Below are 72089 nucleotides of genomic sequence, written 5' to 3'. Positions count from 1 at the left end.
ATTCTAATAGGTAAGAAGTCTTAATTTATATAAAACCAAAATCTTCTTCTCTGCCACTTCTACCCATTGATCTTAGTTCTATCCTCTGAGGCCTTCTTCTCCTGGCACAGGGGAACCCAATTCCCAAAGAGATCTGGCTAAGACTGAATCAACAGCTTCTAAGGACAGGCTACCTCTCTTACTCCTGATTAAAATGTTGCTTCAGAACTAATCACTAGCCTCAAGCTGTCAGGCAAAGGACCCAAGGAGGAATTCTCTGCCCTGCCTTTCCGTGTCTTTTTTTCTTTCTTTTTCACTGGAATCTCTGTGAGCAGAAATACTCGGGATGTGTTTACTACTATAGTCAGAGAAGCTGGTGCTGCCTTGGTCAGAGAATTGGAGAGCAGCAGTTCGGGGGGGACTGTGATGGAGAACTGCTCAGCATTGGGGAATAAAAGCAGGGCCAAGGAATTTGAGAGACATTCAAGGTGACAGTCCCTCTGCCCTCTGCAGTGGAAGGTCTTTCAGGAAGAACATTAACAGGATGGAGAGGAGTCCAGAGGAAGGGAAGTGGGATCATAAGGAATTTTAAAACTATGCAATCCAAGAATTGTCCAGACTGGGAATGTTTAACCTGGAGAACAGAAGAGAAGAGTCAGAGGGAATGGGAAGCGGAGGACACTTTTAGGCTTCTGTTTAGCTTCAGAAGGGAGAAAGAACTAAAAGCAATTGGTGGGAGTTACATCTTTCTGCTAGACGGAAAGAAGAAAATATCAATGATAAGAGTCATCCAAAAGGAGAATAGGATGCTCTGGGACGGGACATAGTAGAAAGTATTGAGGCAAATTCTGGTAGATAGCTTTGGAGGGCCTTGTAAAGAATATCCTTAGCCCAATGCTATTTAGACTAGATGGACTTTGAGGTTCCATCCAACTCGGAGGTTATGTGATTTTTGTTTTCATGGCTAAATGACTGAGAAGCTGTTTAAGAAAGTAGATAGAGCACTTGAATTAAAGTCAAGAAGACCGGATTTTTAATCCTACCTGGGACACTTCCTAGCTGCTTAAGGCTGAATAAATATATGTTTTAACCATTCTGGGCCTTAATCTTCTTATCTATAGAATGAGGGGACTGAATTTAAAAAATAACCTTACCTTCTAACCACCACTTTAGTGCAAATATTAATAATATAGAAATAGGTCTTGATCAATGTAAAACCTAGTGGAATTGCTTGTTGGCTACAGGAGTGGGGGTGGGAGGAACAGAGGGAAAGAACATGAATCATGTAACCATGGGAAAATATTCTAAATTAATTAAATAAATAAACTTAATTTAAAAAAAAAAGCTTACCTTCTGTCTTAGAATCGATACTGTGTTTTAGTTCTAAGGCAGCAGAGTAGAAATGGCTAGGTAATAGGGATTAAGGGACTTGTCCAGGGTCACACAGCTAGGAAGTGTCTGAGGCCAGTTTGAACCTAAGACCTCCAATCTCTAGGCCTGGCTCTCAATCCACTGAGCTACCCAGCTGCCCCTGAGGGGACTGAATTTTAACCATGCCTAAGACCTCTTCCAACTCCACATCTATGATCTTTGATTTTGAAAACTTTTAGAAAAATTTTGAGGTTGAGTGGATCTCAGTGACATTTATCCATTAACTACATTTGAATCTGCTTTGTGAATTTCAAAGTATTATATAGAATTAAGAAATTTCATCACTTATATTTTTACCCTAGTCCCTTCAGACTGCCCCTTCTTAATGGACTAAATTTCCAATTAATCTCAAAACTAAATCCTAACTAGGGGCATCTTCCCAGTGAATGTTGACAACTACAGTTTAGGAAGAGGAGAGTAGGTTGGCAGGTAACTAATCACCTCAGAGTAGGGCAGACAATTGGATGACTACTTACTAGTTGAAGTTCACTGTAGGGAGGCAAATGGAGAAGCCAAAAACATCAGATCAGTAACAGGACCAGGTAATCAGCAGGATGATCAAACTGAGCACAGAGGGAAGATCAGCAGGTAAAGGTCAAGGTCTGCCACAAGGATTGGGCCAAAGACAAGTGTCCTCCTAAGGATAAAAGCTGAGGTTCCAGGAGGAAAACAAGGCTTGTGGACAAAGTACTCAAGTGAATCTGTGCTCTCACTGATTTTAATCATTCCTGCCAATGATGCAAAGTGCAGCCCAACTATACCTGCCCAGCCCATGTAATTCTCATCCATGTCCTCTCAAATTTTTACCATGGGATGGAGGGTGGTTCACCCAGTCATCTAAAAGTCCTTCTCCATATACTCTGAGGGTACTTGCAAAGCACTCTGACCATTCATTTGCCATTCCTGGCCCTCCACACGTGATTAGCCCACTTTCTCTTTCTTTCATAGAATCTTTTGATGGCATATTTTAGTGTTATTCTGCTTCCCAGTCCCTCATTGGGCATATATTGCATTATGTTCACACCTACCACGCTCCTTCCCATTGCCCTATGTGTTCATATCTTTAATTCTTTAAGGCAGTGGTGTTATTGCAAGTCTCAAAGTCATGCAGTAAAGTGGAGCTTTAGTAAAGGGAAGCTTGAAGACAGTAAATGTGCTCTGCAATTTCCTGAAGGCAATCCAATCTTTCTTCTCTTTTTCAATTCTGAGTCCAGCTCATTGTCCATTCACATAGTGTATCCTAGACATACACACCATTGACCAAACTCCCAAAGTATTCACTCAGATGCATGTTGAAATCCAGGTAATAGACATACTTCACTCATTTATGTTTTTCTGGGTGGATGGATAGGTAAGACTATTTTGAACTAATGCAGATCTCTTCTAGAGAAATCTGCCATGTCTTGGGGCTTGCTGCAAATAAACAATATCGTTCAAAAACAGGAGCATCTGGAGGACCCTCACAATCCATGGAGAATTCCTTCTTAACCCAGATTCTGTGCTTGATCTCCTCAATCACAGGGGTAATACTTTTGGCAGGCATATATCTCCTGGTTCCATGCCTCAATTAATGCCTATTTCCAGAGGGTCACTGGAAGTGACCTGTGCTTTACAGGTTTATTCGTGCTGTTGCATCTTCCAAGTAATCTGGAACAATCTTGATATATGGATTGGAAACACATTATAAAAGAGCCTGGAAGGCTGCATTTTGTTCCTCCCTAGTTGAGTTCTTTTTCATAATCAATAAACAAGAAGCACAATAGGATTTCATGTTTTCTTCATCTTTCCATCAATTGTGAGATGTTAAAGATGTGCCCATTGTTGAATATCATTTGTGAAAACCTACTTGTTCCCTACTAATACTATCATTGAAGGTGTCCTCAGTGACTATATAGGTGACCCTCAGTTACTCAGTCAAGAAGGATTTCTTAAGGATCTACTTTTGCCTTGCTTTGTGCTAAGAGTGGGGAATACAAATATAAGCAAAAAGAAAGATAGTTCCTGCCCTCAAGTCACTTATATTCTAATAGAGAAAGACAATCCATTAAAGGAAGGGGGGACAGGGAGAATTCCTCTTTTAGGGAGGGATGATGGAGAAGTCCCGAGTAGGGCAATCCAATGGGAAAGAAAGAGATCACTGATCTTGGTGCTTACCTTACATAGAGGTATTTCAAGGAGGTCATCATCCTCCAATCTCTACTTCCATCCAAAAGGAAAGGTCCCCATGAAAAGAATGTGCTGAAGAGGTATGAATTCCAGAGCTAAAGAGATTTTCCAAGAGGAAGATTATTAAAGCTATATAGATAGGAGAATATCATAGAGCAATGTTGGTGAACCTTTTAGAGATTGTATACCTAAATTGCACCCTCAAGCTGCCTGTGAGAAGTGCTTACACTGGGCTTCTGGGCAGAAGGGCAGGGAATGTGAAAAATGTCCTCAGAGACTGTGGAGAGAGGGAATGGAGCAGCCCACTTCATTATACATGCCACAGTCACAGGGGTTGGGAGTTCTTGATATTTTCTTGATCATCTGCTTTTGGAATCAATAAAGTCTGAAATTTTTTCCCATACCTCCCTTTGAGACCTTTTAAATTGGTGAGTCAATGCCATCACAATTATATCACCTCTAGCTAAATCTCCTCTATATATACTTAGCTATAAAACCCCATGCAAATCATGTAACCTTTGTCTGCCCCAGTTTCCTCATCTGTAAAATGAAGATCCTACCTGTGAGGATCAAATGAGATAATAGATGTAAGAATATTTTGCAAACCTTAAAACTCCCAAACTCCCAAAGTATTCACTCAGATGCATGTTGAAATCCAGGTAATAGACATACTTCACTCATTTATATTTTTCTGGGTGGGTGGATAGGTCAAACTATTTTGAACTAATGCAGATCTCTTCTAGAGATCTGCCATGTCTTGGGGCTTGCTGCAAATAAACAATATCGTTCAAAAACAGGAGCATCTGGAGGACCCTCACAATCCACTCTACTGAAGTACTAGTTAGCATCATTATCAATTATTATTATTGTCATTTATTCTTATTATTATTAGTCCAATCCATTTGCTTTTCCCATTTTTGTGCTCTTTAATGTCATTTCTATAACATCATCCCAAGGACTGTAATGTTAGGAACTAAGTATTGCAGTACCACTATTATCAATGGAGAAAACCATTAGTTGTAATAATTTTACAAATCTTTTCTATAATGGAGCATCTCTATGAAAATGTAACTTTTTAGGGGTCACTTTGGTGGCTCAGTGGATTGAGAGCACAGCCTAGAGATGGAAGTCCTGGGCTCAAATTTGGATTTAGATATTACCTATATTTGTAACCCTGGAGAAGTCACTTCACCCCCATTGACGAAGTCTTACCACTCTTCTGAAGTCTTGGAACCAATGTACAGAATTGATTATAAGATGGAAGCTAAAGATGCATCTCTTTTTTAAAAACAGGCCCAGTCTCCTAAGTGCTTTAGGGCCCATTTGTTTGACTCCAAGAATCTCTGAGTTTTAAAGAGGGACATCATTAGGATGGACAATGCCAGTGTCATGGCTAACCACATACTCATTGAGTCCAATACATACATTCAGCATCCTGCCTCTCTCTTTCCAGATCAACACTATTCCTTTGTCCCAAATAGGGGAGCAGCAATAATGTTCATCCTCTTTTAACCAGGCTTCCAACCCAACCTGGGGCATTTTGAATACTGCTGCATATTCAGAAGAAGACAAGACTAGTTTTTGACCCAGTAAAGACTGAGAGAATGCTTCTTTGGAAAGAAATAGTATGGTTCCAAAGACTTTTCAGGAGGGACACCTGGAGAAAGAGAAGACCTGGCACCCATTCACTAATTTCCTTATGCTGGTCTATAGCAACAGGTTATATTTAGTATTCACTGGGTCAAAAATGGAGTTTTCTCCCACTTTCAGTGTATGTAGCAGCATGCTAAATGACATAGGCTTGATTGGAAGCCCAGTTATACTTTGTGGCAGGGTCAGTGGGATATGTGAAGATAAAGGATCCCATGTATTCTAGGTGGCCACCTGATCTGCCTAAGCATAGGGCCAGACCTTTAGGCAAGCAGAAAGAGCACTGAACTGGGAATCAGGTGACCTGGATTCCTGTGCTTCCATTAATTAGCAGTGTTAAGTGGCTTGGCAATGAGGATCCAAGGAAATAATGGATATGAGAGGGCTTTGTAAACTCTAAAGGACCTTACACATGTCAGCAATGATTATTAGTATTAAAATTAGATAATTAAAAAATCAGCAGGTCCCTGGCAAAGAAAAACCTCCTCCTCCCCTCTCCCCGTGGGGCCCCCTGGAACCACTTGAGCAGAACTTAGCACCTGCAATTCCTTGGCTTCTGGAGGAAGGGAGAAGAAAACCAGGAAATGCATGAAGTAGGCTGTGCTACATTTTAAACTAAAATTCAATATTGCAGATTGGGGATCCATGCTATTGACTCTTTCACGAGCTTTCCTTGATGGATTGATGAATCCAATCGAGGGTATTAATAGGGAAACTGCTCTGTCAGAGGCAAGACAAATGACTGCCTCTGCGGAGGGAGACAAACACACAGAGAACACACATCAGGTCCTTTTGAAAGAAACATGGTGGAGCTATGATTTAAATTGCAAGGACACATGTTCAGGGGATGGAGTTAGTTCCTAAAGGCTGCCATGACAATAAGGTACATTTTCTTTGGCACGGAGAATAGAGGTCCTATTTGGATTGGAAAGAACATCTTCAGAGATCCCATTTATGATCCAGGACCCTTAGATGGTGCTTCCAGGAACTGAACAAGATCAAAGTCATTTCTAGTTTTAAGTAACTATCCAACAGTATACTGAACTCGAATCAGTCAACCTTAAGGAATATCAATAGTCATAACCAGAACATATAGAAATTAAAAATGTCTTAGGTATGCTTCACTAAAACAAACAAACAAAAAAGATCTAGGAATCATTGTGGACTTCTCATACCAGCATACTAGCCTGTAGAGTCTATTTACTATTATAACTTTGATGTTTCTATCACCTTTTTTTAATATTGGATCTTCTTATCTCACCCCAAATGGAAGTATGACAGCCACTCACAGGCCCAATCCCTTTGCTAATCAGCACAAAAGCTTTGAACTTCTCTGTTTTCAGCATGGGCTGGTTGTCCCTTCCTTAGGTAACCTGTTGGCCCCCAGTTCCAAAGAACTCACTATTTTAGTTCTACACAGTGTAGATACCCAACCAGGTTAACCCACTGTAGTTCTGAACTCCTGAGATCAAATGATCCACCAGCCTCAGCCTCAACTTCCCTACTAGCTAGGACTTCAGGTCTAGTATCAGACCATATGGTTGGTTTGTTTGCTTTTTTAAGCATTCTTAAGGCCATACTTATTTAACCTTTTTCCTACTAACAGTGGGTAAGGTTATATGTCCTTATCCTCTACTCTACTTGAAGTTAAAAAGTTAAAAAGGGAGTTCAAAGGTAAATTCCGGATTTTATAATATATTTTCTTCACGTAGCAAGACATCCCCACATATTGCTTATTTCCTCTGATCTTTACAACAGCCATTTGAGACAGCATATTATGATCCTCATTTTATAGATGAGGAAACTGAAGTTCAAACACATTCTGAGACTACCAGAATATAAGCTCTTTAAGGGCAAGAACTATTTTCTTTTCCTCTTTATTATTTTCATTTAATAAATTCTTGTTGAATTGAATCAAACTGAATTGAATTGAATGCAAAGGGAATAAGTAGCTAGTCTTCTTGCTCCAACTCCAGTTAACCCTTACTCTATCCACTATTTTACTTTGCCTCCTCCCTAGGTATTATACCCACAAAAACACATATGCACATTTTGAATGGAAACTCAAGAAAGCTTTCTACTTGTATAGTCCCCACCCATAATCCCAGGTTGGTGGGGGGTTCTCCTTCAAAAGAGAAACTGCTCTGCCAGCAAAGATTTTTCCTCTGCAAAATATGCTTTGTCCTTGCTGGGACAGATAAAGGGTTATGTTAAAGGAACATCTGGCTGCTTGCCACTCACTAAACCAGAAAGGAAGGGATTTAGTCAGCACCGACTCCTCTACCCTGACTCATTGCCTCCTACTCTTCTCCCTACTTATCTCCTAAGTTGGAGGTACAGGGCTATTGAGTTTCCAGGAGCACCTCTGACCATGTGTGCACATTCCACTAGTGAGATGTGACTACAGCAGCTGCCTAGTCCTTCTTTTCCCTAAATGAAAGATGCTGAAGGCAAAGTCAGAAAGCTGTTAAAAAAAAAAAAGGTATGGACCTTCTTTTGAAAGAGATAAGAACCACCTATCAATTACTCACAAAACATTTCATTCTATCTATCTTTCAATGGCATGCAGACATGCTCACAGCTTTGCTGAAGTCTACTGTTCTAAAAAGTACTTTAGGATTGCTGAAAGAATAGAACACCTACAGGAGATCCAGATTCCAATTAGCTTTCCCCTGGATTGACTTTGTCATTGTTCTTTAAGCAATAGTCAGGAGAATTTCAAAGATTAATGAAGGATGCAGGAGGTGGCAGTGGGCCAAGAGTCAAATGTTCTCATATTTTCCTCATTCTCACACATTCCACCCCCTTTTGGAGGGAGATTATAAAGGGAAAGAGGACTGTCTAAATGCATGCAATCAATGTTGTTAGGTTACCCTGATGATGTTGAGATCAGAGTATTTGAGTTCAGATCCCAGTTGTGCTACTAATTATCTATGTGGCCTTGGTCAACTTAATTCACTTTTCTTGGCCCCAGTTTTCTCATCTATTAGATGAGGGGTTTGATTATGCAATCTCCAAGTTCCCAACCAGTTCTTCCTGCGATTACATATAGGCACTGGGAAGTCATTTTCAATAAGACTCAGATTCTGGTCTAAAGACTCACCTGATGCCCATGCTCTGAAACTGAAAAATGAAGAAACAGACTCTATGGAAAACTCACTAGTTGAAAATAAAGGATGAGACTCTGGGCTTTCAGACCCTGAAGAAGAGATGTGGTAGTGGAGACAAAGCTAGCCTTGAAGTCAAAAAGACCTGGGATCAAGTTCTTCCTCTAACACAGGTGAATCACAATTTCTCAGTACCTCCTGAGGACTCTCTGAAATTATAAATCGAAGAGAAGAGGCTGATCTGCATTGATTAAGGACATTCTATATCAAAGAAATCAAAGATTCCATCCAAAAATTTTATTAAAAAATACATGTTGGTAATTAAACCTTAGAAAATTTGCCTAGGAAAAGTTATGGAAATTACTCATCTGTACATCTTAAAACAATAAGAAGCCATAACCAAAGAGTTTAGTAGTTCTGATCCTGCCTAAGAAGGAGCAAGGGCAAGGTGGGGAGTGAACTGAGTCACACAAGGTAACACCCTTGAGGTTACAGAAGTGGCTCTAACAGAGTTGAGATTTGAACCTGATGACTTCCAAGGGCCCAGTCCCAATCTTGACCTCCTTAAATTCAGGATCTTGCAATTCTAGTATCATAGAACTTATTTCTCCTTGAAAGTAGAAGCACAGGATCATAGCATTTCAGAGTTAGAAGAGAAGTTCAATCTAGTTTAACTCATACACATAATCCCTACTATGAAATGACCCAGCCTAGTACAGTGGTCATTCAGCCTGTATTTGGAGAACTCCAAGGAGCAGGAAAACCCACTTTCTTTAGAGGCAGTCCATCACATTTTTGCATAGCTCTAATTATTAGGATAATTAGGTGGTTCAGTTGATAGAGCACTGGGCCTGGGATCAGGAAGACTCCTCTTTCTAAGTTCAAATCTAGACTCAGACATTTACTAGCTATGTGACCCCGGGTAGGTCATTTAATCATGTTTGCCTCAGTTTCCTCATCTGTAAAATGAGCTGAAGAAAGAAATGGCAAACCATTCCAGAATCTTTACCAAGAAACCCCCAAATGAGGTCACGAAGAGTCAGACATGACTGAACAAACAACAACAAATTATTAGGAAGCTTTTCCTGACATTCCTGACATCAAGCCTAAATTTACTTTTTTCTAATTTCCACTAATTGTTCCAAGCTCTTCATTTTGAGGCCAAACAGAAATCTACTCCATCCAACACATGATAATCCTCCAGTACTCCAATACATCTATCATTTCCTTTGCCTAAGTCTTCTCTTAAGGCTAAACCTTCCCTTCAGGTGATCTTGATATGACTTAGACTCAAAGCTCTTCACTATCCTGATGGTCCTCCTTTGGAGACTCAGCATCCTTAATCTAGAGCATCCAGACAAAATAATTCAGGTAAGGTTTGGCAAGAGTAGAATACACCAGGAATTCCTTATTCCTGGAAGTTCTGCCCCTTTTAATGCCAGCTAATATTGCATTAGTGTTTTTGACTGCCACATCACACTGCTGACTTACACCAGGGCTTTGGTCTACTAAAACTGACAGATCTTTTCCAGAACCATTGATGCCCCCACCTTACGCTCCTGAAGCAATCACATTCTTTAGTTCATTCAAAACCTATGAATGTAGTTCATCTGGACCAAGAGTTTTTGTTAAAATTAACTATTTTCTTTACCTTTGGTAACAACTCCTTATTAGTCAATTGGGTTCTGTTATTTCCAGTGTGCAAACACACACACAAACACACACTCATAAACAACTCACTCTTCTCACTGTCCTTAGCTTCCCTCCACAGTCTCAGCTCACTCTGAGCTTTTGCATTGCTCCACTATTTATAAGAGCATTCATGCTTTTATATATATATATATATATATATATATATATATATATATATCTGTTATCTGACCTTATTTCAATTTTTTATCTATGTTGCTTGGTGAGTTCTTGGTGAATCCAAATTGGTTTCTTCAGACAAGTTCCATTTTTCCTCCCCATTGGAATCCTTTCCCTTTCCCTCATCAATCCAACTTCTCTGTCCTAAGTCATTTGTGAATATCTTCTTCTAGCTCAAGCCTTAGTGAACGAAATTAAAAGCCTAAACTGCCATTGAACAGAAATAAATTATTTTATTTTTGTCATCAAATCACTAGCACCTAGCACAGTGCATGGCACACAGTAGGTGCTTAGTAAATGCTGATTGATTGAATGGAAATCCATGCATAGATCCAAAGTCTTTACTCCAACAAAGTGTCCTCTGTGACAACCAAAAAGAAAGGTCAACATTGTTACCCAAAGAAGATTTTATCTCTTTTGTTTCCTTTAAACATTTTTATTTATAGGATGCCAGAAGCAAACCCCCAAATGAGTATGAGATATTTAACTCACACAGTTACAAAGATTAAAAATACAAAAAAGATTAGCAGATCATTTGGTTATCAAATAGAGGAGCTGGTTTAGAGAATTAAAACCAACTTGAGGTTCTGCTGAATCTTCCTTCCTTTCATGAGTTTAAATACACTCACCACCCAATCGTTTCCAATGTCATTGAAAACTTCAACAGAGTTAAAGACACAGTATCCTCAAACAGAAGGGGCAAAAAAATAAATAAATAAAAAGAAATTTAAAACCCAGTCTCCTACAGAAACTGTCGCCCTAATTGGCACCGAGGATAAATCTACCTAGGAAGTAGAGATTAAAAGCAGGTGTCACACAGAGCATCCGACACTTTCCAGAACTGCTTATGCATCTCACATTTCTGCATCCCACTTTGGAAGTTCTTCAAATACATGCTTGGAGTATGGGGAACTGCTTTATAAAAATGAAATTGCAATTGTCTGACCAATAAAAAGCATTCCTGTATATAATCCCAGTAATAGATTTTTAAATCCTCCATCCTGGCACACTGTTATGTATTCACGGTTATTATCTGTCCACTTCCAAATCTTAAGAGGGTAGATTGTTTAAAGATTTGTTAGCTATGAACTCCTATTAAAAAGAGAGAGAGAAAGCAAGATAGAAACTCCAGGCTAATTGAAAAATAGCGTTTTATCAGATTCTCCTCTGATTTTATATTGTAATGATTGTACTTAAGGTACTCTCAATACTTCAATAAATAGTGAAATTAAAAAAATAACATCTTTAGGGCTTTGCGGAAAGTGCGGCTGTTAACAATTTATACTGCTTTTTTTTTAACCATTATTTTCTTATATTTCCCACAATGCCTCACATCAGAAGCAAACAGAAACTGAATGATTACCCCAAAGTGTGCTAGATGAACTGGAAAAAGTCTATTCAAACAAAGCTCATTAGTTTTGATACCTCCAGGGCTATGACAAATTAAGCGGCTGGTGAGTATGCTTGCAGACAAAAGGATGATGCAAAAAATTAGGGCTGAGCTAGGCACTGTGTCAATAAATTCTACCGGAAAAGGTAAAAATTACAATTGGAGCTAAAATGGAATACCTTTAAGGAGCATGTACAAAATAGATCATCCCTTTTTTCTTAAGTACATTTGTGAGCCGCTATGCTATAAATAATGGAGGCACCTCAGAGCGGCTACTCCAGAGGGGCCCTGTTGGCCCAGGTGTGCTGGAGCGAATGGCTGTTGAAACACATCTTCAGTCCTCAGGAAAGAGTTTGCTTTGCTTTGAGGAAAGTTGTGCTGGACTGGGAGGCAGTGCCAAGGCTCTCAAAGTCAAAAATCTTAGAGCACTCCAAGAGGTCATCTACTGATGCCATACTACGTTTGCCCAGAGAGGGAGCCCATCTTACTCTACAGGCAGACAGAGGTATAATCTTATCCTTCCCATCCTGCATTCCACCCCTTTTCCCCCACCATGGTCAATTATTTAATAAGTCACTTCTGAATATTTCAGCCTCCACAAAAGAAATCAAAGTCATTTTGCAAGCAACAAAAATGCAGCCAGGATCAGCAGAAAAAACCTGAAATTTAGAGTCTGTACCTTTATATTTATATATTTGCCACCCTTGCCCCTCGTGTCTGGAACTATTTAGCATTTATTTCTGTTTGTTCTCTACATTTATTCTGTATTATTTTTATATGCCCTGGTTGTGTCCCTCTTTAGATGTAAATTCATTGCAAGTAGGGATTGTTTCATTTTTTTTTTATTTATGTCTCCAGTATATATACATGATACAGTGTCTGACACTTAGTAGGTACCAAATAAAAACTTAAGGATTGTTTGACTACTTGTTTGAGTCAGAGGACCTAAGCTCATATCCTGGCTTTATTATGTGACCTTAAGAAAATCACATCTCTTAAAAAAAAAAAGTAAGAAAGAAAAAAATGGATAAAGAAGAGAGAATGGAAATGAGAAAGAAGTTTTAAACTCTTTGGCCTATAAAACTGATGAAGATCCTAAATCAGATTAAAATATAATTTGGAGAAATATTTGCTAAAATATATTAAATTAAAAAAAAACAAAAGTCACCTTTTCCTCTCTGGGCCTCAGTTGCTTCATCTATAAATGGTGGGAATTATGCTAAATGATAACTAAAGCTTCTTCTGACTCTAAAGCTATGATCCTACAAACTGCTTGTTTTGAAAAGTTAAACCATTTTACAGAGAAGTTCATATTACCAGCTAGAGGTTCAAGGGTTCCCTGAAGGATATGTCAGAAAGAGTATATAACAGGGGTAGCTAGATGGCTCAGAGAATAGATTGTTGGGCCTCAAGTCAGAAAGACTTGCATTCAAATCTAACCTTAGATACTTATTATTAGCTGTGTGACTCTGGGCAAGTCACTTAACCCCCATTTGCCATAATCCACTAGAAAAGAAAGTTCTTCAAATTCTTGAAGACAGCTATCTTTCCCCTCTGTCCACCCCATGCCATCCCACATCTTCTCCCATTCAAGTGAAATATCCTTATTTCCTTCAACTAGTACTCACATGGCATGGTCTCTTGCTATCTCTCCATTTTGGTCACACTTTTCTTGCCATGCCAGTTTAGCAATATCTTACCTGAAATATAATTGAAACTGAGTGTTTACTCTAACCCAAGCAAAGTACAACAAAATATTACCATTCTTGTTCTGCTCTTTCATTCACCAAAAAGATAAATCTCAAGAGTTTCTAAACCTATTCATAACCATTCTTAGATATTTTTCTTACCCTTTCCCAAGAGTTTTTTTAATAAGCTCTCTCTCATTTCCATCAGTTCAGATTTATGAATCTTATAGAATCTTAATACAGATGACCACATTGAGTCCTTAGGCAGCCTTCATGTCTGAACCAGGAAAAAAAAATCCCTCATGGGCCACTATCAGAAATGCTCAGCTAGACTCATCAACATTAAAGATGAATCTAGATAGTTGGGGGGACAGGGAAATCAACTTTGACCTCTTTATGTCCCCAGAGCTTAGCATGATGACTGGCACATAGTAAGTACTTAATTAATGCTTGTTGACTGATTGACTAACTTCTGAGCAGTATTATTCCCTCAAGTATAGATAGATCATGCTTTTATAGTCTTGTAGCCATGGGCATCCAAAAGTCAATTCATCCCAAAAAGCACTGTTCACAGTTCTCAGGGAATAAGAGTTTGACTTGGGAATTCAACAGACCAAGAGGCAGGTATTGATTAGCCTTAATATTGTGGAATTAAACTAAAATTTCCTAATTCAAAATACAAAGAATAAATTCAAGATGGGGGAAGCATGGTAAAACCATGGCTTGACTGAAAAAGATCCAAATTGAATAGAACTAACCATATGATATGGCAGCCAAAAAAAAAAGCTAATAAGATCTTGAGCTTCATTAAGAAAGTTATAACATTCAAAAATAAATTGGTAATCCTTTGCTATATATTGTTCTTCTCAAACTATAGTTGGCATATGGAGTTCTGCTCTGTGAATCAATTTTAGTAAGGGCAGTAAGAAATTGGAGAGTGTATTGAAGAGGGCAACCGGGATTGTGAAGAGCCTCAAATCCATTGGATATAAAGATCATGAAGGACTGGGAAATTTTTAGTTTGTAGAAGAGGAGACCAAGGAAAGGAAACAGGGGATAGCTATCTTTGAGTATTTGAAGGACTATCCTATGAGAGAGAAATTAAACTTGTTTTACTTGGCCTCAGAGTGTAGAACTTGGATGGATGGGTAGAAGTTGCAAAGAGACAAATTCTTCATGGTAAAGGAAAACTTCCTTACAATTAGAGCTATCCAAAGGTAGAATGGAAAGAAGAGGGTTCTGTTTCATTGAAGGTCTTCAAGCAAGGGGTGAATGATTATTTGTCAAACACAGATGCATTATAAAAAGAATTCTTTTGCATTATAAAAAGAATTCTTTTTTGGTTATGGGTTGGATTAGAGCCACAGAGTTCCTCTTCCAACCCTGAAATTCTATGAATCCAAAACTCAGTTCAATAAACATTTGTTAAGCTACTCTATAGGTGACTCTTTGTTCAGTCCAGTTGACACAAAGATCAATTATATCCTACTTATAGTTATTTCAGATAAAAGTAGTGAGCTATCTTCCTGGGATAACTGAGGAGAAGCCATACCTGAAGATAGGGTAATGGATTAAATAACACCTAAAGATTACAGTGAATCCTCTGATTTGACACAATAGTCTTACTACTCATCCTGGTTATTGTGTGATCTTAAAGTCTGTGAGCCAGAGAAGAGTCTAATGAACATGAAATTATAGACACTGACTCAAATGTTTTGGTTTTGGCCACATGGCTAAAGTTCAGAGTGCGTATGATGGAGAGTTGATTTCTAGTGAATAAGGTCCTTTAGTCTCTAGAAAAGAGGGATCATTTTCCATGTGTGGGTTAATAATTCTCATTTCAATGAGAACAATGTTCAAAAGAAACGAGACCTTTTAGAGGGCAGTGGTGGGAGCAGGGGATGTTCAGTTTAAGTATGAAAAATACATTTTTTTCTGTATATACTGTGCAAAGGACAAGAATTGCTCAGAGACTAGGAATAACTAGAGGTGCAGTTTTTAAATGTTTGAAGAAGAAGTTAGGTAGAAATGTTAGTCTATCTGAATGGATAGCAAAGGGATAAGATAATTAGTCAAATAGACTCTGGGAACACTGGTTCTCATCCCTAGGCAACATCCAGAAAGATGAGGCTGGTTTGATAGAGATCAGAAAAACCTCACTTTCTGAAGCCTATTTTCTATCTACATTCTTTGCTACCTCTGCCCCCAGTGCACAGACAAGGAAACTCTAAGCCAAAGGGAGAATTGGGGGTCTCCAGCAGGAGGCAATAGGCAGAGGGTATCATATCCTCCTCCATTTCCTCATCCCTTACAGTGGTTATTATCTATACCATTTTTCAAACCACCTGCAACCACTATTCCCACACATAAAGATCCTGAAACCATACCCCACCTGGACATGAATGATAATAGTAGTCAGAGGGCAGAAGACAAAAAGCTTTTGCCTTAGAATCAGACTTAGACAGATATGTCCCTGTTCACTAAGATCCTTCTTCAAACAACCTTGCCCTGCCTTAACATTTAAGATCTGTTTGGTCCTCTAAACCTTGTTAACTGCCTGATTCTAAGACTTTTCAGCTTGCTCCAGACCTTCTGACCTGCTAGCTCCTTCTTTCAGCTATGACTCCCAGTCTATGAGCTTTTATCAGGCATTCAGCCACCTTTTTCCCACCCCAGCCCCTGAGATGACCACATCAGTGTTATCCCTGTCCAAATCCTAAAACTGAGCTCAGATGTATATTCCTCAAATTATCAAACTGATCAGATTGACCAATGAAGAAAGCATTTATTAAGTAACAAATAGGTGCAAAAAGAGAGGTTGTGTGGAGTGGTGAAGAGAGAACTGACTTCTAAGTATAAATACCCTGGATTCCATCCTGCCTCTGGCACAACTTGGCTATGAGAACTCGAGCAAGTAATTTACTTTCTCAATACCATCAAGCAACTCTTTAAGATTATAAGTGGTAGGAGCATCTAAGTAACATATTGGATGGAGCACCAGGCTTAGAATTGGGAAGACCTGGGTTCAAATTTGACCTCAGATACTTTCTCATCACTTAAACCCAATTTCCTAGCCCTTACTGCTTTTTGGTTTTGGAACTGATAGTATCCACTGGATATTTGGAACCTTAGCACTGATTCTAAGAGGTAAGGGTTTTTTAAAAAAGATCATAAGTGGCAGATAAGGTGCCATTCTCCATACATAGGAGTTATATCGATGGGAGCAGATCCAGGCCTCTCCCCAGATATATTGCTGTTTTTCAGTCATGTCCAATTCTTCGTTGACCCTATTTGGGTTGGTATTTTTTGGCAAAGATATTAGAGTGGTTTTCCCCATTTCCTCCTCTAGCTCATTTTACAGATGAAGAAACTAAGGAAAACAGAGTTAATAAAGACAGCTAGTAAATGAGGCCAGAATTGAACTCAGGAAGATGGGTCTTCTTGACTCCAGGCCCAGGACTCGATCCACTGTAACATCTAACTGCAGACTTGTAAGGGAAGGCAATTTCTCAACATCTCTGATTTCTAGCTTATATTTCTAGAGACTATTAGAATACTTTCTTAGCTCCTTTAGCTTTTAGATAAAGGAATCATTCTTGTGTAAGTCCTGATTTATTCTAATCTGTAAAATTTCTCCAGTTTCTGTTTGTTGTTTTGCTTGGATAAATGGGTTTACTCAGCACCTACTATTTATGGTGGTCTTTGGTGTAACCAGTGTTTGGTAGAAAGGATCTACACTAGCAACTATAAGTTAAGGGCTACCCTTCCATTTAAGAGGAACCAGATAAGTAACTTTCCTTCTCAATCAAAAGCATACATCTGATTTGCCAATATTTAAAGAAACAGATAAATATAATTATAGCCCAATACTCCCTGGGAAATAGGCAAGGGAAGGAGGAAGTGCTCAGCCACAGTCCCTCTCTTGCTTCTCTCAAGGATAGAAGGACAGTCTCCTTTAAAAAAGGTTGATTAAATTTCAGAGATATATCTATCCTTGCCCCTTGTGAACTGCTCCTATACACTTAGACAACCAACACAGACCCATCCAATTTACATGAGGACATACTTTAACAGATGAGGGGATCAGTCTGAACCCTAAGTTCTCCATATCAAACCAAACCAGAAATTTGCTGATTTTTCCATTTCCTTTTCATTATGTCATGGGCATTGTACCCCCAGAAACTCAGACAAACTATTTATCAGGGAAATTCCTTTGCTCCCTTACACCCTCTGACTCCCAACCCAAAACATCTGAAAACTCCTCCCCAGCCCCTTGACCCAGAGTCAAGTCTTCATTGAATATAAAAATCCCAGAACTGAGGCATTCAGGGAGCAACCTAGGTTGCTGCCTTGCTTGCCAAAAATGCAACTTTACTGATAAATCTCTCTTTACTTTTAAGCTAAATTTGGAATCTTGCATTCTTGCAAAAGGTATCCTTCCCGAACCCCAGGGGTACACATCTATACCCCACAACAATTAGACCTTTCAGAAATCCTTGCCTTTTTTTAAGTATACTTAGGACTTTGTGATAAAGCTGAATGTACTTCATGTCTTCTTTTAAAAATACCAAGTAGACATATTGCAAACCAAACTAATACAAAAGTTGCAAATGCCCTGGCCAGGGGAAAAAATATCTTAATGGTAATAATAATCTCTCTAGGAGAGGAAGAGAAAATGTAGATAACATAAAAATAAAAAATCATCAAACTGCCAAAGTCAGGATTTGAACCTAGGACTCTAGAATCTAAGACAAGGACTCTTGCTATTCTACTAGAGTACAATCATCTAAATGGCAATGACACTGGTCTTTTTGCTCTTCCTCATTCAAGACATTCCATCTAGCCCAATGCCTTTTCACTGGCTACTTTGTGTATGAAATGCTCTCTCTCCTCACCACTAAGGCTCAGAACAAATCTTACCCTCTGCAGGATGCCTTGAGGACAGGGACTATAGTCTTGTCTTTCTTTGTATCCCCAGGGTTTAGCATAGAACCTGGTAGATAGTGCTTATAAATGCTTGTTGACCCACTGATATGAATCTACATCAGTTATACTGGGAGAGGATTAGCTCCATTTGGAGGGGAACCACAAGGAAGATAAATCCTTAGGAAATGCAGAGTTGCTCACAGTCACCAATGATGAACACTGATGAAGGCATCATTCTAATTTATCATTCCTTTGAAAAATTCCTTACAAGTCATCACACTCATCTAACTAACCACATTGCTGGAAATGAATTGAAACAGGCAGAATTCTTCCCCATACTCACAGCTTCCAAATAGCTGTCTATTGACCATACTACATAACTCTGCTCAGATGTAGAGAGGCAAACTTGGGCCGAGAGGAAGTGTGGTAATCAGTAAAGACAGCACCAGCCAAGGGTTTTGTCCTCTTCTTTCTGCATTATATTGCTAAAGAGATAGATAGATAGATAGATAGATAGATAGATAGATAGATAGATAGATAGATAGATGTGTGTGTGTATATGTGTACCACCCCTACCTTCCTTTCTTCTCCTCTCCTCTTGACTCCCAAATGTTGATATCCAGACTCACTTATTGCTTTCAATGACAGATCAAAATCTCCAACTACCTACTAGATATTTCTATTAAATGTCCCACTGGTCCCTCAAACTCAACATGTCCCAAACTAAATCTATCATCCTCCCTCCAATTCTATTCCTTCTTCAGACTTAACATCTCTAACTCCAAGGAACCCAGGATGGAAACCTAAGGGTTATCTCTCCAACCTGCCAGGGTTACTATAGAAATCTTCCAGTTGCCTAGTTCTACACACATTGCTCCCTGTTCAAAATCTTTCAGTGGCTTCCCATTATCTATGCGAAAATGTTATGCTTCTTTAGCTTAGCATTCAAGGGTCACCAAAATTTAGCCAAGCTGGGGGATGTAATGGAAATAATAGTGAGCTTGGTTTCTAAGAATCCTGTATCCTAACTCCACTTTTTGCAATTTGGATGATCATGGGAAAACCATTTTTTTCTTATTCTGTTTTCCTTCCACTTTAAAGTAAAGGAATTGAACCAGATGATTCCCAAAATCTAAATCCTATGATTATATCTTTCTAGCTTTATTTCTTACTGCTTTCCTCAAGCAACATTGGGCTTCCCTTTCTTCATGCCTTTACTTAAATTTTTTCTCACACTATGGAATTCCTTCCCCATTCTCTGTCTCCACTTGCCAGAAATTCAACTACCCATTCTTCACCCATCCTTTAAAATCGGTCTCACACACCACATCCTCCATGAAATCATCTCTGGGTCACAATCATTGGAAGTGACTTCCCTCCCTTGAACACTGATAGTACTTCAATTGCAATTCCCATGTAGTACCACATACCCTACTATATAGTAGATATTTTTTGCACATGGATTTAGGGGATATGACCTAGAAACTTTGGAAGTGGGAGGGGTAGAACATTTTAGTGGTCAGTAATAGATCTGGGGGAAAAGGAGCATCAGTAAAACAGCGACACTTTCTCTTTTTACTTAATACCAGCACTATTCAAACTGACTTGACTGTGAATGAGAATCATGAGGCAGAAAGCAGGAAGGAGCTTGAAGGAAATGAGGAGAGATAAATAAATGACAGATGGGGCCAAAACACAGCCATACCTGTCCCCCAGTCATTTGTTGGTATTACATTTGTGACAGTCAGGCGGCACCCCACAGGGCTCCTTTGGGGCATTTGAGTAGCATTCATTTTCAGTGCTGGGTTGCAAGAATAGACAGGTGCATGAGCCAGCCTAATGCATCACTGAGTTTCTGGGATCCAGGAACATCAGGACCCTAGAGTCATGGATCCTGCTGTCATTTGCCTATACAACTATGACCATCAAAATCACCAAAAGCTGCTGTAGTGATCCTCAATTCTGGTATGGACAACCTGTCATGAGTCAACCACCTGTGCCCTATTCCCCCTTGACTAGAGAAGGGGAAGTGTATTAAACAGTATGGACTTGCAGCACCTCTCTCTCTCTCTCTCTCTCTCTCTCTCTCTCTCTCTCTCTCTCTCTCTCTCTCTGTCTGTCTGTCTCATTCATACACACACAACTTGAGAGAGTGAAAACTGGTGGGTTCATCTTAAAAAAGGAATTGGAACTAGGGAACAACTGGAATATACCTGTATCTATTGCTTCTTATGTTGATGTTTTTACTTATATCATTAAACTGTTTCTTTATTGTATTCTTCAGGCTAAAGTGATTTGTGAACAACTTGTAGAACCTAAGAGGAAATGTTTTGTTGTCATTTTTTTCCAGTGAGATGGGGGCACATGAGCTAATGAAAGAGATCCTTGGAATAACAAGGACTACATTCCCTGCATTACATGGGAAGAAGGGGTATGCTGTTATGTATAGATTTCTAATGGTTGTAAAAAAATATAGAGGTCATATAGAGAGAATAAAGAAGTAACTGAATATAGAGGTCAGTTTTAACTCTACTTAAAAAATCATTCTCTTCTCCAGGATTTTCATCTCCCCTACAAAATTGTAACCCTCTTGAAGTCAAGACCAAATCTTATTTAATTTTATCTCTCCCTCAACACCATACACAGGAACTTTCACATAAGAAATATCATTAAATATTTATTAAGTAAATAAATCCAAAGTAGTTTTAATTGACTTTTCTCTACCACCTCCACATAGCATTGCTTTCCTGACATCTGTTCTAAAAATGACTACCAAATTTAACATTGGCAAAATTTAATTAGAAAGGTAAAGTTATTAAATATAAACTCTCTTAGGTGTATACGTGTACAAAAAAACATTTTCTCAATTCAAAATAAATGCTTTGGGGCTATTGTTCCATAGCTCTCCTCAATTAACATGAATAATTTGTAGTTAATGTTTTAAAACAGCATGAAATATAAAGAAAATACTTCTCAGTTGATCTGAATTCAATTCATTTTATATTTCTTAAGTGCTTATGTAGGCAATTTGGTGGCACAGTGGAGAAAGCACTGGGAGACATGAGTTCAAATGTAGCCTCAGATACTTCCTTACTGTGTGTCCCTCAGCAAATCACTTCTATCAATCTAAGACTCCTCAGTTGTAAAATGGGGATCATAATAACATCTACCTCTGTGAGAATTGAATGAGATAATATTTGTACTTAGCACAATGCCTGGCATGGATTAGGACCTAAATAAATACTTACTCCCTTCCCCTTCTCCTACTATATACTCAGTGCTAGAAACGTATAATTTAAAAATATCTAATCCATGACCTCAAGGAGCTTACAATAAACTTATGGGATATAACAAATAAGAATAATAATATAATAGCATAGAAGAACAATAAAAAGCAGAGTGTGATATGTATAAAGAGAGATCCAAACAAAGGGCTCTAGGAAAATTTGAAGAGAAAAAGAAGATCATGGAAGACTTCATGGAGAAGGCAACACTCAAGTTCAAACTTAAAGTTAAAAAGTAGAATTTTATCAGGTAGAGATAGGAGGAAGTGAAATCTGGGTTTTAAGGATAGATCTGTCCAAATACATGGAGCTAGGAAGCTATAGGTCAATGCTGAAAAATACTTTTCAGGCTAGTTTGATTGGAATGTAGAAGCTCCTCCTCCTCCTCCTCCTCCTCCTCCTCCTCCTCCTCCTCCTCCTCCTCCTCCTCCTCCTCTCCTTCTTCTCCTTCTTCTCCTTCTTCTTCTTCTTCTTCTTCTTCTTCTTCTTCTTCTTCTTCTTCTTCTTCTTCTTCTTCTTCTTCTTCTTCTTCTTCTTCTTCTTCTTCTTCTTCTTCTTCTTCTTCTTCTTCTTCTTCTTCTTCTTCTTCTTCTTCTTCTTCTTCTTCTTCTTCTTCTTCTTCTTCTTCTTCTTCTTCTTCTTCAGAAAACTGGGTCTCTCTATCTTACCCATTCAAGAAAAGTAGAGTCCCTCACAGGTCCAATCCTACTATTTGACCTGAATAGAAGTTTTGACCTGCTAGTTCCAATTTGGGCCATTTTGCCCTTCTGAAGACAACCTGGCAACCCCCATTTGTGGGGCTCATCATATTGATGCCACACTTAGTGTGGACACTGAATCAGCTGAGCCTGCTACAACTCAGAATTGCCAGTTCAAGAGCTTCCGCCAGTCTCCAGCAGCTAGGATTACAGGGGTGCACTGCCAAGCTCAGCTTCAATAGCATTCCTAATGGACTGAATGGAACAAATCCAGCCAAACCTACTGAAACTCTCGATCTAGATAGAACTCTGCTTCCTTCTTCATTTGTTGCAGGACTAGAATGCTGCTCATGTAGCCAGTGCTTATTATTAACAATACTAATATTGCTTTTAAAAACACTTTTCTTCACATTTATGGAGTGATCATTTCTCAGAGAAGATTAGCCACATGCAAATTGGAATTTTTATCATGTAGCTGGGTTTATGTCATTCTTGTATAAAATCACCTCTCCATAAACCTTGGAAATGTGGCTTTTGTTGATTCCAAAACTAGAAGTAAGGGGAGAATTTAGAATCACAGATTTAAAACTGGAAGAGGCCTCACAGATAGAAACATAATTAATAATTCTGACCTAGAGGATGTGCAGCCTGAAAGACATAAAAACCAACTTTTTAGGACAAATTCTGTTGGTTGTAAAGAAAAGACTGGAATATTATGAACTGTTGCTGGGGAGACACCCATGGAGGGAAGGGGACAGAGAGATAGCAAGGGCCAGGGAGGCCCCATATCCCTGGAGATACAAACACCCAGGGAGAGGAATTATGACATTTTGCAGCTTCTTATGTTAACTAATTATTCTTGTTAACTAAGTGCTAAACTTAGTCATTTCTACACTATTGAAGCCATATAAAATATAGAAGCCTCTATATTTTTGTAAAGCTCCAATTGCCCCCATCCTAAATATAGCTCTTCTTAGAAGTCATTAAGTCCAACTACCTGATTTTGCAGATGAGGAAACTGATACTTTGAAAGGTTAAATAATTTGTCCATGGTCTCAGTTAGTAAGGGTTAAAGGTAAGCTTTGAATTCAGTTCCTTTTAATCTAAATGCAGCACTGAGGCCATGAACTGATTTCTAATTTTGTTCAATCTCCTACAAAAAGAAGTATGTGAAAAGACCAAATGTTCTTAATTCAGTTTGGACTCTAGGGGATGGATGGATGGATATATAGGTAGATAGTAGATAGTTAGTAGATAGATAGTAGATAGATTAGATAGATGGGCGATAGATTACATAGAGAGATAATAGATTAGTTAGCGAAGTAATAGATTAGATAGATAGAAGATTCATTAGAGAGATTAGACGAATAGATGATACAGTGTATAGTTAATTAAACACTTACAAGATACCTGAAACTGTACTATAAAATAAATTCAATTGTATTCAATATTCATTAAGGGCCCACTGTGTGCCAGACAGTGTGCTTTGCCCTAAGGATACAAAGGAAAAAGTATGTATAGTCCCTATCCTCAAGGAGTCTCCAGTCTAATAGGAGGACATGATGTATATCAAAAATATGATATGAGGTAGAATGTCAAGGCAAAGCAGGATCCTCAAAATGCTCCAGGAAAATTTTAAGGGGAAACCAGGTAAAGCTTCAGGTTGAAGATGGTGTCTGAGGTTGACCTGGAAGTAAGGAGAGGATTTCAAAATCCAAAGGAAAAGAGGCAGACAGTGCCAGGCATAAGCTATAGCTTACATTAATGCACATAGACAATGAGTTTGGTCTGCTCTGGCTGAAAGACAGAATACAGGAAGATGAAGAACTGGTTAGTCAATTTTTATTATTTGAGTAACTCAAGCACCTCAGGGAAAAACCATGGTTCTGGAAGTGGGGTGAGCTTTTCTGTTGGACTTGGGGACCTAATCTAAGGCCCCTTCTGGCTTCAAAATCCTAAACTGCTCTGTATTTAGCAAAAATAATTTCTTCAGCTTTTATGTACAAATGATTATTTGTGTATGGCAAAAATAAGATTTTAAATCTATATTTCACATACTATTTTACAATCAATTCCAATTGCATCAATAACTTAAACATTATAAGAAAATAATGAAAAACTGAAAGAAAAAGGAGTGTATTTATTTGTTTAGCAGGAGTTCTTAACACAGAGTCTATAAACATGTTTTTGTTTCTTTTGATAACTGTATTTCAAAATAATTCATTTCCTTTGTGATCCTATGTATTTTGTCTCATGTATTTCAAATCCTTTTTATGAAAAAAGGGCCTCCCTCTATATACATGATGCTGTCTCAATGATGATAAGCCCTTGGCCCCTGTGCAATTTTCACTTTTGTTTCCTTTGGGCAGAACACTATGCCTGATACATAGTAGGCATTTAATAAAAGTTTTTAAAGTTGAATCTATTTTGTAGCATAGTATCTAATAGACTCCCATGGACAGCTGCTAAAGGAGCCCATGACACCAAAAAGGTTAGAAATAAACCCAAGGGGTCACTTTAGAACCTTTTACCTCTTCTGTTCTTTTGCCCATTCCAAGGTCAATATTCTTCTTTGAGAGGGGACAAGAAGTTCAGTAAGACTTGCCATGGCAAAAGGAAGAGAAGTAAGGGAATACTATAGAGAGCCTTCTATGTTTCAGACATGGTAAATGCTTAAATATTGTCTCATTTGATCCTCATGACAACTTTGGGAAATAGGTACTACAATTATCCCCATTTTTTAGTTGAGGAAACTGAGGCAGACAAAGATTAAGTGATTTTAATTCCAGAAGTCAACATTGCGCATCTCACACATCCTATTTCCTTCTCCTAAAGGCTTGTACTTTCTACCCAAAAAGTATAATAAAATAATACCTTGCATATGTGAGGCATTTTATGCTTTTCAGAGTTCTTTCACATCATTTACCTCATCTCGGCCAATTGATCAGTCAATATTCATCAAGGGACTACCATTAAGAGAACATTATGTGTGGGGGCATGGAGGAGGAGGGGAGTGCTATTCAAAGAATCTAAATTGAGGTTCCCTGTGCTCTAGGAGTTCAAGACCTAACTGGGAAGTGATTCAAGCTGGTTAGACTCAGCCTTCCCCCCCTCCTCCCAAGTGCAGAGGGAGAAGGATTCATCAAGCAATGGCAGCCACTGGTGAGTGCCCAGGATAGAGTTACACAGAGTTTCATTTTCCTGACTCAAATATAATTTGTATACTCACATAAGCAATGGAATTTCTTTACCTCTGGCTACATGCCAGCCTCCCCTTGTCTACCTCAGCCTAAAGATGAATATATTTTAACCTTTTAGAGTCAATCCATGCCTGGATGCTATGAATTTCCCAAGTTGCTGTTACTCATGTAGCTTCTTCCCCTAGATTAGTAAAGCCTATAATTACCTTGTGGTGAACGTGACATTTTCTTTTGTCACTGAACTAGGAACTAATGTCATAGATCAGGATATGGGGGAATGGACTCAGTTTCCTCATTTAGGATGTAGACTTCAAGGAGTCAGGAACCTAGGGAGTGTCTGATATCCCTGGATGAAAAAACTCTGACCTGTGGTTTCCTGTTAACAAATAGCTTCTATCCACTGTAGTGGGATAAGACAGAGAAGAATGACTCCTTACGGGCAGGGGATTGGCCAAAACTCTGATAGAAGCCAAGCAGACTTACTGGAAACATAAACAGTATAGGTTGGCTGCTTTTAATGGTGGCCAGTAAGCTCTCAGCACAGTTCAATTTGATTGTAGAGGAGTTAGAAAAGTTCAGGGAGCAGAAGAAAGAACAGGATACTAATAGCACTCTCTCCTTCAAGAAGCATTAGGGGCAGCCCAAGTTAGAGCAGAAAGGACTTAGCTAAAGATTTAAACTTTGGTCATTAAACCTGCTGATTTCAGACATCAGCTTTGTATTCTTGTTATATTTCCATGATAAAGGTTTAGGAGACATGGCCCAGATTGGGATCAGGAAACCTGGGACCAAGAGATTTCATAAGACTCTGACAACTATCGGGCCCTAGAAGTACAATGATATCTAGGAACACCAACCAGAATTCTAGTTTTTAATTGAGAGAAAATTTTATCTGGAGGAGATATAACTCAGATTCTGGAAAAGCAAAATTACTCCTACAATGAGCTGTAAGAACTCAGAAGTTGGTAATGGCCAAGGATCAGTTGAGGGAAAGTTCAAAACAATGACTAGGGAGAGGGATTATCAGTGACACCGAATTCTTGGGAAAAGATTACACTGGTTTTATTAAAATTGAACTACTCCAAATGCTTTATTGAAAATTATTGCTGCACTGCTATCCCTTATATATATATAATATCTATATTATATATACATATATATATATATATATATATATAGAGAGAGAGAGAGAGAGAGAGAGAGAGAGAGAGACATGTAGACAGACAAATATAGATAGAGACAGACAGACAGACTGACTGACCAAGGCATCTAGGTGGCACAATAGATAAGGTGCTGCGACTGAAATCAGGAAGACTTAAGCTCAAAAAGGGCCTCAGACCCTTACTAGCTATATGACTTTGGACAAATCACTTCACCTCTATTTTCCTCAGTTTCCTCATCCATAAAATGGGGATGATAATAGTATCTATTCTCCAAGGGTTGTTGTGAGAATCAGATGAGATAATAATGGTAAAGTGCTTAGTCCTGTGACTGGCACATAAAAAGTATTATATAAATGTTATTATTATTAGACAAACCAAAAGAAAGATAGACAAATCTTATAAATAGATGTATGTTAATAGAAATGAACAAAACAAGCAGTTATTAAATACCTACTATTTGCTAGGCACTAAATAAATATATACAAATCTATGCTGAAAGGGCAGCTAAGCAGCACAGTGGATAGAGCACCAAGCCTGGAGTTGGAAGGACCTGGGTTCATATCTGACCCCAGACACTCCCTAGCAGTGTAACCCTGGGTAAGCCACCTAATCCCAATTGTCTAACCCTTACTATTCTTCTGCCTTAGAATTGAGATTTTGTATCTGTTTTAAGATGGAAGGAAAGTGAAATATAGATATAGATCTATCTATTGACTAAATATATATATATATAATACAGAACAAAATAAATATAAAATGAATGGGGGAACCAAATATTGAAGAAACTAGGAAAGGCCTCTTTTGGAAGTTGTCACTCAAGTAGAGTTTTGAAAGGAGGAAAAGAGTCTAAGGCTGTGATGGCGAACCTATGACACACATCAGAACTGACACACATAGCCATTTTCTATGACACTTGACCGTGTATGGGCTCAGTGCATGCCTTGGGCAGGGAGCCACTTGGGGAGCCATGCACCCGCAGCCATGGCCATGACCATGGCCAACTTGAGGGAGAAGGCTGCTCCACAAGCTGGCTGTGGGGGCTGTGGGGGCAAGGGGTAGGGGGCAAGTGGTGGGCAGTAAGTGCCAGGTAGCTGGGGCATGTGGGGCCCCTGTGGAGTCGAGGAAGAGGAGTGTGCACAGTCAGGCAGGCTGGTGGGCAGCAGGGCCAACTGGCTGGGGAGGGGCAGGGCCAAGCCAGTGGAAGACTAAGCAGAGCTCTGGCCCACATGCAAAGGAGGACTGACTGGAACCAATTACCAGACACTTTTAGCACCCTGAAAAAATATAGCAATGGCTTTACTCACAATTTTTCCCTCTACATACCTTTGTGAGACCTTATTCTCAGCATTAAATAATGCCAAAACCAACAAGAGAAACAGATTGACAGATGAAGTTAGTAGTACTTGCTTGGACTTGAAGTGTACAAAATACCAACCTTCAACTGAAGATTTAACCAATGAAATTCAGCAACAAAAAAGTCACCAATAGACAGGTTAGTTAAAGAATTCCCCCTCCTTCTCACTTATCTTAGTTCAAGGCACTCCACACAAGTTAAATAATATCAAGACCAACAAAAGAAACCAACTGACAGATAAACAAAGAAGTCACTAAGCAGGTAAATCAAATAATTAGTTTTTGGTTTATTAAAAGCAGTTATATATTATAATTATACATTTTTGTTATTTAAACTATAAATATCATGAAATTATATTTTTTTTCTTGAAGTGACACACCACCTGAGTTATGCTTGGGTTTTCTGGCAGATTTTGACACACAAAGCTCAAAAGGTTACCCATCACTGTTCTAAAGGGTAGAGATACAGAAGGAGAGCATTCCAGGTGTGGGATATAGCCTTTGCAAAAATGCAGAAGATAGAACATCAAGTTTAAGGAACAGCAAACAAGTCAATTTGGTTGAAAAAGGGTATGCTAAAGGAAGCAATAGTAATCAGCCTGGGAAAATAGACCAGAACCAGATTGTAAAGGACTTTAAATACCAAACAGAGAAGTCTCTCATCTTCTCTTAGAGGACACAGGGAACCATTGCAGCTTCTTAAGCAGAGAAGTGACATAGTGAGATCAGTGAGCTTCGGTGTCCCTTCTCTCCCAGTGAAAGAGCTAAAGTTTGTTGACAACAGGTCAGAGTTCTTTTGATCTAGGAAAATATCATTTTGATATTTTTCTGACTCTCCAAGGTCCTATCAATCAAATAAGTATTTATTAAATATTTATAATAAGTGTGGTCTCATGGATAAAGTAATGGCCTCAAAGACAGGAAGACACCTAGGTTCAAGTCCCACCTTTGACATCTACTGGTTATGTAAGGCTGGGTAGGACACTTAACTTCTCAGGATTCTAAGAACCTCATTAAAACTAAAAAATGCAGAGGAGATGCCAGCCTGCATTAGTAGACAGTTTCTTCATCTGGGAGATCCCTATATCAACAAAATCATAGGTCTGCTTACTACTACAGTCTCTGTGTGTTAGACACTGTGACAAGGGGCACAAAGACAAAAATGAAAGGCTGTCCTCATAAAACTTATATCTTATTGGAGGAAATAAAGATCTACATAAAGATAGATATAAAATCCATCACATAAATTCAGGGTTACTTGAAGGGAAGACATGAGCAACTGGAGTTACCAGAAAAGGCATCATACAGGAGATTTTGCTTGCACTGAGCATTGTAAGAAACTAGTCATTTTGAAATGCGGAGGTGGGAGTGTATTTTAGATATGAGGCACGGCCTATTTGGATGAACAAAGATGGAAGGTGGACTGCTGTTAGGTGAAGAACGGCAAGAAAGCCAGTTTAACTAGACCACAGAATTGTGAAGGGGAATGATGTATAATAAGCTTCCAAAGTAGTTTAGAGATAGGTTGAAAAGTGCTTTAAATGTCAAAGGAGTTTGGTTTTGATCCTAAAGGCAATAAAGAGCAACTGAGAATTTCTGAACTGAGAAGTAGTTGGTCAGGTCTATACTTAAGGAAAATCCCTTTACCAGCTATGCAGAAGATAGATTGGAGAATAGAGAAATTTGGTACAAAGAGACCATTTAGGAAGCAATTGTAATAATCCAGTTGAGACAATGGTGGTTGTGTGAATAAAGAGAGGGGGACAAACGTGAAAGATGTTACAGAGGCTGAATTGGTAAGATTTGGCAATTAATGGGTAAGAGAGAGTGAGGACTAGAGGATGATTCAAAGGCTGTGAAGCTGTGTGACTGGAAAGTTGGGGATACCTTTGACAGAAAAAAAGAAAGTTCTGAAGAAGTTTGGCTTTGGGGGGAAAGTTTAGGAGTCCTGTTTGGCTGAGTTTGAGTTATCTATGGAACATTCAGTTGGAAATCTTCAATAGGCCATAGGAGATATAGAACTAGAGCTCAGAGGAAAGGCAAGGGCTGGATAAAACCATGTGGAAATAATCTGAATAAAAATAGCTAAACCCATGCTCCCCTTGAGGAGGTCACTGAAAGTGTTGGAAAAAAAAAGAGAAAGCCCAGTAAGGAATTTAAGGTATACCCATAGCTAGTTGAGTTGAGTTTGTTCCCTTATGTCTTATTCATGATGAATGATAACGAGGATTATTGAATATCTAGTATTTATAGAGAACTTTAAGATTTGCAAAACATTGCACATATGCTATATCACTTGATTCTTACAACAACCCTGGAAGCCAAAATGGTTACTTTTCATGTACTTCCAGCATCTTTTGCTCCTCCCCAAAAAATTACCTTGTATGTATTATGTATATAATTTGTATATATGTATTTAACATAAACATCTGTTCATGTTGTCTTCTATAGAAATAAGGTAAGTTAAAGGCAGGGACTATTTCACTTATGTCTTTTTAGCCTCATACTCGGCATCTAGTCTATTGGTTGATGATATAGATTCTTCAATCTGGTCCAGGAGAAGAGACTTAACTTTATGTTACCTTGATTTTTAACTTAAGTTTTAACTTAATATTTCCCAGATCTTTATCCAGTCTAGAAATAAGATGAAGAGTAGAATTATATCTCCCAACCTGGAGCCTGGGAACCCTGAATCCCTAAATCTGATTCACTTTAGCCCATCTTCATCTCCAACAAAAGTTATGAGCTTATAAATAAGAGACCTATCTGAAAAATCCACCCTCATCCCTCATCCTGAGCCTTTGGGCAGAGAAGAATGTCTTCTTTTCACTGACCAAGGCTGAGAAACAATGAAAAAAAATCCTTAATAAAGTTCTCAGTTTGGAGATTCTTAGAAATAGGAAAAGCCAATTAAAAAATTGTTGTTCTTATGAGAGAATGAGACCCATACCTTTACAAAGAAGGATTAAAATTCTGCACCTCCCCCCCCCCCCCCGTTTGACTACTACATCCTTTATGGACCTGTTTCCCAACTCTTGACACTTATACTTGTGGTTTCAATTGCAGGCCTATGCGTGGAGGCTCCCATAGACCTTGGAAGAGCACATCTCAGTTAGAAGTGCTTGGGGAGTCCATTTTTAGTAGCCACATTTCATCCATTTTAGATCAAAAGGAAAAAAGGGCAATTGAAAGCCATTCCTTAAAACAACTGTCTTAAAAGGAAGAAAGGACTCAGAAAGTCACTTCTTCAGATAACTATAATGAGGAAGGTTAAAAATAATAATAAACCAGGACTTCAAAATGTAGGAACAAAAAGTTTGGAAAGAACTGTTACAGGGTTCTCATGACTTATGAGGTACATAAGTGGATAAATCTATGTGATTAGAAAAAAAGCACACACACTCCCATTTGCCACACCTCCACTGTACACCTCTTAGAACTTGTGCACTTCAGATTCTTCATCTTCTGAGACATGGAGGAATCTTGGGATTTGTTTATTGGAAACTCCACATATTCAATGTTAGCATTCTGAGACCCTCTTCGGATGCTCCAGAGTAAAAGAATGGTCAGTAGTCATTTATTTTCATGGTAAGATTTGGTATTGTGACCAGCAATTATATCCCTGTGATAGTCTGGGGTAAATGAGTATAGTATTATAGTGGGAATTGGGGGCATGTATCCATGCTAGTATGTACCCCACCCCATCCAAGATTCCCAAGGTTTAGCATACCAGCCAAAATTAAAGGTCTCTGATATGGAGAGATAAAAGGGGATGGAGCATGGGTATTCACAATACATGTTGGTGCTTCCTTATCAAAATATTATCTGTACATTTTGTCTCCAGTTAAACTAAGGTAACCTTATCAAGCTTCCACTGAACCCAGTCCTATGTATCCTTGAACTGGACCCCTCAAAAGGGAATTTCCATTCATGTTTATAACCCTGGATGTGAAGAGTAACTTGCTGCTTACCAACTGTCCCTTCTCTGACACACAAAGAGACCTAGAAGCCATTTCACCTAAGGAAGACATTGGGATTGATGCTCCCAACTAGGACCAAAATTGAAGATTGTTGCCAACAAAGTTGGAAAGTGATGGGTAGGTTGGAGTGCTGCTCTAAGCTCCAGACCCTAATAGGAATGGTCCCCATTGGCTGCTACACACAAAATGACTCAGTAAATACTTCTATGCTTACTATGCTTTTATTTTAGATTATATGAGTGTCAAAGATAAGTGGAGAACATGGGCTAGGTGTGGCCCTAACCTTTGCTTCTGTGAGGGGAAGAAGAAGAACCAAAGATAATATTATTCCAGGATATACTGAAATATTAGTTCATACTCTATACATACCTATGCCAAATGCCATTGTATTAATATTTTTTCATTATTTTTTCTGGGTGGGTACCTGTATAAAGAAAGATTAAATACTCTACAACATTAGCTCTGTAATTTTGCCTTTGTATGTCATCTCTCGAGGGGTGGAATGGTGTAGGCTGGTTAGCCTCAAGCCTTTCCCCTCCTGCATGAACTATGGAGAAAAGTGAGGCTCTTCAATAAGGACAGCCAGCTAAACCTAGTAAGTTCACTGGGAGAAGCAAGTCTATACTAATTCAAATATATCATTTTTCCCCTGCTTCAAATATGCTAGTATTCTCATGCGAGTATAGGAACTTCTTTACCAAACCAACTCCTTTACCACTTCTTTGGCCTTTTATCTTCCTCATCATATAATCACAAACTCTAAATCATCTCAGGTCAATATGTCTATTTATAGAAAGAATTCTTAATCTGAGCCAAATTAACTTTTAAAAATACTTTGATAACTGATAATATTTTATAAAATATTTTGATTTAGTATAATCAATTTTCTTTGTAATTCTATTAATATTATTTTATGCATTTAAAAATATTCAGTGAAGGGGCTAATAGGTTTCCTCAAAGGAGTCTGTGATACAAAAAAGATTACAAACTCCTGGATGGGGTAAATCCAATTTCCTAGGTTGTGCTACATTTATAGCTTTGTTTTCCACAGTCAGACTAATATTAGGACCCAAGAGAATGCTACACTTCTGGTTTGCGTAACCAACACACTAGTTAGCTTAAGGTATGTGATTTTGTCTCTGTTCCTGAAATTTTGGACAGGATTTGTGAAGGAAGAGAAACAAAAAGCCAGAGTGATAAAAAGGTAAAACCTAATGAATGGCACATACAATGTGTACTATAGGAAGTAAGAAATGGGAATTTTGGCAAAATGATAAGATGATCTGGAAGGTTCATGCAGAATATGGAGCTTGAACTGAGTTTCAAAGGACAAGTAAGGATTGGAGAACCAGGGAAGAAGGAGCACATTATTGTTTGAGCAAATCCCCCAAAGTATATTTTTAGAAAGATTAATATTATGAACTAGAATGAATAAAGACTGAAGGCAGGTAAGACCCAAAAATAAGTAATTGTAATCTTAATTGTAATAATGGCAGTGGGAGTGGGAAAAATAGAGAGAAAATTAATAGGTCTTCACAGTAGTAAGGGTCAGGTCAAGATTTTATTGTTCAGTAGTTTCAGTGGTGTCCAACTCTTTGTAATCTCATTTGGGATTTTCTTGGCAAAGATACTGAAGAGGCTTGCCATTTCCTTCTCCAGTTCATTTTATAGATGAAGAACTGAGGCAAACAAGGTTAAGTGACTTGTCCAGGGTCATATAGTTAGTAGGTGTCTGAGGCCAGATTTTAACTCAGGAAGATGAGTCCTCCTGACTTCAGACACAGCACTCTATCCACTTTACCATTTGGTTCCTTGTGGGGTCAAGAAGGATGACCTGTTTTAAGTTTTAAGCCTGGCAGAATCCTGTTGCCATTAATAGAAGAGATATCAGTAGAGAGAGCTTAGTTAGAGAGAAGATGATGTTTGTGTTCATTTTGTTTTATTTGTTATTGGGGTTGTTATTTTTAAGTCTAGGTTTCCCTAAATCATCTAGGGAAATACAGCAGTCTTACACAGAACCAGTTCCACTGCTAATCCACTGGCACAGAGCCTCAATTTGGTCTGTTTCCATCCTGGGCCAGTTTGCCCCCTATTAGCCAATCTGGTGTTTTTCCACTGCTCCCTGAAATTCACCATATTAGCACCATGTTTAATGCAGACATCCAATTGGCTTTCACCCTGCTCTGGCTCAAAACTCTCAAATGCAAGCTATCCACCAACCTCAGCTTTCCCAGTAGCAGGGACTGTAGTCATATGCCCCTAAGTCTAGCCAATGGATTTGAGGCATGTCATCTTTAAGTGTATAGCAGGATGGTTAGTGGGAGATATTTAGCAAGCAGTTGAAAATGTGGATGAGATGGAGCTCAGGAGAGGTCAGGGCTGAATAGATAAACTTGAGAACTTATAGCACAGAGTTGGTAGTTAAATCTGTGAGCATGAATATGAGAGCTGAGAAAGAAAAGAAAAGGAACACCTCAAAATGACTCAATGAGATAGGTGGATGAGATATTATTATCCTGATTTGACAGAGGAAGAAACCAAGGTGCCAAGAGGAGGAAATGGCCTGTAGGAGATCACACAGCATATTAGTGTCAGCACTAGCATTTGACCCCCAATCTCTTAAATGCTCTCCCCTATCTATAGTCAAATGAACCAAATACATGCCACCCCACTCTTTGAGTCTGGGAAATGGATCAATTAACAACTGTGTGCTGTGCCTCCATGTAAGTTGGAAATCTAGACTGCAGATTCTAAAGACTCTCTCTTCTCCTTTTTATTACTTTTAGTTCCTTCATTAGTTTCATTATAATTCCTGTTAGTTATAGACACAGAAGATTAAATGCTTCTATTAATATCTTCCTTTTAACACATAGACAACCAAACAAGAGAAACTCCTGCTACACCAAAAGTCTTGGTCAGAGACAAGAAGGATGTCAGGTATCTCAGTGAGGTTCCAAACAAATACTATCAAGGCATAATTTTTGCAACTTTGAGCTATCACAAAATCTTACTGTGCAAATCGCCCAGGTTGTTGCATGCAATGTTGCTCTTCTTCTTTGATCTAGCAATCAACAAATGTTTATAAGTACATAAATAAAAGATGAAAGACAAAACAGCCACTGAGGATATCTGATCCATGTAAACATTTAGGTTATAAAATCGACTTCTATATCACCCTGCCGGGCCCAGCCCTTTACCAACCTCAAAATTCACCCTGAGCACCAATAGTTCCTTCATTATGTTTCTAGCCTGCTATTTCATTTATCAAAACATCATTAAATCAAGGTGAAAGGATATTGGAGTAGAATATCACATATACTGCCATACATGATTGATATATCAGTTGGTGTTGCTGAATATATTTTTCTCTTTTAAAAATTGTTATAAGAAATGGTTTGTTGAATAGAGGAGAAGAGAGCGATAAAAGAAAAAAATAAATCATACTTCTTGGGTCTTTAATGTCCATAGTTCTGTTTTTAAAGGGGCAGGGGGCATACCATGAGGAATCTAACACAGTCATTTTGAGAGAATTACACCCCATGGAAAGCATATTAGAAGTTTAGTTCTTATTTTGAGATTTTATCTGTAACTCTTCTTCCCTTTATTCCATTCTGGTTTCATAGAGGCATTGACTTAAACAAATCAGTGAGCCCTGTCACTTCCTTCCCAGCTATATCACAGGGCACCAGCTAAGTGCCTTAAAGATACAGTTGTCTGCCCACTGAGTCTGGCCATGAACCTATATCCCTAAAACCTTCTAATTCTTTTGCATTTCCTACCCAGTGGGCCTCATTGCTCTCCTTGTTGGTAGCAATGCTACCAATTGATATGACTATATTAAAATAATGGGTAAAACCTATAATTATAACAAATAACAGTTAATTTAAGCTAAGGGAAAGAAGGGAAGGGAATTGGTAAGATCTGATCTTAACCCCAAAGTCTGAAAGCCCCACTAATTAATGATTTTACTACCTATGTCTACTTCCTATAACTATTTTAATTAACCCCTTAATTACTATATTAATATGAGGGAAGGGCTTCTAGGTACAGGAACAGGGGGTCAAAGGAAGTCTTACAGACTTTTGTCCTCTTGAGTCTGGCAGAAGTCCCAGCAGAAATCAGCAGCAGCATACAGGAATAAGAAGGGGAGTAATGGTTTAACCCACACAGTCCACCTGTGGAGTGTTAACCAAACTCAACCACTTCTCAGTAGGTGAATTTGCTTGAAGGAAGATCACCAAGTTCCCTGTCTCCTCCAGAGAAGCAAACTGTCTGGCAGAACTGCCTGTGAGTTTTTGAAAGTTCCGGAATCCTTTCCCTGCCTTGTAGGATTTACTGCTTTATAGGATTTCCTTCTCCTGCTTTGCAACAAAGAGCTAATCCTATATCCTTACAATAATCCCCCCTTTGCACAAAGCCTAATTGTATTGAAAATACTATTTTGGTATTTGTGCACTAACAAACTTATATTTTCCTTAAACTAAAATTCTTACCCAAAATAATAAACAACCTACACTCATCTATCTTATCCTATCTAATACTATCTTACTCTAGGGATTTAATCAAGGAAAGGAAAAAGGGAAAGTATACAATGAACAAATACAAAGTTCAAAATACAGATCAAACATATGCAAAAGTAAAACAAAAAAAATCAAAATCAAAATGGGAATGCAAATTTAATGTACAACATTAAAATCATAAAATACTACTCTTATCAACTAATGCAGAAAATTCTATTACTATTGTAATGCATAAACAGCAAACAGACAAAAAATATTCTGAAAAAATACAATGAACACAGCATTGCATACAAAAATTAAACCAAGCCATCAAACTTACTTATACAAAATACATTTAGCAAAATAAAAATTAAACATAACCTTATTCTGTTAAGAACTTAGCAAATATGATTTATTTGCATGATATTTACATATATACATATAATGCACACATATATATACAATATATACATATATACACTTCATATTTACCTATGTTACACAATACACTATAATACTATTAATTCTACAATCCAAATTATAATACACACTGTTTATATATATTTGCATATGTATTTATAATTTCTGAGATATGTGATCTGTTATGTCATATGTGTTATGTTGTTATTTATGTTGCAATGTATTTTGTAATGTAATTCAATATCTTACCTTATCTTATCAGTCTTAAACTCCAATCTATCAATTTATAGCCCTATCTTCACTCAATGCTACAGTACCAACAAAAAAATGTTTAATATTTTTTCACCTTCACTAAAATCCTCCTTCAATGCCTCATTGTGTTTGGAGATAATGGACACTGAAATCTCCAAGGCTCTGCCATAAAAGCATTTAGTTGGATAGATACAATATAGCCACCAAGGCTTCTCGAACAGACTCAGCAATGAATAGGGCTTGTTTTTACTAAACATAAGCTTAGGTGAACCACAAACTGCAAGGTGTGGGAGGAGCTGAGAAGCTCTAAAATAGAGTACTTAGGGAAACTGATGTCAAAGAGGAAGGGGTTAGAAAGTAAGCAATAAGGGGGAAAATTTTAAGACTAAAATTACCAATTATCTCAGGGAAAAGAAAACTCAATTAAAGACCTTAAGCACAAGTAAATAAACCAGAAGGGAATATATTAGTAGAGCAAAAGTGGCCTGATAAAAGAATTTAGAAAACTATAAACAAAGATTGCAAGAGAAATGAAAATAATAAACATTCGATAAGACAGATCACTTAAAAAAAAAAAAAAACCTAAGCTGTAAATTCCAAGACATACAATGGTTAATATTATCAATTCCACTGACAAACCTCAAAGTATATTAGTAACCAGGAGATCAATCTTCAAATATAAAGGAAAGAAATTTAAAATAACACAAGACTATTCTGCACCCACAAGAAACCACAAAAGAGCAGAATTCAATATATATATATATATATATATATATATATATATATATATACATAGTGAACTTTAGATTACTCCACCCTACTTAGTCTAACAAAATCAGGAATGTCTACACCCATACTTGAGGATTAAGTACTTGGGAGGTTGGACTATGACAGACATGAGCTAGCAAATGACAAATCAGAAACAATTGACAGACCCCCTGGGCCATCCTAAGTCAAGCCTAAGATATCATTGGTACATGTGAGATGCAGGAAAGTGATGTAAAACAGTCTATATATTTCGCATCACTTCCTCTCTCTGGTCTCTTTGACAGTAGAGAGGTGGCTGGCTGCAGCTTGCTGAGCATGTCGGCATCTTGGCATAGCAGCTGCTATTGTCCGGGTTTAGTGGTGAGTTTTTCCTGATACCATACTGGAGGAAGCCTAGTAACCTAGTTTGGTGAGGCTCTTCTCTGAGATCTCTTGGAGTTTAGGCTGATTTTTCTCTCCTTTACCTTCCAAACACTATCCTCTTAGAGAAGCTTCTAATCTTCAAGGACCTCGTGGCTCACCTGGCACAGGCCAGGCGGGAGAAATCCTATATCTTTTCCCCTCTCTCTTCTCCTTGATTTCTTTCCTATATATTGATTAACCACCATATATTTCCAAACTGACTTGGGTATTTTATTTGGGATGTCCCCAGTGACCAAAAATCAAATTTAGATTATGTCACAATCCTAAATTATCTTTACAATATATAATAAAAAATGATCTACCCTGAACAATCTGAGCCTAAAAACAAATTTAAAATATGGAAGATCAATTAAAAAAGAAGTTTTCAAAAATATCTATATCTGAAAAAATAATTTCTTATAAATATCAGCCTACCTAAATGCAGAAAAGTTCCTCACCAGAAAGTTGGTTACCAAGAAGTAATTTTTCCAACAGCTTTCTAAAAATTTGGAGCACAAAAGTAAACAGATATGTTTTATCTGAGTAGAGTACAACAGGACTTTCACCTCTCATTTTCAGAAGATACCCATCTATTAATGTATCTTATGGTCATCTTAGTTTCTCTGGCTTCCATGTAGATGATATTAATAATGGCCTTTGTCTTATCCACCTCACAGGATTGCTGAGAAGATCAAGTGAGACAATCAATATGAAAGTATTATGAAGACTCCAAATGGTTACATGCTTAGATAAATAGATGATACAAAACTATATACACATATACATATGTATATATGTGCATATATAGTTCATCTTGTGTATATGGAATCTTTTGGAATTCTAAATATAAATATATGCCATCTACCATCATCATCATCATCACCATCATCATCTGATGTCTTATTCTTCTTGATGATATAAAGAAGGCAGTGTCTTTGGCTACCACCCTGAGTCAGTTTCCTTGGCCTGAAGAAAGTAGGGAATTTTTTCCTTAAAGGAGAATGAAGCTCTATGAATCATTCACTTTTCATCCTCTTAAAAAGCTGTAATTTCCACTTATAATTTGGGGTTTGAATACTTACTTTAATGACCAGATACTCCACAAACCACAATCAAAGTTCAACTGAAATGAATCCTAAACTGCTTTTAAGCTTTGCTACAATTCCTCAAAGTCCCCCAGGACTCTTTTCAGGGAAAGTCTCTACTTTTCCCGGAAAGTTGCTCCAACTCTCAGACACCTCACTTCTCCATTGACCACAGCACAGATCCACTCAGGATGTCAGTGAAATGCTTCTGGTTTTGTTTGTTTCCAATATTCAACTTGCAAAGAGATACAGACAACAGAGGAGAGATTTTTGCTAAGTCCTGAAAAACAGAGGGAAATTTCCTTCCTCCTCGACCAACCTCACTCCAAAAACCCAACTCTGTGTATATACATAGATATATATATATAGAGAGAGATATGTACAGTTGCTATTTGTGTATAAATATATATATGTGCACATATATAAATATATGCATATATTGTTGTTGTTCAATCATGTCTGACTTTATGACCCTATTTGGAGTTTCCCTGGCAAAGATATTAGAGTGGTTTGCCATTTTTTTCTCCAGTTAATTTGACAAATAAAGAATCAAAGGTAAACAAGGTTAGGTGATTTGCCCAAGCTCACACAGCTAGTATGGAATAGATAGATAGATATATGTAGGTACTTAAGCATATTTGCAAAGTATGTACACAAATAGCAACTATATGTATATATACACACATATATTGTATGTTTTATTTATATAGACTTATCTAACTTGTTTATCTTCACCACTCCCATTCCACTCTAAGTTGTAGAATGTAAACTCCTCAAAGGTAGGAATCATTTCCCTTTTATCTTCATACTTCCTGTGTTCTTGCACTGTACCCTCCACAAAGTAGATACTAATTACTGAACTGGATTGATCTTACCTTAACTCTAAAACAGCCCTCAGGACATGCTCTTTCATCTTTGTCAGGCTATATAGGTATCAAATACAAACTTTCAAAACATGAAGGGCATGTGGGTGTTATCTTTGAGGCTTTCACTTTCTCTCTCCAATAGCCTCATATAACTTGGTCTGTAAAAATTACTATTTGTGGAAGCAAAGGGTTTTGGAAAATTAGTGAAGGTCCCAAAAAAGTCTTGTTGTTTTCTCTATGAGAGGAGACAAAGTGCAATAGTGATGAGTAGTGAAATATTCCATGCTTAGAACCTCCAAGGGATCTGTGATCTCATTGATGTAAGCCCTTGATTCAATGATGCAGATCATAAATCAAATCAACAAACATTTATTAAACACTTATTATGTCCCAGGCACTGTGGTAGGTGCTGGGAATATAAAAAGACAAGGAATGGAACAATACATATCTTTCATCCAATTTTCATCCATGCCCTCTCATAAATTTTCATTAAGTGGTCCACCCAATGTTCTTGGGGTTGGGGCTTTGGAAGGAGTGGTCTACCTTACATTCTCTTGACCTTGCTTGAATAATATGGGAACATGTGCTCTGCTCATCAGTTGTCCCTCACTGCTACATGCTTGGTCCATATTTTTATCTAGACATGCATTTTCCTCATGATGTCCTTTATAAGACTTCTCCAACCTAACTTTTCATTCGTAATGTATATGTATAGCCTGCTTACACAAAGGTTGAGCCTTTCCATTATTTTGGGTATGATTCTCACCTTTAGTTTTGGGGACACTATTGTATTCTATGACTAGTAACCATATAACTTCACCAAAAAGAATATTAATATCAAAAAGATGAGTGCTCCAGGAAGAAGTTTGGGGGACATAAAAAGTTATAATTTCTCAAGGGTAGACTAACTCTTTCTCAACCTCTTATTCAATTCTAGGCCCAGCTTGTTGGGTAGTGTCTATCCCAGTTATAGGTAGGAAATGAACAAATGAATTAGTGAATGAATGAAAGAAAACATATTTATTAAGTATTTATTATGCTCAGGTGGTGGCATTCCTAGACCCAGGAGCTCAGGCCAGAATTCCAGATCAGATGTTATTTATAGCACAGAAGGGAAGCCCTATAGAACCAGCCTGCAGGGACAGCAGTCTGAGGTAAGGTATAGCCTCCCTTTGGATTTAGAACATGGCAGGATAATGCTATATAGAAACTGAGTTGTTGTTTCTCTCCTCCCCAAAGATGAAGAAGTATAATTTGTTCTTTATTCTAGGATGAATGTTTGAATGTTTGCTCTTGCTATATCTTTGAAAGAAATATTTCTTTATAAAAGCTAATCTAATTGTTAAATGGTTAAATGGAATTGGACCCCCCAAATTAGAGGAAGGCTATCATTCAGAGTTTGAGTCAGTGGTAGAGACTAGACACCCCCAATCCCCTAAAAGTATGGTGAAACATAATATACCCAGCCTTCAGGCAGTGGAGCTAAGTCACCTGTTTTTTGGTTTGTTTTTTTAATGGATCCCAAGGGCAGTTTGTAACAGTGACTCATAGCTAAAGAGTTCTGTTAGATGCAAATTGCACTTCAAAAAAAATCTAGTTAATGAAGTAAAAACTTATAGAGGTGAGGGGACATTTTGTTTCTCTTTTAGGAAACTTCAATGGTGGGAGGGAAGAAGGATAGAATTGCTGGCATGGGCACTCAATAAGTAATTGTGATTTTTTTTTCTGTTTCTGTTGCTATGCATAGAAGGCAGGAAAAGAAGGAATCGCTAACACAGAAGATGTCCTAGAAAAGGGATTGCATTTCTCTCTCCAGCACCCTTCTGCCCCACTGCCAGCTCCCACAAACCTCTTCCTTCTGACTAAGAGATGGGAACAAATATAAGGTATAGAGTAGCTGTACAAGAAGTTAATGGGGCACAAGACGGAGGGGGTGATGACTAAGATTCTAAGGCGCTATATAGAAATCCAAGGCAATTTCAACACTACATTAGGTGCCTGCCTGATTAGCCATCCTTGGCTATACCATAATTAACAGTTAACACCAAGTCATCTTCTAGTTGTTTGGAATTAGAAGTGAGGAGAGAAATAATAGCTTCACTATCCTCCCATTCATCAATCTACAGAATCAAAATGAGCCCAGTAAGTCATGTTGACTGGATTGAGAAGGAGGTTTCCTGTTAAAAACATGAAAAGGACTCAATTGATTCAAATGGACTTGTTCCTTAGAAAAGGAATACCTCCAAGGACCTTCAGCTCCAGCAGAACTTAGATCACAAAAGGTATAATACTGCCTCTGTAAAAACTGATCAAGGAAGCTTACTTAAGATTTGGGGGAGGTGGATTGTAGGATCTGAGCCAGGTTTAACTTTGTTGGAGTTTGGCGCAGGTATATTTTCATATGGGACTTGGTACTATTCTATGGACGATGTGGACATCACTATTAATACTTGAGTTGCCCAAGGCCATCTCCTGTGACTGGGTAATTACTGACCCATTTATTCTTGGTTTGATAAGACTAAGTCTCCGTGATTGGGAATGATTCAATAGAATCAAGTTATTATGGATCCCTTACCGCCCTCTTTGTATTAGACCTGGGGAAGAGGTGGTATGAGAAGAGAAAGAGACAGAAAGACAGAGAAACAGAGAAGGATTAACGCAGATCATAAATGAGAGACCTTGAGTGGATCTGGGTCCCAAAGTGGGGATGAGCTATAAAACTGACTCCCTTGGTTGCTGTTAATAGCAGTGCTGGTACATAGTAATTCTACATGTTCTCATTCAAGTAGCCCAAGCAGTGGCCAGGTTTCTCCACCACAAGATCCCAGGAGACTCCTGGTCTCAGATGTAAAGAGGCAATGATTTCATCTCTCAAAGTGAGACTGCTGTCATGGAGAGAGACCTCAAGGTTGAATAGCAGGAATTCATGAAACCCCAACATTCCAGAGTTCCTGGATTAGCTATTTAGCATGTAGCCCTGGAGCTAAAAGACCAGCAAAGGACTAAGCTGTGATATAAAAGAGCAAAAATTTAGACTTTACCCTTTACTAACAATCTTGAATTATTTGCACAACTTGGGTCTCATGGAGAAGGATTGATACAAACCTCTGGTTTTTTTCTCTTCCAAGAATAATCCAAATCCTTAATGTAGGAGTCCTGCATAGACCTCCAGGTAGAAGACCAAACTCAATAGAAAGGAAAGAATTATATTTACTGTTTTTGTTACACAGTGAGTCCTTTATGTTGTTTTGAATTTTCTGTAGGGTAAACTAAAGTCTGTTTTCTATCTGATATGCATTAATGCCTTGGGTGCTTAAAGGGAAATTGGGAACCCTTTTACCTACACTAAGGAATATTTAGATTTGTTTTGTGCTTTGAGGACCACAGATAAAAACCTGTCTGGAAACAAGAAAGATTTTTGAGAAGCCCCAAAGAATTAACCTGGCCCAGCGGAGATAAAGGTCTATGAGTAAAATCTGCAAATCCCCAAGAAAGAACTGAGCAGGTCTAGATTCTACAAAGAAGGAACATTACTAGGATCACAAGACCTGACCAGAATAAAAATCCTGGGCAGGGCTTAATGACATAGCTCTCTTAAGAGACCTTCCCTTTTCTTTCTTTTTCTCTCATCTTCCTTTCTCTCTTCCTATCTCTACCGAAGAGAGGTGCAGTCCTTTCCTCCTGGTGCTTTTTTTCCTCTTCATCTTTCTGGTGGGCAAAAGAAAGCTTCCTGGACTCTTTAACTAGCAGGTAGCTAGACACATGGGTATAACCAGGAAACATCACTGAAACACAAATGACTCCTGAGCCCCAGTACCTGATTAAGCTAACAGTTACCATTTATAGAGAGCTTTAAAGTTTGCAAAGAGCTTCTTTTTTTTCCTTTATAACAACTCTGGGAGGTAGGTGCTATTATTAATCCCCATTTTACAAATGTAAAAACTGAGACAGACAGATTTCAAGTTACCTGGGATCACAAAGTGTCTGAGTCTAGATCTGAACTCAAGAATTCTTGATTCCAGGTCTATAGTCACTGCCAGAAAGAACTCATGTTATGACCTCTGATCAGCTCTTTGAAGGCAAGAGTTTTTGAGGGGTTTTTTTTGTCTTTGTATCCAAAAAGTGGCATACTGTGTACTCATAGCTAGGAAGATCTGGGTTCAGATTCTCCTTTCACATACTGGCTATAGTAGTACTGGATAAAACACTAAAACTTTCAGTCCCTCCCCTGCCCTCAGAAGTGGGGAACCTATAAGTTGCAGAGAAGATTCCAATCTACACTGGTTGAGGAAATTCCTCACTAAGAAATCCTTGCACCCAAAATAATAATGGATTTGGCCTTCTCCCTGCCTGCTGAGGGGGAAAAGGTAATGTTTAAGCAATGCCTGGAACACATTGGGCATTTAGTAAATGCTGGTTGTTGACTGATATATCTTCTTCCACACTGCACTCTAGACTTTCTCTAGCATGACTGAATTCTTTCTCCTGAATCCTTACTCAGTCCTAGAATTTATACATTGTAAGTACACTCTGCTCCAGTGTCTTCTCTTCCAGAGCCTCCATTGAAGGAGGGTGCTCAGGCTAATTACTTCTCATTCTTTTCCAGGCTACCTATAAGACTTCCTCTACCATGCCTTTTCTGGGTACCTTTGTTTCCTCTCCACCCCTTTCTACCTTCCAATTCTGTGTTGTCTTCCTCCATTAGATAATGTAAGCTCTTTGAGACCACAGATTGCCTTTGTTTCCATTTTATAGCAGCATTCAGCCCATTGAGCATTGAGCATTATCCCCAGCTTTTAGCACAGGGCCTAGCACACAGTGAATTTTAAAAAAATGTTTATCGATGGAACAATTGACTAATTGCAGATATAACCAGATAGTTGTTGGGTTTGGGGATTGTTCGTTTTTTTGTTTTTGTTTTTGTTATACTTTCATACTTCAAGGGATCTGTAGTCTCAGGATGGGATGCTCCCTCTCACCATGCAGGAGGCAATCTATATACACCTTCTGGTCCCCTCCAGCTCTTATCCTCATTCTTCCATCAATCTTCCATAGAAAATGCACCACTCTTGCTAGAGAGCTTTTACTATCACATGGGAACCAGTGCAACATTCAGGCTACACTTTTTTTAAGCCTTTACTTTCAGTCATGGAATCAATATTAAGTATTGGTTCCAAGGCAGAAGAAGAGTAAGGACTAGGCAATGAGGGTGCCCAGGGTCACACAGCTATGTTCTTACTAAATAATCATTTGACTCCCTTTTCTCATCAGTCTTTCTACTTCAGATATTATTCATTGGTAATAGGTGGCAACCTCTTTATACTCACTGAGTAATTCTGGGTCATCCATAGTCTTGATTCTTCCAAGATTGTTTTGTTCCATGAGTCATAGTCACATAGCATATAAGCACTAAAAAAGATGAGTTTTTGTATCAGGGAACAATTAGGGCTTATTAAAAGCACTATACAATGTCCCAATTTAAAATCTAACTTCCTTTCTTCCTTTTATCCTTTTCAATTCTGTACAGCTCATTATCTATCTGCAATGCCTGTCCAAGTTTACTATTACTAATATTGAAAACTTAATTTACATATACTTAGCAATATTATTTTATACATTTAATATTAGTCATATAAATATAGTTGTGGCACCTGTGAACACCTCTCACCAACTTGCAAAGTGGGTCTTCTAGACTAGACTACCCCAAGTCCAAGATAGTCTTTGGATTCACATTCACTCAACACTAGTTTATACACCCCCCATTGATGCATTACTTCATCTGATTCATCAACTAGAAAACACAATTAATTCAAAGTAATGGAATTTAATGAAATAGCATAATAAAAAATCAGTAGGTTCCCTTTATAAACCTGAGGCACATTCTTCCATAAAGACCTTTACCATTAGTGGGAAAAGTAGACATAAGTAGGGAATATATATGGAGAAGCCCATCTGCAGGGAATTCAGATAGAACAACTCAGGTGCCCCCAATATTTAATTAATATTGTTTTCTGATGGTATCACTATTCCATCCCACTGGTCTTGTGTCACAAGCAATCTTTTCAGGCAGGTAGGAGTTGTAAGAGCCAGATCCATGATCTGCTGGCATGGATAGTCCCAGCCACTGTAGCTCCAATGGGCACAAAGTAATGGAACTTTTCTCTGTTTCCAGCTTTTGGAGAGAGTCCTTAGCCAGGATAATCTTCCTCATAGAAGTAATAGGTTCTGCCAAGGGTTTTACTTTGTTTAAATCCCAGAGGCTGTTCCTGCTTCAGCTATTTAAAAAGGCCAAAACCTCACCTACCCATTTTAGAGTAGGAAAAACAATTCTGAGCTTTTCCCCATAAAGAGTGATTTCAGATGAGATAATGTTTGTCAAGCATTTAGCACGCATTGTTACTCAATCATATCCAACTCTTCATGCCCCAATTTAGATTTATCATAGCACAGATACTTTGAGTGGTTTGCAGCTCATTTTATAGATGAGAAAACTGATGTAAATCGAATTAAATGACTTGGCCAGAGTCAAGCAACTAGTGTCTGAGGTCAAATTTGAACTCAGGAGGATGAATCTCCTCATTGTACCACTTAGCTGCCCTTTGCTCAAAATATAGTAGGTGCTTAATAAATCTTCCCTTTCCTGTTTATCTTTCTTATTAGCTCCTTGCTAGAAGGGTAAGTTTCTTCTCCAGAAAGAGACTTTAGGCCCCTGGCTCAAGGTTTTTGAAAAACAAAGCAGTACCAACTGATCAATAACTCTTTTATCAAACTATATTTCCAGGTTGCTGAGCTCCCCGTCTCTAACAGAGCCCGAACCCTAACTTGGGATGTGTGAACTTATGTAACTCACTGATGAATTTCTGCCTGGCAATCCTGTGTCCCCAAACTCATTTCAGGGGCTCTCAGCTACTTACACTCCACAGAATTGGATGGGTCTACTAAGCCTTTGCAGGAGTTTTGAGGTACCTGAAATGCTGTGAGTCTGCTGTTTAAATTAATCTAAGCAAGCACAAAAGCTAAGCCCTTGAAGGTACTTGTGCCTAGCCACATTTCCCTTCTTTCATAAATACATCTGTCCGGCTAAGAACTTCCTTATATGACCTTTGCAACAAACACCAAGTAGCCAACATTTATTAACGCCTACGGCCAAGCACTGCGCTAAGTGCTTTACAAATATCATCTCATTTTCATCTCAGAATAACCCTGGGAAGTGCAATTGTTATTCCCATTTTACAAATAAGGAAATCGAGGCAGACAGAGGGTAAGGGATTTGCCCAAAATCACACAGAGAGCTAAGGATCAGAGGCCAGATATGAACTGGGGGCTTTCTTTCTCCAAGTCCAGCACTCTATCCATTAGGCCACCTGCTGCCTATATGAGGAGTAAAGCAGAAGGAAATTCTTGCAAAAGGTTTTATTTATGGACTTAAACTTGGGATACTACCTCAACAACCCTGTTTTTTTTTCTAATAATTCTAACTTATTCAAACTATATTTATATCTATTCTCTTATTTTATCCTCAAAACACCCTTGCAAGGTGGGTAATATTATTAATCCAATCCAACAAGCACTGATTTATTGCCTACCCTATATAAGGTGCTTTGCTGGATTTGAGAACAGCCAGTGACAAAGCAGAAAAAACAGTCCCTGACCTTGAGGAATTCATTTTTGGGGGTGATGAGGAGGACTGACCCCTAACATATAAATGTGTATATACAGGGTAATTTGGAGACAGAGACAGAGACAGAGAGAGAGAGAGAGAGAGAGAGAGAGAGAGAGAGAGAGAGAGAGAGAGAGAGAGAGAGAGAGAGAGAGAGAGAGAGAGAGAGAGAGAGAGAGAGAGAGAGAGAGAGAGAGAGAGAGAGAGAGAGAGGGAGAGAATTAAAATGCTAGGCAGAATCTGAAAAAGCTTCTTGTAGAAGGCAATTCATGAGCCAAGCCTTGTTTGAAGCTAGGGATTCTAAGAGAGGGAGGTAAGGACAGGACTTTGCTATGCAAAGGCATAGCAAGGAGAGATTCAATGCCAGATTTGGGGAAGATCAAGTAAACTAGATTTGCTAGAACTTAGAATGTGTTCTAGGAGGAACTACTAGCTGTGTGATCCTGGGCAAGTTATTTAACTTCTATTTGCCTCAATTCCTCATCTGTAAATGGAGAAAGAAATGGCAAACCACTCCAGTATCTTTGCCAAGAAAACTCCATGGACTTTGTCCATGGGGTCATGTAGAGTTTGACACAACTGAGTGACTAAATAACAAAAAAAAAATTAAATAGTGTTACGAAAGAATGGTAGACTGAAGGTAGTTTGGAAAGGGACTTAAATGGCAAGTTGAGGAGTTTGTCTTTTATTCTAGTCAGAAAGGAGCCTCTGAAGTGTATAAATGAAGATTTTGAACCTTTGGACTTCATCCCCCAGAAGTCCCTTAGTATTTCCCAAAATTCCCTTCAATCTCTCCTCTGCCTCCACATTTGCTTAGTCATGTTATTTGTTTATAAGTTCTGAAACTCCACTTTTCTTTCACTTTTCTTTAGTGAGCGGGCTGGGTAGTTTAGGTAGCTTTTACTCTAGTTGTTATTAATAAACTTTATAAAAGATAATACTTTAGTTATTGTACATTAATTTTAATCTTTACAGAAGCTTCTTGAGGAGGTGATGTAGGGCATGGTGGGATGAGGGAGATGTGGGTAAATCCCAGCATCATCCAAGATGGTTGTGACCCAGGAAGGAAGTAGTGGTTTAGGCCTGGGGCAGCTGGAGTTAACTTTGCCTCAAAGTGTATTGATCTAGGACCCCTGCCTGTGGGGCCTTGGATCATGAAGTATATAAAAGCCATTTTTAAGACTTGGATGAGGAACGCCTGAATCCCAGGAAATCTCCTTGCCAACTGCTTTTAACCTCCTTGACAGTGGCTTTTATCTTCCTAAATTTGTTTTTAACTGCCTTGGGAACTGCTTTTACTGGGTGGTAGGGGGAGGTGATATTTGAATACATTTTTATTAAATGGATTGTTTGAAACCCCACCCCCACCACCATCGCTTCTGCATTATCCCTCGTACCTAACACAGAATAGTAATAGGAGCAGCAAAGGATTGGCATAATCAGACTTGTGCTTTATTTTAGCAACAACATGGGCAACATAGAGCGGGAAGTAACTGGAAGTCCAATTGGGGTCTGTTGTAATAGCTTAGCTGGGCAGTGATTTGGGCCAGAAGTCCCTGGTAGCTTAGTGAATGATGAGAAAGGGATGGATTCCAGATATGTTGTGGAAGTGGAACTGAAAAGATTTGGAAATTCAGTTAATAAACATTTAATAAGCACTTACTAGATGCAAGGCAATGAGAATACAATAAAAATGCCTCTGCCCCCCCCCAGTGAGTTTCTATTCTAGAGATGAATACAAATAGATTTTAAATTATATATAGTTGTGTGAAATTATTTCAAGAAGGCACTAAGACAAAAGGGCAGCTGGTTGTGGAAGGTGAGGGTAGTGGAAGAACAGGGAATGACTATTTTCACAAAAGGAATCTTAGAAATTAAGTCATTGGCCTATGATCATAGAATGGTTACTGGCAGAGCCAATACTAGAACATATATTTCCTGTATCCTAGATAAATAATAATAGGGGAAATATTCTATATTCCATCCATCAAAGAACCCCTGAATAGCAAACTCCACAGACATGTTTCACCTTCAGAATCACTGTCAGAGTGTATAATTGAACCCAGGGAACCCACATGATAATTGTTTCCATTCATGGCATGCTTTACAGTTGACAAAGTACTTTTCCTACCCAGGAGACAGTCAGGATACATGTTATTATCCTTATCTTACAGATGAGAAAACTGAGGCTTGTCCAGGACAGGACCTGGATCACCATGACTCAAGAGCTGGAAGGGACCTCATAAGTCATCTCATCCAACATTCCCATTTTACACAGAAGATAACTGAGGTCTAGGGAAATTAAGGGAATTGCCCGAGGTCACTTTGGCAATAATCATCAGATACTGGATGTGAATGAAAGTTTTCTGATTCAAGAGCAGGCCTTTTTTTCTATACTAATACTCAAATCAAAGTCTTCTGATACCAAATCTACTCTACTTTCCACTCCATCATATTCTGTCTTGTTGAGCAAGTGAAGTTGTGCCTCCAAGCAAAAGGCTTGAGGCACACCCATACTCTGAAGGTCCAGAGTCCTTTCTGGGTAGCATTGATGTCCAGTGGCCAAATTACAGAAAAATTATTAGCATGATGCAAAAGGATGACATTTTTCCATTCCTACATATATCACCCTTTATTTAGGTTCAATTAGGCACTGATTCTTTATTGGCTGACCAATAAATAAGTCAGCATTTGAAAAGCTGTTTTACTACTCAGGGGTCATTCTCTTCATCCAATCATTACTGTTATTGATAGATAGGGATATGAGGACCTATAAGGTCCCGAAGTCCACACACTAACCTCTTTTACATTAATAGGAAAATTTCACCCCTGACTCCTGGGACTCATGAGGACAGGTCACTCACCAAGAGTCCATCTCTGGCAAGGGAGGGCAGGAGTGAGATCCAAATCTAATTTGAACCCACAGAAGAAGCTGCTTAGGAAGCAGCATACAATGAAAAGAACATTATAGTAGAAGTCGCTGTACATACTAGGTGCTTCATAAATGCCTCTTGAATTTGCCCAATTGTTGGGTTCAAGACCCACCTACATAAACCTGAGACAAATCATCATCTCCCTTTTGGCTTCAATTCTTCTTCTGTAAGATTGTTGGGGTTTCTTCTAGACTTAATATGCTATATTATAAACAACTTGGAAATGTTATAAAATCCCAAGATTGAAAATGGACCTTAGCAGTCATTTTCTGGTTCATCTCTCCATCCCTCCTAATAAGATACCAAAAAATAGAAATAATGGACAGCCCCCAAATAGAAAGAAAAGTGGGGAGTCCCTGAATGAGTGAGGAAATAGTGGTGGGAAAAATTCTGTTACCTAAATCTCATGAGCTATGGAGGAGAAGAGAAGGAAAACACTAGGGACATTCAAATAACAATATTTCAGTTTGGGGAAATAAGAAAACTAAGCACAGCTATTAATCAACCAATACATCTGGTCTTATTTAATTAAAGCAACGTAGAGGCCATTAAACCACCTCCCCTTTCCATACCACTCAGCCCATCTCCATCAGAGAAGGCTTGCTCTCTTGTCGACCTAAAGAACTGCCTCTGAATTGATCAGATAAACAGCACTGGTATAGAATGTGGGCCGAAGAGATGGAGGGGGAGGGATGTAGGAAAGGAGATGATGTAGGTCAGTGACGTCCTCAATGAGCTCCTAAGATGGCGAAGGCCACCTTTGATCGATTTCATTTGGAAGAAGGTAAGGAGGGAAGAGCGCAGGTGCGAGTGCCAGGTTATAAGCCACCAACAGCTGTAAGTTGTCAGGCCAGTAACACAGTTCTCCCCGTGGAAAAGAGTACAGCCCCGGCAAAGCTTTATCTGAATGTCATTTTCAAGGATAGGAATCATAACATTACAAATTCTAGTCTCTGGGGGGAAGAAACAACACAGGACAATCCATGTGTCACAAAACCAATCTAAGGCTCTTCCCTTATCTCTTTCCCGTCCCCCTTCTCTCCCAGACTGTTTAAGTGGGGGGAAAATGTCACCACTTGGCTCTCATTAAAGCAGCAAGATGTCTTCAGTCACTTCTAAGAACTTGATGTTCATCGATGAAAACCAGGCATGGATATAGGCAGACAGGGAAAGGGAAGGAGGGGGGCAGGGTTGGATGAAAGACAGTGGCCCCAGGCACTGTCTTCCCTTAGTCATATTTCCAAAGACTCGTGTTTCTGAGTTGGCTCCCACTGTGGACCCTAGTAAGTAAAATGCCACCCAAACCATATTCTCTATGATCTAATGACTACTAGGTCATCTAGGCCCACAGTCAGTGCCCCCATTCAACGGCTGCTTCTCTTGCCAGCTACTCCCCTTAGAAACTTGCCCCTTTCAGACTCTGTTGCCTTTCCACTGACACCCAGCCTCTTTATTCACACTAGGGAATGATGTTTTGGAAGTAGGATAAAAGGAGAGAAGAAAGCCATTGTCCCCATTCTGCCCATTTTAACTTTCATCCTAGACTATGTTCCCACAGTCCCACACGTAACATTTCTTCTGTGGAGGCCATTATGGGGCTTCTCATCAGCTGTGCTCTGAGACGTAGGAAGGGAATATCTTTCCTGTTGGGTAAGTGATCCATCAATAGCGAGGTATGGACACATCGCCTTTAAGTCTCTGAGTGGGGACCAAGATATTTAGTGGCCTTTCTGCTCACCCCAATTAAAACAAAGTGTTAGCACAAATTGGATACTACAAAAAAGTTTTGTGTCCATTCCAAGTCAGCACCTAATTACAAGTACCTGTGATTGGCACAGCCTGTTAATGTGTATTTTTAAGCCTGAAACCATTCTGTGTGCAAATATTACAGGAACAAGAATTCTTTGGTCCAGCGATTCTGATTTCTGCTCTCCTGGTTAAACACCCAGAACTGAAATTGCCCTTGAATTTTATCCTCCTCTTCTATTACTTTTATCTTACGTACCAGAGCACAAATGAAGTACATCGTGAAAAAAGATTCCATTCTCTACATCTGGGTCCGAGTACCATCAGATGGGTTTAATTCGCTCGTAAGTGGCATTTGGGTGCAGATGCATGGAGTGCTTTCAGTCACAGGCAGAAACTTGCAAATGATTTGTTAAGGAAGAAATGGCTTTAATTTAACAATGAGGTTCATTCTGTGCTTAAAAGAGAAGCAGAAGCCATCCCCAAGAAACAGCACGACCAAGCCATCTGATAGGAGTGGTGGGGAGAGCAGGGACAGCTCCCCCCACCATCCCCCAGTTCTGGCAACAACAACTCAGGATCATAAATTAATGACCGAGAAATAACCAGAGCTACTTATCATGCTCCATGGAATTGCATTTGCTTTTTAGTGGAGAGGAAAGCAGAGATTTCCAGGAAGGTTGTTTTCCAGCCCCTTTTTTAAACCCAGTAAGGTTGGAAACATATGGGTGGTCCCTCTTGCACTTAATCCTTCCCTCAAAACAAGGTGATGGGACGATGTCATCAACTGGACATCAGATCAGACTTTGACCTTTTCATTCTTTACTTACAATCCAAAGTGGGGAAGGTGGCCCTCAACTCTGGAGTTTATGTGGGGGGGGCAGGTCTTGAAGTCATCATAATCAAAAAGCATTTAATGATGTGTCTAGTGGTTCATGGCTCCATTACAGAGAAAACTGGACAAGCTGGTCCCTGCTCTCTGGGTGGTTATAATTTAAGACAGACACATGGACAATATTCTTCTGTGGAGGTTTTGCTGTGAATGAAAAAACTCTGGGCAAACATCCTTGCCAGCTTCCCACTGAGTGATGGAAGCAGGGGGTGGTATGAAAGAAGGAACTGGTCTTCTAGATTTGGGGCCTGCCTGGCACTGGGGGAGGTGCTCCCTGGTTTAAAGATAATCATACAGGCTAAGGGATATGCATACTGGATGCATGGATGTTGCTTGCCATTATTATTTTCTTTTTTTTTAACTCCTACCTTCAATCTTAGAATCAATACTGTGTATTGGTTCCAAGGCTGAAGGGCAGTGAGGGCTAGGCAATGGGGTTTAAGTGACTTGCCCAGAGTTATACAGTTGGGAAGTGTCTGAGGTCAAATTAGAATCCAGGACCTTCCATCTCTAGGTCTGGATCTCAATTCATTGAGCCACCTAGCTGCCACCCCCAATTAATTTCTAATAGTCTTATTAAAGAGCTTTGTACAAGTATCTCCATATACAAATTTTAAAGAAATCTTAATTTGAAGCAGGATAATGTGAAGGAATTTCCCTAAGAAGGATGGAAGTTAAGCCATGATCTTAATGTACCATATACATCAAGCTTCATCCTAATGAGACAAGAATAGTACTATCCACAAAAGTTTTGAGCCAAGGTGTCAATGGCGGTGGCTCTTAGAGAGCCTGAGAAGAACATAAGGAACTGGGCAGGCTGATGGTACTCCCAAAGTACCATGACTGATGGGGAAAGCACTTGATTAACTCTATGACCTTTGGTTCTTCTAGGTCTGCTACTTATTACTTTCAAGACATTGGGCAAGTCACCTTTCCTCTCTAGGTCTCAGGATCCTTGCCTATAAAATTATGGGGATGATCTCTGAGGTCCCATCAAGTTCAAAATCTATGTTCCTTTGGTGAAATGCTAGTCATAACAATCTTCCCACTCACTCACCACAAGCGTTACAAATTCAACAATTATTTACAGATACCTACTGTGATCCTGTAATCACAAGCCAGTGCTTTATAGGGACAGAGGGGAAGACAAGAGAAGGAGAATTTATGGTCCCTTCTTTGGAAGAGCTTATAATCTAGATGGAAAAATAAGACTCATTTTCAGAAAGAGAGAGAAATGGAGCAAGACATAATCAGGAGGCACAGACAGTAACTGCTATCACATCCCAAAGAAAGAAGTCACTGTGGGCTGCAGCAAACTTCATAAGGAAAAAAAAATGGGACTGAATCCAGGCCATGACTGATGGGGAGGTATGGCTAGGCAGGGAAGAAGGGAGCAAGAAGACCTTCTGAATGGGTGAATGGGATGGAATGCTATCATTTCCATTACTAAATGCCCATGGACATAAGCATTCTCAGTCTTTTTATCCCTTCCTAGGTCAATTATAATAGTACAGTAGAACTGGATCCACCCCACTACTTAATATTGTGCATATCTGAGTTTCCTACCAGATTAGAAGCTCTTTAAGGAAAGAAAGGCTATCTTGTTCATCTCTGTATCCCCCATAGTACCTGGAGCAGGACCCTGCTAATAGCACGTACTTAATAGTAGATTTTTGAATGAATGATTAATGAATGAATAGTGAATAGTTACTGCTCAGTAAATGTTTGTTGAATAGGCAAAATATGAATAGGCTATAGAAGCAGAGAAGAGAAAGAGGACAGCAGGGGTAGGTGATCCCAGCTGAGAGATGATACATTTTCATGCGCACCAATGGAGCATCTCTTCAGTCCTTGCCTGTGGATGGTGATATACAAGGAGGTGATACACACAAGTCTTGCCCCTTAGAAGCTCAGAGTCTACATCAGACTCAAAAGACATGGAACCAAATGAATAAAACATGAATCTGTAAAATATTGACTTTATCTAAAAGTGAGAGGGTAAGCTCACACTGCAAGATGGTAAAGAAAGCTACCTTTCACCCAATCAGCCACAAAAGACTTCCTGGAAAAGGTAAATTTCCATTATGTCTCAAATGAAGGGGATGAGGCTTTAAATGGAAATTGAATCCAAAAGACAAATTGGGCAGGATGGGTGAATTGGGCTGGTTAGAAAAATGATGGGTTCCCCTCACTGGAGGCCTTCAAAACAAAAGCTAAATTTAGCAAAAGTTAAGTGGTCGGTTACTGAGTACACAGAAAGAGGGTTCTTCATTTATGAACAGATTGAACCAGATGACCTCTGAGATTCCTTCCAACTGTTGAATATCTGGGATTCTGGGATTTTAACTAGAATGAGTGGCCAAGTCAGAAAAACGAAGGCTTTGTACTAACCAATCCCATTTCCAACTTCTCTTGTCTCTATCTATAAAAATATACCACAATACACACACACATACACACACACACACACACACACACACACACACACACACACACACACACACAACCATCCAATCTGCTGAACAGAGGAAATCTCTGTTATTCTCAACAAATCATTCATCCTTGTATCTACCACAGTGCTGTACAATGTAGGAACTCGAGCATAGTAGACAATCAATGGTTATCGAAGGAGTGAATGAAGAGAAATTCAATCCATTCTCAATCCAAAGTCAAGTTCCATACCCTATACTGGTTGCCCTAGGGAATACAAGATAAGAACAAATGTACTTTCCCCACTTTGGAGGGTACATAGCTATTCAGAATTAACCAGTGTTCATGAAACTGTAGAGAAAAACATTAGACACTATATAGTCAAGGGAAAAAGACTTCGTAAGAACACTGTGTCTATAGCTGCTCATAGAAGGAGGTTGTGAACCTTCCTCAAGAAAGTAGGCCTAGAACTAAGTAGAGAAGTTATGAGGGAGGGGAAAGAAGTCCATGGTAGGTGAGGAGTACAGCATGAACAAAAGCAGGCATTAACATACCAGGTAGAGTGGAAATGAGGAGGCAGCCTGGCTAGAGCAACAGCATATGTTTGGGAATCATGGAGAATAAGGTTGTAGAAATAGGAGGAAAGTCAGGTAAAAGAGAGCTTGGGTGGAGAAAGAAGGGGTTTAGATGTGGGACTTCACCGGGATAGAGAATGCAGATTGGGAACTATTCTGCAATTTATATTCAGTCATCTTTCAGTTGTGTTTGACTCTTCATGACTCCATTTGGGATTTCTTGGCAAAGATATTAGAATGATTTGTCATTTCCTCCAGATGAGGAAACTGAGGCAAAAGAGTTAAGTCACTTGCCCAGCATCACCCAGCTAGTAAGTGTCTGAGGCCAGCTTTGAACTTATGAAGATAAGTCTTCTTCACTCCAGTTCTGTGCACTGTGGTACCATTTAGCTGCTTAGCAAATTGAGTCACAGAATTTATATGACTTACTCAGAATCACATAGATTGTACAGCAGAAGCATCTCAATGTAACTCAGGCCTCACTGACTCAAACATCAGTCCTCAAGTCTCTACACTTTTGAGATGTATTAATGTCTTTTGTTTTAAATGCCATGGTTGTTTCTTGGCATCCACCCTCCCCTCTAAGCCCCCCTTTTAAGAGATCTAATTTAATGCAGTGAGCAAGCATTTATTAAGCACCTACCATGTGCCAAGCACTAACACAAAGAAAAAAAGATAGCCAAACCAACCAAAGCCGTAACTGTATTTTATTTCATACGTATCATTTCATACCTGTAATCCCCCACCTCTCATTAGAAAAGAAAGAAATGTATTTTATCATTTGGCCTGGAGTCAGCAAACCTGAGTTCAAATCCAGATTCAGACTTACTAATCACTCATCCTCTTTTTGCCTTAGTTTCCTATCTGTAAAAGTGAATAATAATAGTGTGCACTTCCCACAGTCATTGTGAGGATCAAATGAGATAATTTTTGTGAAGAACATAGCACAGTCTCTGGCGCATAGTAGTAACTATATAAACATTAGCTACCATTATCATCAGCTGCTTTCCAAGACAGAGGAGTTCAGCTGCCCTTCCCTTTGATAATCACTGTGTAACTCATTCTCCAGAGCCTACATATTTCATTCTACATTTTTATGCAATATTTCCCTTGTGACACGGGTGGTCTCTCATGATACAAGCATATTCCATTCCATTACTATTCTGTGATTTGCTCCATTCTTCCCCAGTTAAGTAGCACCCACTTTCTTTCTCATTTTTTGCCACCACAAAAACTGTTGCTATGGCTATTTTGGTATATATGGGACCTTCCTTTCTGTCTTTGACCTCCCTGGGGGATATATACTATAGTAGGAGGGCTGGGTCAAAGGATATGAAAAATCTGGTGACTTTTCTCTGAAAATTCTGAATTGTTTTCCAGAGGGGTTGGACCAGGTCACAGTGAGGAAAACTTTCAAATAATAATTTCTCTTTGATAACCAGCCACCCCCAGCCACCACCAACCACACTGGCTTCCCAGGAGTGAGCTGAAGCTTTTTTTCTTTACTCTCACAGCAGCAGCAACGGTGGCCACAGCTTCATTCCCTCTCCCAGGGTCACTTCTCCTGCCACCACCACAAACCTCCGGCAGAACCTAATCTCCCAACACAATGGCTGCTCTAATTTTTCTCGAAAACTCTTGTGAGATGCAGTCACGAAACAATGCTATCTGTGAGCAGTGGCGCCCAAAATACTCCTGTCATTTATTTCGTTATATGAAATTAGAACATGCCTTGTAACCGTAATGAATCATTTGCTTTCTAGCTTGGCCACAATGTCACGCAGAAGCCAAGCTTCCCCAATTCAAGACCTTTCACTCAGGCCTAGGCTAATAATAACCTATCCTGGTGTGAAGGGGAATCTGCTAGTAGAGACTGGAAACAAGGCTGGGATGGGAGGACTGAGAAATCATTAATGGGAAGAGGAGATGAGCAAGTCCCATCCTGCCTCTTGGCTTGGCAATAACAATTTGTTTTGACCAAAATCTAAAAGGCAACGTAGTGTAATAGAAAGAATTCTGGGCTTACAATCAGATTTAAGTCCCAATTCTGATACCATGTCACCCTAGAATCACAGCATTACAGTAGAACTGAAAGGGACTTCCGAGATCATCTAGTCAGATACCTTCCCTGCTGCTCATTTTACAGTTGTGGAAACTGAGAACCAAGGAAGATAAATAACTTGCTCACAATTATTCTGACTATCTTAATCTCTCTGAGCCTCAGTTTACTCATTTATAAAATAAAGATAGAAACACCTAAGCTCCCTTAGTAGATTGGGATGAGAAAATTTATGATTATAAGTGTGAGCCACAGACATAAATACAGAGTAATAGATTAAAAGTGATTTGAGATGTTTCTATCAGCTGGTTTGATTTGACTTCATCAACGGCATCCAGTGAGAGGTAATGGGCCCTTCCCATTGAGGCTGCCATGTGAAACATACTTCAGTCCTTTGCCTGCCTTCATGTTTTTCCCCCATTCTAGGCAAAGGGATTAGAGACTTAGAGTGTGCTATGGCCAGCTCAGAGTCAACTATTAAATTTTCAGCATCAACATTTACCCTCAGAAATCAGCAAATGCTACAAGTCAGAACTAGGTTTATTATTATCTTAATAATAATAATAATAATAAGCTATCTTTCAGCTATCTTTTAGGATATCTTTACACTATCTGCATCTCAAGGATCAATTGAATCAGCAGAGGGAGGAGGCTCTCAGAATTCTCAGTCCTCAGACCATCACATCATCCCCTAAGCCTACCTATAATGAGATAGGAAAAAATGAGCAAACAACAAAAAAGCACCTAACTTTTATGAAGACAAAGAGCAAGGTACAGACACAGAAGGGGACAGTGAAAACAAAGAAAACACATGCAAATTCCAAAAGAAAAATATGGATTGGACACAAATTCTGGAAGAATTCAAAAAGACTTCAAAAACCAAGTAAGAAAGACAGAGGAAAAGTGGGGAAGAGAAATGAAAGTGATGCAAGAAGAAATCAGCCAATTGAAAAAGAAGAACCAAAAACTGACAGAGGAAAATCAGGTCTTAAAAATCAGAATTGACCATCTAGAAACTAATGATTTCATGAGAAATCAAAAAACAATAAAGCAGAATCAAAAGACTAAAAAATGAGGAAAACATGAAATATGTTATTGAAAAAACAACTGACCTAGAAAATAGATCTGGGAGAGACAGTTAGAGAATTATTGGACTACCTGAAAGCCATGATCAAAAAAATTGGACATCATATTACAAGAAATTATCAAAGATAACTGCGCATAGATCCTCAAACAAGAAAATAAAATTGAAATTGAAAGAATTCCCAGATCACCTCCAGAATGAAATCCTCAAATGACAACTTCCATGAATATTATAGCTAAATTCAAGCTCCACCAAGCTAAGGAAAAAATACTTCAAACAGTCAGAAAGAAACCATTCAAATACCATGGAGCTACAGGATAACACAGGACCTAGTGGCTTCTACATTAAAGGATATAAGCCCTATATCACAGATGAGTTTGAGATAACAATAGTAGTAAGTGTTGGAGCCAGAATCAGAACCCAGGTCCCCAATTTTCAAGTCCATTATGAATTTTACTACCCCAAGCTCCCTAAAGCATGAACAGCCTCTCTGATTTCCCCAGAGGCTGGAAGAGCACTTGTTAGATCTGAGAGAGAAATTGCCTTAGAGTTTTGCTCTTCAAAAAGAGCATTGAGCTTTTAGCTTTTAAATGACTCCCCTTTCAGAGGTTGCCCCAGAAGTTCACAGTTCAAATACTTCTGTGGCTAGAGCAAAGCCAGTCACACCTTGGGCACAAGCTTACCCAGAAACATGGCATTTGTACCTCCCTCCCTAACTGATGTTCTCCCTTTTGCTGGCAGTTAAAAGTAAGGAGAAGTCAGATACTGCTTACTTCAACCAAATTGAAATCTTAACCACAAAGAAAATATTTATTCCATATCCCCTTAAATTGAATTCAGTTCAACAGACATTTATTAAATTCCAATTATATACCAGGAACTATGTTAGGGAATGCTGTTCAGCCATTACAGTCATTTCCTACTCTTTATAACCCCATTTCAGGTTTTCTTGGTAGAGATACTGAAATGGTTTGTCATTTCCTTCTCCAGCTCATTTTACAAATAAGAAAATGGAGGTAAATGGGGTAAGGTGACTTGTCCAAGGTCATATAGTTAGTAATTATCTGAGACCAAATTTGAACTCACAAAGATGAGTCTTCCTAATTCCAAGCTTAGGAATCTGTACTTAGCACTGTACCACCTAGCTGCCCATGCCGGGGAACACCAAGGCAAAAATAAAGACAGTTTGAAGGAAAATATCATGCACACAAATATATGCAAAATAATTTGAGGAGGGGGACCACAGTCATCAGGGGATCAGAAAAACTCTCATAGAAGCAGTGGCACTTAAAGGAACTCTTGGTGGGTGCTAGAGATTCCAAAAGCAAGACAGGAGGAAGGAGAGTTTTGCAGGTATAAAGGACAGCCTGTGCAAAGACATGGAAAGGGAGATGGCATATCACATATGGGGAATGGAATAGGAAGTAATCCAGTTCAGCTAGAACATAGAATGTGTGAGGAAAGTAATTAGGAAATCAATCTGTGAAACATAGTTTCAATATTATTAGAACAAAGATGAATTTGTATTTTGTTTTCATCTTGAAAGACATAAGGAGCCATTGAAGATTTTTGAGCAGAGGAATAACACAGTCAAAATCTCTGCTTCAGGTATAGCAATTTGGCAATCACCTGGAAGATATTCTAATTAGGTAGTCTATTAAAGTAATCTAGGAGAAAAGGTGATGATGACTGAACCAGATTAGTATCCATTCAAATGGAAAGAATGGTATGATTTCAAGAGATGCTATAGAAAAAGAATGAATCAGATTTAGCATCTAACAAGGTAAGGGAAGTCAAAGAGAGGGAAGGTTCAAATCACCTGGTTGATTAGAAGGATGGTGGTAAGCTAGCCAGAAGTTAAGTTATGGAAGTTAAGAAGATAGATGGTTTTCAGAAGAAAGATTAATTCCTCTTTAGTCATTTTGAGTTTGAGATGTCTATGGAACATCCAGTGGAACTGTCTAGGAAGCAATTGTTGAGGTAAGGCTACAGCTGAAGAGAGAGATGAAAATGGGAGGGACGGAAGGAGTGAGAGAGATAGAGAAAGAGAGAGACAGAGAGACAGAGAAATAGGTAGATAGTACAGATAGGTGAATATAGATAGAGAGATAGGTAGATAGAAGAGAGAGAGGTAAATAGGATAGGAAAAGAGACAGACAGATTTGAGCATCATTTGCATAGGGATATTTGAGCCCATGAAGAGAGATTGTGGGAGGAAAAGAGAGAGGCTCAACTTCACCAATGGGTGGATTATAGAACATGATCTAGCAAGGAAGACTGAGGAGATGAATTCCTCTTTGTTCATGTTGAGTTTGAAATGTCTATGAAACATCCAGTGGAACTGTCTAGGAAGCAGTTGTTGAAGTAAGACTATAGCTAAAGAGAGAGATGAAGATGATAAATATACAGAGAAAGAAAGACATAGAGAGTCAGGCATGTGTGAAGGAAGACAATTAGGATTAAAAAACGTATCACAAAAAGCCTGGAGAAATTGTTCACCTCTTCCCCTGGGTACTATATCTGAATTATCCAAGGACTTGCAGGATACCCCAGCTAGTTCCCATTGTACTCCCAGCAGTACTAGGTACACTTGATACAAATTAAAGATGAAGGTAACATCATTCTGCTATAGCTTAGGCTAGTCACTTGAAAGGGACCTCAACTTGCTCAAGACCCTGGGAGTTGTCTTTATTCCTAGTACAGGAAGAGAAGGAACTACCATGATGAGATTAGGACTGGAGGGTGGATTTTTCTCCCCTAGAGTTTTTGGAGTATCTCTTGAGATGCAAAGGAAAGAGGACACAATTGGGAAAGAGAGGTGCTTGACCTTCTCCTTCCCATTCTCCCCTCTTCTCCTTACATATTCACACACATACACACAAAGCAGGAACTTGACCCCAAGAGCAAAAATATCTTCATTTCTTTTCTTTAAACCAAAACCTCTAAGCAAAAACAAAAGAGGAGAAAGTTAAAGAACCAAGAGGTCCTAGGGGGCGGGGAGGTTAGAAAATTGTGTTTCTTTTTACCATAATCACTCTCATGCAGCTAAAGTACCAACAGATAACTAGACACAAGGTATTAGTGGTCTTTACCTCCCCACCACCTGCCTTACTTCAGAAGGGTACAACAGGAACCTGTTTCTAATCAAGTCCTTTTATTGTTAAAGATTGCATCTGCCTGATCTAATCTTATTTCTCATAAACATGTGTGGTTGACCCTGTCCTTGCATTTTCTTGGGTACGTAGAAGACCTTGGAACAGCTCTGGGAAACACACAAAAGAAAGTGGCCTTTTCCCATCATGGGGCTGGGATTCTAAATCCCCTCACTCCCACCCCCCACCCTCCAGCAGATTGTTAGAGGATTCTTTCTTTGTAACTGAGGACATAATCACAAGCTATGCATATGCTTCATGACAAATTTCCAAAGAGAGCCAGCAGACAAGAGCCCAGCAGACTCTTAGAGTTACAAAAGCATCACATTTGATTATCTATTTGGCCAAAATGTGTGGGCCTATGGGGTAAATTGTCATATACAAATCTAGCGTGCAATATTTCAGCACAATATGCATATAATGACATCATATATTTGTAGAGTATGTTCACAAGTAATCACTACAACATTCACTCATTGATATCTTTGCTGCTCTCCCAGGAGCAAAGCACTGTGTCAGGCACCAAGGCAGATAAAAAAAAATAAACCCCTCTGTATAGAGTTCTTTAAGATTTTATGAAAATATTCCAAATTAATTAATTAAATAAAACTTTCAATTAAAAATTTTATGAAGCTTTTTCATCACAATCTCATAAGGTAGAGAGTAGAACAATTATTATTTCCATTTGACAGATGAGAAAACTGAGACCCAGAGAGGTTTGTTTAGTGACTTACCCATAAACACACACTGAGCAAGGACCAGCCTCCTGACTCCAAATGATCTAGTAGGGAAGATAGGAAACATTCACAAATAATAAAAAATTAGAATATGCCAAGTACATGATAGAAATGGAATGCAATATGAAAGCATTTGAACAAGAGGCCACAAAGAGTCAGTTAGATGGCACAGTTAGATGGAGCATTGGGGCTAGAGTCAGAGAGACTTGGATTCATGTCTAGCCTCAGATACTTACTAGCTATGTGACCCTGTGCAAGTCACTTAATTTCTGCTTGCCTCAGTTTCTTCATCTATAAAATGAGGCTAATGTAAAGGTTATTGTGAGGATCCAATGAGATATGATTTGTAAAGTTCTTAGAAGTCACCTATCCAGGTTCTCTCTCTTGTTTCCACACCAGTTGCTTGCTTTCTGGAGACTTCAGGCTGCAGCATTCTGTATCCTTTGAAGTTAAGAAGCCTTAGCTATGTATTGTGGAATATGGCTCTAGGAATACACACAAACTCCAAATTTTGAGGACTTGGGACCAGCTTTGCCTCCAACAGAACACTGTTATTTTTCTTTTAGGATATAGTTCTGGGACAGCTAGCCATATATACAGAAAGAGTTGTGTATAAGGCATCTGCTTCTTGATTGTTCTCCTCACTAGGCTTTTCTTCTTAGGGGATTCAAATTAACTTTGGAACCAAGTTCATAATTTGGGAATAAACAGATTCTCAAACTTCTCTATCAACCAGTCAGTCAAAAAATATTGCTGAAATAATACATATATAACCCAGTAGAATTGCTTGTCAGCTCTGGGAGGGGGGAATGGAAGAGAGGAGGGAGATAACATGAATCATGTTACCATGGAAAGATATTATAAATCAATCAATAAATAGATTTATTAAAAATAAAGAAAAAATAAGTAATTTTTAAAAAATATTGCCAAAATGCCACTGCTAGGTCTGTTGCCTAAAGAGATTTTTAAAATGGGAAAGGGCCTGTTTGTTCAAAAATATTTATAGCTGCACTTTTTGTGATGGCAAAGAATTGGAAACTAAAGAGATGTCCCTCAAATGGGGAATGGTTGAACAAATTGTGATGATGAAATGCTATCACACTATAAGGAATTGATGAAAAGAATGATTTCAGAAAGAGCTAGAAAGACCTACATGAACTGATGCAGAGTGAAATAAGCAGAACCAGAAGAACACAGTAATGGAAATATTGTGGAATGATCAAATGTGATAGACTTTGCAATACAATGATCCAGGACAATTTTGAGGGACTTGGGGAAAAGAATGCTATCCACCTCCAGAGAAAGAATTGTTGAAGTATAAATGCAGATGAAAACATATGATTTATCATTTGTTTATTTGGGCATATGATTTGGGGTTTTGGTTTTGTGAGACTATTCACTTACAAAAATGAATACTATGAAAAAAGTTTTGAGTGAAAATACATGTACAACCCAGATTGAATTGTGTGGTAGAGACATGAAGAGAGAGAGGTTTTGCAGGACTTGTAAACCAAGATGCAGGAACCAGGATTCCAACAGAATGTTCCCAGGAGTGGCAGTTGGGGGTTTTGCTGGTCACACTGAGAGGAGAAATTTGGCTTTTGGGACTTTGTCTTTGTCTCTTGGACTCTGGGTAGTTAAAGTTGACAAGAAGGAGAAACTTGGCTTTTGAGTTGGTGGTCTATTTGCGAGTTGAGCTGGCCAGGAGAAACTTAGAGACTTTGAATTTTGTTTTCTTTCTGGGGTTAAGCTGAGAGACCTTACTGATTTCTTGTGAAGAAGAAGAAAGAAGATTTTGAACTGCTGTTGTCCTCCATCTCCCTAACTATCTAAGAGTCACACTTGTGATTCCCCAAACCCTCAATTTTATCTCATTTAGATTAGGGAAATCTTCATCCCTCTTACCTCAGTTTCCCATCCTGTTATCCCAATAAACCCCTTGACTTGAAAAAGGAAAATAAAAGAGAATCTTTTATCTTCATAGTTTACTCAAGTGGGGAGGGAAGGAGCCAAAGGCTTCAAGAAGAATTGGGTGGAGAGGGTTGGTTAAGGGAGGGAGTGAGGGAAGAAGGAGTTTAGGAAATAGATTGATCCATCAGCCATCAGTAGGGATCAATAGGCAGAACCCCAGAGCAAACCCCAGAGCAGTCCCTTGTGTACCAGTATCCATGTGTGGCATCCCTCGGCATTTCATTCCTACCTCCATTACCAATAAGCAGGTTCAGGTTCCCCTCTGGCAGTTCTTTCTAGTTACTAGCTGGAGAACAGCAGTCATTGTAACAAAAGTAACAGTTCCCCTCAGTTTACCATTCTATTTCAATCAGAAACAGTTTCCTACAATTTACTTCTTTTATTTCAATGGCTTGTCAACTCTGGGAGGCTGAAGGGAAGAAAGGAGGGAGACATGAATCACATAAATTTGAAAAACTTATATGGACATTTGTTATTAAAGTAAAATAAAGCAAAAATATTGTTGAAACTCTAGCTCCTACATCTGTAACTGGCACAGGACAAATGAGGCTTTGCCACCCCCCCTTCCCCCCGAGTAAAAAATATGGTTGAAATGATGGGATGGAGAAGGGGAAGAGAGCATACTTCTTCCATAGGAAAGTGTTTTTCTCCACACAGTAGCAGTCTTTTCTTGGTCTACCATCAGACTCCACCATCATTGGGAAGACCACCCTTAGATAACTGTCCCCAGGACCTTATCAACATAGCTCTCTTTTCCCCAGATTCTACTTCCCTCCAGGTTAAAGGTTAAAGGCCAAGGGATATATTGTAATGCATTTGGACCATCCTTTGTGCCTTCTTCCCTGCATCCATCTCCCTATGTCCTTTCCTCACTCCATGTGACTGTTTTTGCCACAGATGAAAAATGCCCTAGTTATGGTCAGGTCTGCTGTCTAGTACACAATTCTAAAGGCTATTTGAAAGAAAAAGATATACAAATTGAATAATTTAAGAATACACATAAAAATATAGCATTATTAGGTGCTGAAACGTTTGGAAATGAATTAGCGTTCTGAGAAATAGATAACTTGTCTAGCCTAATAGTCAGAATGTATCCAAGGCAGGACTTGAACCCAGATTTTCCTGGCCCCAAAACAAGCTTCCTACTCACTATATTGTGTTGACCTTTTGACACATGTGCAAAAAACTGCAAATGTTCCAGAAGCTTGAAGATCAGTAAAATCTAGAATCATCAGGACAAGAAAACTTCACAGAAGTAGTAGCTAAAACATGAGCCATGCTTGGCAGAGGGAGAAGGAAGAGCAGAGATCACTCCATCACCTGATCCAGGGGAGTCTTCCATCTGTCAACTATCTGTCTTATGCTTCCCAATGACACCATGACTGAGGAACAGGATTCTATCTCCTGCCTGGAGCTCAGGACAACAAACTCTATCATTCTGCATGGCTTGTCCTCTAAACTGTTTTGCTTTGGCTTTATTTTTTCCTAAGCTTCTGCCACAGCTAGGTGAAATAGTCCTTCGTAACTTATCTCTCAGTTTCAGAGAGTATGAGTTCTTCCAATTGTCACTATCTTCTAGACCATAAATCAGTCTTTGGATGCTCACCTAAATGGTGAGCTGATGATTTCCTGAAAGTGACTTAACCCATCATCCGTTTCCTAGCCAATGCTCTGTCACGATTAGCAGGCATGATCTGTGACTCTTGGGAAATGCCTGGTTCCCTCAGACAAGTCACTAAGGGCTACCTATGGCACCCTAGGACATTCTAAAATTCCACAGCTAGAGACTTCATAGAACAGGAAGAGAATTCCACATGACTCTAACCCACTCCCCTTCAGCTAAGTGTAGCTTCTACTACCATTTTAAAAAACCCTTACCTTCCATCTTAGAATCAATATTATGTTTTGATTCTAAGACAGTAAGATCTAAGTAATTAGGGGCTAAGTGCCTTGCCCATCATCATTCAGCTAGTAAATGTCTGAGACCAGATATGAACTCAGGACCTTCCTCCCATTTCTAGGCACAGCTTTCAATCCATTGAACTCCCTAGCTGCCCCGTTTCAAAAGAAAATTCACTTAGCTCTTGAGACCACCTGAGAAAACATGATGTAATGGAAAGAGTTCCTGATTTGGAATTAAATGATATGGTTTTAAATCCCATTTCTTCTACTCAATAATAATAATCATATTTATATAGTGCCTTCAGATTTGCAAAGAACCTAATATTTATTATTTTAAGTATCCTCTGACTGAATTAATTTGAAAGAGCTGCTATAAATTATAACAATAATAATCAATAGCATATACTTGGTAATTTAAGGATTCCAAAATACTTTACATATGCAATCTCATTTAACACTCATAAAGTAGTAGATAAATGCTACTAATATCTGCATTTTACAGATGAGAAAACCAAGGCTGAGAAAGTGTATGTGATTTGCTCAGGGTAGCATAGATACTGACGGAGGCAGGATTTGCACCCAGTTCTTCCTGACTCTAAGTCAAAGATTCCATCTACTACACCATTCTGTCACTTCCTAACTGTGACCTTAATTGGATAAATCACTTAAATTCTCTGGAACCCACTTTCCTAATCTTTCAAGTGAGGGAATTGGACAAGGAGGCCTTGGAGGTCCTGTGATGCCAAGACCTCCCTTTATAGCATAGTCCAGAAGGTAACAATACACCTTGTTGGAGAATTTTTTTCTTAGGTCTATTTTTAAAATATATGTCATCCAGCTTGAACCCATCTCTTGTTTAACTGTCCATGAAGATAGTGCCTCAGTCTGATGAAACTTCATAGACTAGAAGACTGGGAGCATGGTTCATACCTGTGAAATACCCAGGGACTCTCACTCCAAATCTGGCACTCTTCCACTATACCAAGAATTTGCTTTTTTTGTGGTACTTTTCTGGGGAAAGATGGAGAAATATAGCTAAAAGCAGCTATTAATGCAATAGATAAAGCTGTAGGCCTGGAGTCAGGAAGACTTGAATTCAAATCCAGCCTAAAACAGTTCCTAGTTTTGTGATCCTGATAAATCATTTAATCTACATTTACTTTGGTTTCCTCAACTGTAAAATGTATATAGTTGCAGCATCTCTTTCCAGGATTGATGTAAAGATCAAATGAGATCATATGTGTAAAGTGCTCAGCACAGTGCCTGGCACTTAACAGGTGCTCTATAAGTACTTGTTCCCTTCTTTTCCCCTAGATGATACTACTGGTAGGTGGGTTTAGACCTAATTGAATGGCTTGACCTAAAGAATACTCAATCATAGTTCTATGTCAACTTGGAAAGAGGTTTCTAGAAGAATGTCCCAGGAATCTATTCTTGATTCTCTGCTCTTTAATATGTATTATCAGTGACTTACATAAAGACATAGATGATATACTTATTGAATTTGCAGATAAAACAAACCTGAGAGGGACAGTTAACAATCAAGATCATGAAACATCTTGACTTACTAGAACACTGGGTCAAGAACGAAAACAGAGATAAACAAAAAATATATTTGGGTTCAAAAATTCAACTTCTCAAGTATAAGATGAGGGAGCTATGGCTAGACTGGAAAAGATTCAGGAGTTTTTGTGGACTGCTGACTCAGTATGAGCCAATTATTTAATATAGCAGTCAAAAGTTGGAGGTGATGTGGCAAAATTGGGACACTAATGCATTGCTGGTGGAGTTGTGAATTAGTCCAGTCATTCTGTAAGACAATTTGGAATTATACCCAAAGGACTATAAAAGAATGAATTGCCTTTGATCCAGCAATACCACTACTAGGTTTATACCCCAAAAATATAATAAGGAAAAATACCTGTACAAAAATATTCATAGTCTCACTCTTTGTGATGGCAAAAAATCAGAAAATGAGGGGGGATCCCTCAATTGGAGAATGGCTGAACAAATTGTGATATATGTTGATGATGGAATACCATTGTGCTATAAGGAATGATGATCTGGAGGATTTCTATATGAACTGGAAGAACCTCAATGAATTGATGCAGTGAAATAAGCAGAACCAGGAGAACACTGTACACAGAAAGTAAAAGATTGTAGAACTATTCAGTGTAATGGACTTTGCTACTAGAAGCAATGCAAGCCAGGACACTCCTGAAGGACTTATGGGAAAGAATGCTAACCACATTGAGAGAAAGAACTATGGGAGCAGAAATGCAAAAGCAAAACATATGACATACTTATCACATGTATATATGGACATGTGATTTGGGGTTTAGGCTTTAAAAGATTGCTCTATCACAAAAATGAAAAATATGGAAATAGGTATCAAGTGACAACCCAGTGCAATTGCTTTTTGGCTCTGAGAGTGGGGAGGGAAGAGGGGAGGGAAAGAAAATGAATCATGTAAACATGGAAAAATATTTAAAATTAAAAAAATAAACTAACCATAGATAGAAAAAAATCTAATTTGACCTTAGGATGCATTGAAAGGCAAGGCGCTAGGACTAGAGGGGTGATAGCCACACTTTACCCTTTTCATTTCACATCTGGAGGACTATGCAAAATGTCACATTTTAGGAAACAGATCACTAAATTAAAGAGAATTAAGAAGAAGATAGCCATGATAGTCAAGAACCTCAAGAGCAAACCTTATAAGGACTTGTTGAAAGGTGTGAGGATATTTAGTCTGGAGAAAAGAAGATTTAGAAATAAAAAGATAGTTGACCCTATGAATAAGGAACAGGAATCTATTGCTGGACTGGAGCTTGTGACAGCAAACCAGCACCCTGAGCTGCCTGTTTCTATAGGCATTTTTCTCAAGTGTTGGCTGAGTTCCTCTCTTCTCCTCTTCCTCTCTCCCCCTTCAGTCCCAGAATGGTATGATTGGAAACTTGCTGAATATGAGACCAGATGACCTCAGTTCAAATCCTGGCTCTTACATTTATTACTTCTGTGACCCTGAACAAGTCATTTAACTTTTTGACTTCTGTTTCCTCAATTGCAAAATAAGGATATTGGTCCAGACCAGTGTTCTCCAAAGCCAAGACTATGTCTGATCCCAAATGGTTTATGAACATCTAGAATCAGAGGATAGAAAAACTAGTTGCCTCCCACAATCCCTGTGATAGCCAGGCTTGGAGATCATCTCCCACATAACCATTTTTACCCTTGTCCTCTAAAATTCCCCCATGCTCTCCACAGTGGAAGTTGGCCCTTCTTTCAGCATGTTGGCCCTTCCAGGCTATTATAACTTAAATTAATCACCACCCATATCAGCTGTGTGGTTCAATAGAGAATTTCCACTCTTTCTCCATATCTTTTGTGGCCACAGGAAGTGCCCTTTAAAGGGCAGCCTCTGTCTTTCAGTGCAGTGACTGCTAAATAAGAGTCTCACTTCTTCCCCTTTCCATTTTGGGTGGGAAAAGATGAGTAAACCAGCATGAGCAGACATGGCAGAAATGTGAGCTCATCTCCCCTATCTGTGTCTTTTCTACTCACTTCAGCCTCCACCCCAGCTCAGTCCTCATCACCTCTCACCTGGACTACTGTTATAGCCTCTTAATTGGTCTCCCTGTCTCAAGTCTTTCTGACTCCAATCATCCTCCACAGCTCCAAAGTGATTTTCCTAAAATGAAGGTCTGACCCTGTCACTTTCCTGATCAATAAACTCCAGTGACTCCCTATCGATTCAAGGATCAAATATTATTTCATCTTTATCCTGCCCTTTTTTATTTATATTTTTGTGTAAGTTTTAAAACCTATATAATTATTAATAATATCATACCTACATGATTCATAAATTATTAAATATACATACATTGGGGTAAAGGCTCAATCATTAATTATTTCCTGGAGGAGGAACATAATCAAAAAAGGTTGGAGTCCACCAACTAGATGACCTCCAAGTTCTCTTCCAGAAGTAAATCTATAATCCTATGATCCTATTCTTTCTTCTCTTTTTCTTTTCTTTTTTTTCTCCTCTCTTTCTTCCTCTCCCTTATTTAGTCTTTTTCTTTCTTTTTCTTCCTTTATCTTCAAAAGAAAATGATATATTTGAAACTACATTAAGCTAAGAGATCCAGATTCAGACCCCATCTCGCTGCCACTTAATAGTTAAGCAAAATATATTTCATTCAATCTCTCAAAGCCTCCATTCCCTCATCTTTAAAATGAGAATAATAAATTTTTGTACTAAATAAGTCAGGGTGTTGTTTTGAGGAGCTAATTCCTGCCTGAAAATGAGAGTAACACTGGCTCCCCAGAACCATCATAGTCAGAGTCAGACCCAGTGAGTGAAGAGCATTGAAGTTTTTTCCACCACTGCATTTTCAGGAGTGTTTTTTCCCTCCTATTTCCCCTTCTTATTCTTCTTGTCTTCCTTCTTCTTTCTCCTCCTTCATACTTCTTTCTTGCCTTTTTCTGCTATTTTTCCTTGCCCTTCCTTTCTACTTTCTTCTTTTTTCTCAATTAGGCCTTCTTTCCATGACACAGAAATCAAACTGTGAGACCAGTGGCCAGATCATTCATGTCCCACAGGCTCAGCCACAATTCCTAAGGCATCTCAATGCACAAGTATCCATAATAACTGTGAAGAACTCCAGACACAAAATGATTGTGATTTCGTTCTCTCTACAAATTTCTGAAAGACTGATTCTTTTTTTTTTTTGGTTGTTGTTTTATATTACAAATCCATCTCTGGGGAATTT

The sequence above is a fragment of the Monodelphis domestica genome, chromosome 1 (genome assembly GCF_027887165.1).
Source record: "Monodelphis domestica isolate mMonDom1 chromosome 1, mMonDom1.pri, whole genome shotgun sequence".
Lineage (NCBI taxonomy): Eukaryota > Metazoa > Chordata > Mammalia > Didelphimorphia > Didelphidae > Monodelphis > Monodelphis domestica.
Note: the sequence above shows the minus strand (reverse complement) of the source record.